General features: G+C 54.0%; 2 protein-coding genes across 7 annotated transcripts; both read right to left on the bottom strand.

Moving 5' to 3' along the window:
* Nucleotides 1-1541: 1541 nt before the first annotated feature.
* On the bottom strand, nucleotides 1542-50678 carry TTYH2 (tweety family member 2). Of its 4 annotated transcripts, none has more exons than XM_002748699.7 (14): nucleotides 50522-50678; nucleotides 41506-41678; nucleotides 32483-32594; nucleotides 25845-26065; nucleotides 19956-20051; nucleotides 19372-19444; nucleotides 14355-14424; nucleotides 14039-14094; nucleotides 13449-13541; nucleotides 13125-13217; nucleotides 11392-11534; nucleotides 10513-10698; nucleotides 9964-10042; nucleotides 1542-3448 (listed from the first exon to the last, which is right to left on the bottom strand). In XM_002748699.7, the coding sequence occupies exons 1-14, from the start codon at nucleotides 50648-50650 to the stop codon at nucleotides 3368-3370; spliced, it is 1605 nt and encodes a 534-aa protein (XP_002748745.1). In that variant the 5' UTR covers nucleotides 50651-50678; the 3' UTR covers nucleotides 1542-3367. The 4 variants fall into 4 exon arrangements, with proteins under 4 accessions (XP_002748745.1, XP_008995945.1, XP_035157562.2 ...); XM_008997697.5 differs by having other exon boundaries at nucleotides 1542-3288; XM_035301671.3 differs by lacking the exon at nucleotides 1542-3448 and adding an exon at nucleotides 6695-8880.
* Nucleotides 50679-54139: 3461 nt separating this feature from the next.
* RPL38 (ribosomal protein L38) lies at nucleotides 54140-57098 on the bottom strand. 3 transcript variants are annotated; one of them, XM_008997696.4, is made up of 5 exons: nucleotides 56987-57098; nucleotides 56819-56859; nucleotides 56587-56647; nucleotides 54660-54782; nucleotides 54140-54210 (listed from the first exon to the last, which is right to left on the bottom strand). In XM_008997696.4, the coding sequence occupies exons 2-5, from the start codon at nucleotides 56819-56821 to the stop codon at nucleotides 54185-54187; spliced, it is 213 nt and encodes a 70-aa protein (XP_008995944.1). In that variant the 5' UTR covers nucleotides 56822-56859; nucleotides 56987-57098; the 3' UTR covers nucleotides 54140-54184. The 3 variants fall into 3 exon arrangements, with proteins under 3 accessions (XP_008995944.1, XP_008995943.1, XP_008995942.1); XM_008997695.5 differs by having other exon boundaries at nucleotides 57007-57098; XM_008997694.4 differs by having other exon boundaries at nucleotides 57032-57098.
* Between the last annotated feature and the right edge of the window lie 302 nt (nucleotides 57099-57400).

Below are 57400 nucleotides of genomic sequence, written 5' to 3'. Positions count from 1 at the left end.
AGCTGAGACTACAGGCTCCTGCCACCACACCCAGCTAAGTTTTGTATTTTTAGTAGAGATGGGGGTTTCACCCATGTTGACCAGGCTGGTCTCAACCTCCTGACCTCCACCCGTCTCAGCCTCCAACCTAAAGTGTTGGGATTACAGGCATGAGCCACTGCACCAGCCGTATTTATTTTTAAAGATGGGGTTATGTTGCCCCGGCTGGTCTTGAACTCTTGGGTTCAGGAGATCTTCCTGCCTTTGACCCCTACCTTGGACCCACAAAGTGCTGAGATTATAGGCACGAGCCAGCACTCCTGGTGACAATTCATTTTTAAATGAATGAAAGGGGGAAGAAAGGAAAGGAAATTTTCCATATGGGTATATCTGTCAACGACACAGCAGGCTTCTTGAGTGGTCTGCAATGTGGGGAGTTAAGAGACTGTGGTAACACCCCTGCTGCTCCTAAATTTAAGACTATACAACTTTGGAGGAGGGAGAAGGCTCGTTGGAGATTCATTAGCTTTGGAGAAGAAACAGCTCTGTTGGCTGTTCTCTGTGGGTAAGTAAGTGGTAGGCTCCAAATGACAGCCTGGGACACTTGCCTGTTCCTGGCAAAAGCTCTGCCCGCAGAGGGGCCTGGTGGAGTTTGCTGCTCTCTCTCTCTCCGGGAGCAGGTCAAGCTCCAGTCCCTCTTCCTACGGCTGGCTGTTCCGAGTCTGCAGTCAGGTTGCTGTTCAGAGGATGTTTGGGATGGTAAAAGTGGGCCCACCTGTAGGCTGGCAGGGAAAACAGGGGTCCAGGACCCACCTGCCTCCTTTCCCTTGCTGGAGAGACTAATGCAGCTGAGACAGGAAAGGGAGATGACATGTGTAGCAGTGATCAGACCACACCCGGGCTTGCACACTCCCAAGGCTTTCTTCCTAGTTTATGCAGGGTCAGCCTGCAACTCAGCTCCCACTCGAGCTGCGAGACAATGGAATCCCCCAAAGACAATCTCATTTGGGTACTGAGATGCAGTTACCAGCTGGGCAAGGTGGTTCATACCTGTAATCCCAGCACTGTGGGAGGTCGTGGCGGGCGGATCACCTGAGGTTGAGTTCGAGACCAGCTGGACCAACATGGTGAAACCCCATCTCTACTAAAAACACAACACTTAGCTGGGCATGGTGGTGGGTACCTGCAATCCCAGCTCCTTGGGAGGCTGAGGCAGGAGAATCACTTGAACCCCGAAGGTGGAGGTTGTAGTGAGCTGAGATCGTGCCCTTGCACTACAGCCTGGGTGAGAGAGTGAGACACTTCTTGAAAAAAAAAAAAAAAAAAAAGCAGTGACCCAGAGCAGAGCAGAAGTCAGTCCTATCCTTGGTCCTGTAAGGGCAGCTAGAGGCCATGCGAGAGCCCCGTGACATTCATTCAAGCCCCTCTTTCAATCCTGGCACGGAAATCATGGCTGGAATCTGCTTCTAAGCCTCCGACCACATGAGCTGCCGGAGGGGCCGCTCCATCTTTCAACACCCTCATTCTTCCCTGCAGCTGAGGAGTCAGAGACAGAATGCACATTTTAGTACACATGGTTTATTTCTCTTCCAGGTGAGGCTGCACGTATATAAGCAAAGGTTTGCCCACCTGGTTCCCTCAGGAACTCCCCGAGGAATCTGTTTAGTTTCCATGCATTAAAAACAACCCTCTAGTTGCCAATAAACTTTAAGAAGCAACACGTTGACATCGCAGAGTTCCTCTCTGCGTGTGACGCGGACATACCAGGGTGAGTCTAAGGTACACAGTGCGCATGGGTTAATGCAGGTGAGACAGGGCGTCCCGGCTGCCCTGTGGCCTCATTCCGTCGTGGAGGCTTGGCTGGGAGCTGAGGACCACACTGCTGTCCGTGTTTCAACGATAGGAGGTTCTTCCAAAACAGAAACAGAACCTTGTCCCAAACCAAGTCATGCCACACCCTTGCTTCAGTGTGCAAGGCTGGGGCACTGATGTGCACTCCAGGTTGGCAGGAGGTTGGAAGCACCAAAGACCCCAACTTTGGTCCCCCAACAGGGAGGATTGGGGGACATTATTCCCTCCTGGCCAACAAGGTCCTGTGGCTGGGCAGGTCAGGGCCCAGGACACCAGGAGGGGCAGGTGCTGGGGGAGGCAGGGCAGAGGCCTATCCTCCCATGAAGACACAGTGGTACCACTTTGCTAAAACCTTTTCTGGCAAACTTGCTTGGAGACAACAGGAGGGGACCACTGATGTGGGCATTCAGCTAGTCCGATAGAGCAGGGAACTCCGGCTCTCCCTCTTGGCTTTTCTCTCCTCTTAAAGATCCTCCCTCCGGGGGTGAGATGAACCCAGATCCCCATCAAACGGCAGCTTGGGACAGGATGTCTCACTGATCCTTATTTTATCTAAGAATTGGCTCCTTTCCTTCTCCTCCAGATCTGGAGAACTGGCTAGTGCTAGCAAAATCTGCAAAAGTAGTGACCTAAAACCAGGGTGAGGAATGAGCTGCACATCTGTTGTAAAAACTGGAGGTGCTAGGAGTTTCAATTCTTTGGATAATCAACGTTTAAAACACTGGAGAAAAGCAAGAATTAAAGTCATTTCAAAGTGTCTGTTCATACCTGAGACTGAGCCTATCTGCAGCTAACTCGCCTGCAGCACTGATTCCAGAATAGAGTCGAGGTGATGGGGGGTTAGGGAGACAGGCGGAATGCAGCAGGCTCTTACCTCTGTTCCCACCAGGGTCCACCAGGCTGTTACCCCCAGCCCCGGAGCCACCGTCCCCCACTGTAGAGCTCTCCTGACACCTCCCCTCTATGGCCCAGGAGGAGCCTGTCTGGCCCTGGGAACTCTGATTTGGGCTGTTCTGGTCTCATCAGGGGTGTGTCTTTCTTAGAGAGCATTTCCTGATCAGTGCTTCTCAGTTACCAGGAGGGAACGAAGGACTTAGGTGATTCTGAGAGGGGTTGTCTGGGCCCTCAGCCGTGCTGACAAGAGGCAGAGTCATGGTTGTGGGACAGGAGAGAACATACAGCTCTCTGATGGTGGCGTCTGATCTGGCCCACTCCTCACAGCCACTCCCCTCCTGGCGAGGGTGAGACGAAGGGGTGAGCAGGGCCAGGCAGCCAGCTCAGGGATGGCGCCTCCGAGGTGGCCAAGCACTTGGGGGCATTTCTGGTGTGGAGAGCAGGGCAGAAGAGAGGGGCTGGCCTGCATGGTGGGTCTTCTGCCCCCCTGGGACTTTGGTCGGGAATCCCAGCTGCTCCTCAGCCACAGCAGGAGGCCTCCTGGGCTCCAGATGCCTTTGGTTTCTATGAAAGAAACGCAGCTTGTGTTTGCATTAATTAAAAACCAAAACGGAAAAAGGAGGCAGGAACCCCTGAAAGTTTGTTAGGCTGGAAACTGATTCCCGTAGTGCCTCAGGTGCTCATCCGCCACAGACAGGTAGGTGGCCCTCATGCTGGGAGAGTACTGCCAAGAGAGAAGAGAGGGGAGGTCAGAGCCGGGTCAACCGAGCATTGTACCAGCAAAGGTTCCGGGGACTTCTCAGAGTGGAACTGGGCTGGGTGTCTTAGGGAATGGGGGAAACCTGGCCATGACCCCACCCGGCATCCATCAGGACATCTGACTCCCAGCCTGAAATAAAAAATGCACACACAGACCAGCTGTCCTCCAATGTCCACTCCACCCCAGCACACACCCCAACACCCAGCCTGTCCCCTCACACTGGGGGCAGCATCAGGGTGCGGCAGCGCATGGAGAAGCAGTCAGCAGCCAGGAGGCTGGGGGTAGAGGCCCAGAGACTCAAAGAAGCAAGTTCAAATCCCAGCTGCGCATCTTACCCTGTGACCTTGGCTTTGGTTCTCCAACCTTTCTTAACCTGTTTCCCTACCTGCAATGTGGACCTAAGTGCACTCAGCTCTTACACTGAAAGGGTGAAATGATACGGCGCAGGCAGGAGCCCTAACATAGCCGCTCTCAAACTGGGCTGTGCCAGAAACATGTGGGGAGCTTAAAAACATCCTGAGGCCCAGGCCACACCAGTATATAAATATGTATATTTTTATTGATGCAAAATGCACAAAACAGTGGTGACGCATACCTGTAATCCCAGCACTTTAGGAGACAGAGGCAGGAGGATCCCTTGAGCCCAGGAGTTTGAGACCAGCCTAGGCAACATGGCAAAACTCCGTCTCTAGCAAAAATACAAAAAATTAGCTGGGCATGGTGGCATGCACCTGTAGTCCCAGCCTCTCAGGAGGCTGAGGTGGGAGGAGGAGGTACTTGAGCCCAGGAGGTGGAGGTTACAGCAAGCTAAGGTCAACTGCTGCACTCCAGCCTGGGCAACACAGCGAGACCCTGTCTCCAAAAAAATAAAAAGACACTGGACATAATATAAAACTAGGCATTTTAAAGAGCCACCAGTGTTTTTTAGAGATCTTTAGGCAATTCCAGTGTGCATTCCAGCTGGAGGGGCAGTGACCCAGTACAGAGAAGGTGCTCGATAGACCTTAGTCATTCATCCTTGGCAGTGGAGAGGGCCTTTCACTTTTTTTTTTTTTGATAGAGCCTTGCTTTGTTGCCAGGCTGGAGTTCAGTGGCATATCTCAGCTCACTACAACCTCCATCTTCTGGGTTCAAGTGATGCTCCTGTCTCAGTCTTCCGAGTAGCTGGTACAGGTGTGTGCCACCACGTCCGGCTGATATTTTTGTAATTTTAGTAGAGACAGGGTGTCACCATGCTGGGCAGGATGGTCTCGGTCTCCTGACCTCGTGATCTGCCTGCCTTGGCCTCCCAAAGCGCTGGGATTGCAGGCGTGAGACACTGCCCCCGGCCAGCCTCTCACTTCATACCCTGCACACAGGCCATCTGGGGATCATGTCCACAGGTCCTGAGATTCTACACTTCTAACAAACTTCCAGAACCTGCCACTCTCCTGAACCAGGGAAGTTTCAGGGGTCCAGGCCATTCACATCAGGGGGAACTGAATGCTTCCACTTGGGGTGAGGTGGGGGAGGAGGGAGCATGAGGCTCTCTGACCCAGTGGGTCTCAAGCAGGGGTGTTTTTGCCTCCCAGGGGCATTAGGCAATGTCTGGAGACATTCTGGTTGTCACAGCTGGGGGCTGGGGTGTTACTGGCATGTACTGAGTAGAGGCCAGGGGTGCTGCTGGACATGCTGTAACACACAGGAATCCCCCCAGCGAGAATGACGCTGCCCTTCAGTAGCACTGAGACTGAAGAAGCCCACCTCGGAGCAGTAGTTCTCCAAGTACAGTCTCCAGAGCAGCAGCAGCAGCTTTACCTAGTAACGTTAGACACACATCTCTGGCCAGGTGTGGGGGCTCATGCCTGTAATCCCAGCACTTTGGGAGCCAAGGAAGGTGGATCACCGGAGGTCAGGAGTTTGAGACCAGCATGGCTAACATGGTGAAACCCCGTTTCTACTAAAAATACAAAAAATTAGCCAGGCCTGGTGGTGAGTGCATGTAATCCCAGCTACTCGGGAGGCTGAGGCAGGAGAATCGCTTGAACCTGGGAGGTGGAGGTTGCAGTGAGCTGAGAGCATGCCACTGCACTCCAGCCTGGGCGACAAGAGTGAAATGTGTCTCAAATTAAAAAAAAGAAAAAGTACATCTCCAGGCTCCAACCCAGATTTTCTGAATCAGAAATGGGGTGGGTCCCTCAAGTAACTCTGATGCATACGCAAATATGAGACCCTCCTTTATTTTTTTGAGACAGAGTCTCACTCTGTCACCCAGGCTGGAGTGCAGTGGCGCCATCTTGGCTCACTGCAACCTCTGCCTCCTGGGTCCAAGTGATTCTCCTGCCTCAGCCTCCCAAGTAGCTGGGATTACAGGCACCTGCCAATACGCCTGGCTAAATTTTGTATTTTTAGTAAAGATGGGGTTTTACCATGTTGGCCAGCCTGGTCTCAAGCTCCTGGCCTCAAGTGATCCGCCTTCCACGACTTCCCAAAGTGCTGGGATTACAGGCGTGAGCTACTGCACTGGCCAAGACCCTCCTCAAAGCAGTTTTCCGGAACTTGAATGATAATAATTTTGTTAAATTTAAAATTCCCCAAGCTCCTTCCCCAAGAGATTCTGTTTCTGTAAGTCTGAAGAGAAGTCCCAACATCAGTATTTTTAACAACTGCCCTGGGTCATTTTTGCTCCTCAAATCCAGGAAACAATGCCCAAAAGGATAGAAGAGATGAATCCTTGAAGGCGGAGCTGGGGAAAGACACACTTCCAACAAGGGACAGGCAGTATATCCGGATCACCAGGTGTGACGTCACCCACCCAGTGAGATCCCCTGACTGTCCCAGAGAGGGCGCTTGGCAGAGGGAGGAATTTATCCACCTCTCGAACTTGCTGGGTGCTAAGGAGTGTTTAGAACAGGCACCCTGGGGAGGGTGGGGCGCAGCCAGCTATGCTGTCTTTACTGTGCAGACACCCACATCCTCCACGCCGTGGGGTTCCGTAGTCAGCAGCATCATTAGATGCCTCTCTAGGTCCCTTGCCGGAGGCGGAAGGGTCTCCCCAGGGCAGGCTCAGCTGGGTGGGACTGGGCTAGGTCAACCTGGCCAAAGCACTAAGCATTTCTGGGCAGGTCTTAAATCTAGGTTTTTTCTGTCCTTGAGCCTTGCAAATAAGGTCAGTTCTTGATTATCTCTGCTAATGGCAGGATGAATGGCCTGGATCTTTCAAACAGAAGGTAATCCGAAAATCATTTTTATTTGGCATCACAATGCATAGAGTAATGCTTTTTCACAGCAGATTTTCCCTAATTATGTTGCGATTAGATTAATATTAAGGTCATTCTGCATTCCTGGGGCCACAGCAGCTGGTGGTTGGAAAAAGGAACCCAGGAGCCTTCTGATTAGTGAGAGAAACTAGGCTGGGATTTAAAAGGTGCTAACTTTTAGGCTGGGCACAGTGCTCATGCCTGTAACTCAGCACTTTGGGGGGCCGAGACAGGCAGATCACTTGAGGCCAGGAGTTCAACACCAGACTGGCCTGCATGGTGAAACCCCATCTCTAATAAAATTACAAAAACTAACAGGGTGGGTGTGGTGGCACATGCCTGTAATCCCAGCTACTTGGGAGGCTGAGGCAGGAGAACTGCTTAGACCCAGGAGGTGGAGGATGCAGTGAGCTGAGATTGCGCCACTGTACTCTAGCCTGGGCGACAGAGCGAGACTCTGCCTCAAAAAAATAAAATAAGAAATCAATGGTGCTGCCTTTGAATACAGGTTCAACCAGCTCCCTCCCGAGGACCGCAGGAAGAAGGAACAAAATGAGGCTGGGGCTTGTGTTTGTAAAGCTGAGGGAAGGGACAGCAGGTGGTGCTCCGCGCAAAGGGACCAAGGTGGTGGCACAGGAGTGATTGACAGGGGATTGGTTCCAGCAGGCTTTGCGGTGGGCAGAGGCCAGGGATGCTGCTAAACATCCCACATGCAGAGGACAGGCCCTATAACCTGTGGACATTCGGGGTGTACCACGCTTTGTGGTGGGGTCTTCCCCAACTTGAGGCCAATAGCATTCAGCCATCCCCAGCCCTCAAGTGAGGTAAGGAAAAAGTCTCCAGACGTTGCCAAATGTCCCTTGGGTGGAAAATTGCTCCTGAGTGATTCCCTGCTCCACACTGTGCCTCAAATGCTGCCTCTTAAATAGAACTTTCTGGAATCCCCTACAGTAGCAGCAAGGACAGTTCCTTCTTTCTGGTCCCAAAGTACCTGTGGCACTTTCTACAGGCAGCCTTCTCCAGTGCCCCTTCTATAGACTGGAACTTCCTGAAGACAGGGACCGGGTTCCACCTGCTCTTTTCCTGGGTCTGACACTACGATTTTCACCAAGCGCCATGACCGGGAATCTGACTCCCTGGATGCCTGTGCATGCAGCTCCTGGGTCCTCAGGGCCCAGGTCTATCACGCTGGTCCCAGGTACTCGGGTTTCAGTGCTTCTGTTTTCCTGTTGGACGTAACCTCCCTAACTACCTGGAGAGGGGCAGTGAAATGCCTTGCCTGGCCCGATAAAGGCAGACGCCCAGCTCCAGAACTCTTCTGCCCACCCCGTGGCAGAATTCTGCCCTGTCTTTGATTTCCCTTGTCCTTTCTTACAAATACCACAGCTCTGGCAGTGTGCAGTGGCTCACACCTGTAATCCAGCACTTTGAGAGGCCGAGGCGGGTGGATCACCTGAGGTCAGGAGTTTGAGATCAGTCTAGTGAAACCCCATTTCTAATAAAAATACAAAAATTAGCCAGGCATGGTGGCGCATACCTGTAATCAGATAGTCAGGAGGCTGAGGCAGGAGAACTGCTTAAACCCAGAGGTGGAGGTTGTAGTGAGCTGAGATTGCGCCACTGCACTCCAGCCTGGGGAAAAGAGCGAGACTCTATCTCAAAAAAAAAAAAAAATTAATAAATGCCACAGCTCTGTAGAGAAGGTGGGGTGGAAGAAAACATAGCAACAGCTGCCTGTCCTGTGGCACTTACTGTGTGCTTCACATGTGCCCTTTGATAACAATGAATCTGTCCCATGAAGTGCGTGCTAGTATTCCCATTTCCATTCTACAGCTGGGGAAACCGAGGCAGAGAGAGGCAGAGTGCTTGTCCAAAGCCACAGAGACCATAAGCGATTAGCTGGGATTTGAACCCAGGCATTTGGCACGGGAGTCTGTATCCCTGGCCCTTGACGGTCAGTTCACTGTCTGCAGCTCTGGCTCAGTATTTCCGTGTCTTTTGGATACTTCTCTGTGATGAGACAGCAGGGTCTTTTCGTCTTAACCTGTCCACGCTTGTGCCCTGAGCTCCTCCCCTGAGGCTGCATCTCAGGTACCCAGGCTGGAGGTGGTGGGTGGACAAGAGGGTACCCACGGGAGACCCCACTTGGGCACAGTCCTAGGGACATGGGGAACTAAGATGGACTGAGGAAGGCTGTGTCCAGGTTCAGCCCTCCCAGACCCGTCACCATAGCCAACCCACCCTCTAGCCCAGGGGAGACTAAGGTTTAAGGTAAAGAGACATCTAAAAAGAAAAACATGTCCTTAATTTTCTCCAATGCAAAAAGGAAAAGAGACCCCCTATCTTCTTGGAATATTTCCTTTAGAAAACTTATCATTATAAATAATTTCTGTCTTTTGAGATGTACACAAACCCTCTTAAAGGCTGACTATGGCCCTTGCCAGTGTTACAATCCAGGGACGTTTCTTAGGTCTGGGAGCCATCTCTTGGAAGAACATCAAGAGGACAGCAGCTCATCTCCTTCTCAGGGACAGTTCACTTGTGGGCCTGGCTCCAAGCTGTAGCTATCTGACTATCATGGAAATAGGAGTTTTATTTTTCCTCTGGATAAAGGCAATTAGCTGGCCGGGTGCAGTAGTTCATGTCTGAAATCCTAGCACTTTGGGAGGCTGAGGTAGGCAGATAAGTTGAAGTCAGGAGCTCAAGACCAGACTGGCCAACATAGTGAAACCCTGTCTCTACTAAAAATACAAAAATTAGCTGGACATGGTGGTGCACACCTGTAATCCCACCTACTTGGGAGGCTGAGGCAGGAGAATTGCTTGAAACCCAGGTTGCAGTAAGCTGATATTGCACCACTGCACTCCAGCCTGGGCAACAGAGCGAGATTCCATCTCAAAAAATAAATAAATAAAGGCAATGACCTGGCCAGAATGGCCAGGTAATTAGTGGGGTTTGGTGTACTACTGTGACAAACGGTGCCATCAAGTCCTCTTGCTGGATGACAGGTATGCAGTGGCTGTGTCTTGTTCCTGCCCGGCCAGGGGAAGGAGGGAGATTTCTTGCATCTTTGCAGTCTCCTTAGTGGACTGCCTGGGGTACCCATGACGGTCTGGTTTAGTGCTTATTCAAGAACAGAACTGTTTCATTCTTTTCTGCCTTTGTGGAGAGGATTCACTGGGTTGGCAGGTTTTCTCTTTACCTGTTACCCAGACAAGGAAGGGCCAGAACCCTAATTACCGTAGGCGGAGGGGAGGCTCTCCCGATGAGCGGCACATTCTCGTATCGTGGGTTCCTACCAAAGAGCATGGCTTGGTTCCTGCAGGGATGAGAGGAGAGCTCAGAAGGGGACAGCGTGGGAGTGGGGGTGTGTGTAGATTTCTACAGGAGGGCCCCATGGGTGAGCATATGTGAGTGGGGGGATGGAACCGGACCACAGATAGAGTGGAGGAGGTGTGGTGGGCAGACATGGGTAAGCGCCTTGGGAAGCCTGAAAACAAGTGGCTGATGGGTAACAGTGGCTACGAGCAGCGTGGCCTGGAGACATGCAGCTTCTCACGCCTGGGGCCCGTCCCACCAGCTTGTAGCAGAGGTTGCTGCCTGACATCTGTGGATCTTCCTCCAGCACGTGTGGATGTGGAGGGATAACCAGATGTTCCCCAGGGGCCTTCCCTCCAGACACCCTCTGGCTGTAATGCGGACCATGGGCGGTCTTGGGGGCCTTCCTTCCCCTCCCCGCAGGTGTTGTAGGCCCCCACATGCTGTCTGGGTAGTGTGTGCAGCCCATACATGTACTCAGAGACGGGGGCGTTGGAGATGGTCTGGGCCGGGGGCTGCAGGCTGGTTTGGCTGCCCAGGCCGCTGCTGTAGCTGCAGAAGCTGTGAAGCTGCCCCCTCGGGGGATTGTGGGCCGCCATGCGCCAGGCTTGGGGGTTAAAGGGGTCATCATCATCAATGTCGTTGTAGTCTCTGTTTCTAGAACAACAGGTAGAAGATGGCTGGCTGTGAAGGGTGAAGGAGGCTCCGAGGCAGCTGGGTGCTGCCCTGCTTCCCTGCCTTCCCTCCCAGGACCCTCTCTGGCCACATGTGCCTCCTTGAGACTCCTCTAAAGCATGGTCGCCAGCCCTGCTGCCTGCAGACCATTCTGGCCCACTCCCAACTTCACGACCAGCTTTCCCAGGCTCCCCACCACGCTGACCGTACGCACGTGGGTCCTCCCTACCCTGCATCCTCTTGCTTAGTCTGCCCATGAGGTGTCTACACACAGTCGTCCCTGTCCATCTGAAGGGGACTGCAGATACCTGGATAACAGTGAACCATGTATCCTTGGTATCCCCGGGGCACCCCTCCCAGCACCAGGAACTCTCCTCACTCCAGACTGAAAAGTCCGGGTGAGAAGAGAGGAAAAGGGAGGCCAGGCTGTGGCCTGAGGGTTGTCACCACCCTGGGCCCAGCTCCTGCTCTGGGCCCCACAGAACTCCTTTGCAGGGTCTCTTTGGACTCTTGGGGAAGCTTCTGTAGAAGTCAGACAGCCTGCTGGTCTGAATGCCTGGATGCTCTGCCACCCTTCTCAGTCCTGGGTTATCAGCTCAAGCGCAGAGCAGAGCACCCTGCCTGCTGTCCCCCCAGGAGACCCACAGCTGGTAGTCTCCTTACTAGGCAGCCCACCTGGTGGTGAAGTGCTTCCAGGCCCTCGGGCCTGCGCAGATCATGATGGAGAAGGCGAGGGCAGCCAGGAGGGAGAAGAGGCCAAGGTAGAGCAGGCCCTGAAGGCCATCGTAGCAGACGCCGGTAAGGGCATCCAGGTAGTCCTGGAGGAAGAGGAGGGACACGCTCCTAGTGAGGAGTCGGGGCAAAGCCTGGATCTGGGGTCTCCTGGCTGCTTCCCATCCTGAGTGCCTTATAGTGCCATTAAGGGTCCCCACTCTGGAGCCTAATAGAACGGGCTTCTTGGGTTCACTCTGCAAACATTTGCTGAGCACCTACTGTGTGCTAGGCACTGAAAAGCTGGTTCTGAACAGGCAGATGAGGTTGCAGGGTGGGGAACTGATACATGGGGCAATGAAGCTGAGGCCAGCAGGGCAAGAAGCAGCACCCCTTGAGAAGAGGGGGCAGAGGGGGCAGACTTGGCCTGTTCAGGAAAGAGAGGGAATACAGGCCAGCAGATGAGGCTGGAGGGGCTGGGTCACGCAGGGACTGCCGTGCAGGAGAGGAGTACGGACTTCTAAAAGGGGTCAGAAAGACATCGGAGGGTTTGGGAATAGAAGGGATGTGATCCAGTCTATTTTGCAAAAGGAGTGCTCTGGCTGCATGTGTGAAAGCTCACGGGTGATGAGGGGGCAAGAGAAAGTGGGAGGAGGCCACTATCTGCTGCAGGAGCAGGACCGACCATGGTGGAAGCCGTGGAGAGACAGAAATGGATTCAGGGTACAGCTGAGAGGATAGCTGCCAAGACTTGCTGGGGATTAGATGCAGAAAGGGAAGGAGAGAAGAGACAGGGGAGACTGCCACGTTCTCAGCTCTGAGATCAGACTACCAGGATACAAACCCAAGCCCCTGATGTGCCAGCTCAGGACTCTTCAGTAAGCCACTTTATACACACACACACACACACATGCAAATACCACATATATGTACACATGTGTATGACACACCAGCACACACACACCACATGCACACATATACCCACTTATAGACATACACACACACCACACATGCACATGTGCACATACCCACACACACGCACACACACAGAAATAGCTATATCTATGCATCTGTCCAACCACACACGTATGTAAATTTCCTAGGAAACAGCATGTGTTTCATAGTGAGGACTGAATGACATCCTGGATATAAAATGCACAGAACAGGGCCAAGCGTGGAGCTGACAGCCATGATGACGACAAAATCCATATGGGGTGTGAAGGCTGTCACCATACCCTGGCTCACTGCTTGGGGGTGGGGGGCTGTCACATGCTCCCAATGTGTCTCCTGCAACATTGTGTTTGTCTGATATTCCAAGTTCCTGGAGGGATGACTCTGGCAATGGGACTGTGACATCCACTTGCAACCCAGGGAGACAGATGTGTTGACCAAACGGCCAGGAGTCTGGACAACGAGGAACAGCCTCCCTCATATTGGTCAGGGTCCCCCCAGTGACCCAGAGCCAACAAGATTCAACCCTCCCATCCCTGACCCCGGGGCCCTTGTACTGAGTTTCCCTGTCTCAGCCCCTGGAGAGAGGCCAGGCACCCCTCCCTTCCCACTGTCTGGCTTCAGCTCCATTCCTAGGCCTGAAGGGGTTCCAGGCCATTGCTCTCCTCGGCCTCCACTGGCTGCTCTCTGGAAGAGGCCTGCTGGGTGCCCTCACCCTCTCCACATGACCCCAGGGACCCCAGCACCTTGTGCAGCCCTCGGCAGTCCAACATGGCAGTCAGCTGGTGGAGGCTGGACTCCGAGGAGTTCAGCAGGAGCTGGATTGCAAGCAGGTCTTTCTGAAGTGGGAAGAGAAAGAGGCAGAGGGGCTGTGGGGGAGAGCTGATGAAGAAAACCACCACAGCAGCTGTGCTCAGGGGCCTCTAGAGCCCAGGAAGGGAGCCGAGTCAAGGGGAGGAAGTGCAGAGAGCCAGCAGCCAGCTGTGCACAGCCTGGCCTTGGGGCTAGGGCAGGGGAAAGGGCGGTCAGGGCTCATCTGGGGCTCCCCAGTTCCTGCACAGCTGCCTTACCTCTGCGGTGGAGAAGAGGGGCACGGCGAACTGCAGCAGCCCTGCGATTTGGATCTGCATGGTGGTGAGCGCACGCTGGAAGGTGGTCAGTGTCTGCGCCAGGAGAGACACAGCCCCACCGTGAGGCTCCATCTCCCAGGAGCCCCATGGGTGGTCGGGTGGCCTGTGCTCCTGTCCCTCCCACTTTGCTGCAGCTACACAGGCTCTTCCACTCGCAGGAAGGCTCCCCCCATCCCTCTGGCTTCTTGAAAGCTGCAGTCTTCTCCCTGCTTGCAGCTCAGATGTGGTCCTCAGACCAGCAGCCCCGGCCTTGCTGGGAGCTTGTGACAAGTGCAGAATCTTGGCCCCACCCTAGAGCTCCTGTACGGCATCTGCATGGGAACCAGCTCCCCACTGAGCTGTGCACACGGTGACCACCGATCCAGAACCCATGACCAAGAGCACGGCCCCCTTCACAGAAGCAGCTAAGGAGAGGACCACAGTGAAGTAGGGAAGGTCCCACCACCTCTGCTGTCCCGCTGAGTGGTAGGGCTTAGGGTCAAGAGGGTACGAGCTGATGGAGTGGCTGAGGGCAGGGTGAGGGGCCGTACCTGCTGGAAGGGGCTGCTTCCACTCTGGCTACAATACAGGTAGTAGCGAGTCACCTCTGCAGGGCAACAGCATGGCGTTAGGCAGCTCACAAATGATCAGATGAGATCTCTATCATCCTTGGCGGCCAAGCCAGGCCTCCCTCCCCGTCCCCAAGCTCCCAAGGGAGGCAGTTTCTAGAAAATGGCCTAGAGCATGAGCTGAACTTGAAGTTCAGGGCTGGCGAGGAGTTGGATGGCTACAGGGCTGAAAAAGGTAGGTAGGGGCACACTGCCCGGCCACCCACGCATCCACAGCCGTGGCCCAAGAGCATGTTACCTGTGCTGATCTGGCCCTCCGTGATGTTCAGGATGAAGGTGTCAGGAGCCACACAGAAGTCACTGGTGCCCTGAGTCAGGGAGAGAGGGACAGGGTGGAAGAAAGTCAGACACCAGGACACTGGGTCCCTGAGAGGAGCCAGGAGCCCAGTACCCCAGCCCCTCCAGTTCCTTCCCCGGTGGCAAAGAGCAGAGTCTGGAGCCAGCCTCCTGGGTTCCAATCTGGCTCTGCCTCTTCCTAGCTGTTACCTTGGACAAGTTATTCTTCCTGTGCCCCAGGTGCCTCATGTGTGACATGGGGATGATGCTGTTCACCCAATGCCCGTAGTGTTCAGAAAAGCGACTGGGGCAGAGAGCATGTTAACGGTTACTCTTACTTCCGAACGCCTCTTCTGGGACAGACCCTTGTGGGCCAGCGTCCTGGGCCCCAGCGCAGCTGCAGGCTGTGTGCAAGGGAGTTCATTACGCCATGGCCCCATTTGCTCACATCTGCTTTAATGCTTTGTCTTGCTATGATCAAATCCTACAGGCACCGGTGGGCAATCTAGGAAGGCTCCCCTGAACTCTTTTTAAAGACTGAGGTTGGTGCTGAAGCATCTGTGAGCCTTGGGTGCAGGTCCTCACCTGCTGAGACACAGGTTGGGGAGGGCAGGGGGCTGAGACGTGGCTGCCACTTAGAAGCTGGAGGAGCTGGCCCACAGCATGGCCTAGCTAGGTGATTGCTAAGGCCCATGGAACAGGGTGGGAACAGACACAGGCCCCAGGAGAGGCGGCAGCAAGGACACGGCCTCCAAGCCAGGCCCACCCCAGATCTGGCCTGGGGTGCTCTGCCTTCCAGAGCAGCCAGGGAGAGCTCCAGTCCCCTGGCCTATTCCTAGGGGCCTCCCCTTTCTCTGGAGCATGCTCCCTGGGCAGGGGACCCCATCTGCTGGTGGCCCCATCCTCCTTCAGAAGCCACTGCCTGTAGGGTCCATGATTGAGCATCACTCACCTACTTGCTAAGTTGACAGACATTTATGGAGCACTTACTCAGTGCTGTGCAGGGTTCTAGCACCTAGAGGTAAGTGCATCACAGCACTTACGGTCTAGAAAATGTGTGTATAGTGAGGGTGGGGAATAACATGCCCCTCTAGAGACAGAGCTTCCCCAGAGCCTCATGTGCATGCATGCAGGGACACACACACACACACACACACACACACACACACACACACAAGCATGTACTTAAATGCACTTAAGACCCTGGGAGAAATGCTTTATATACAAACCACTAGCATTCATAATACATCAACCTGGCCTATTATTACCTATCAGAGCTGCAGTGCCAGCAGGCCTGGTGGTATGCCTCCATCCCCCAGCTGGAGTGGCAGAGAGAGGGCAGCCAGGCCCAAGTGGGGGATGGGGAAGCCTTGAGAAAATGAAGAGTGAGGGCACTATCTCAGTTTGGGTCACCCCAAGAAGTGTGAGAACCAAGAAAGGAGAGGGACAGGAGGCCCTGGTCCAAGGCTCCACAGTGACGTGGTCTTCCTGCCTCCCTCCTTCCCCTCCCAGGGCAGGCCTGTTCTTCACGGCCCTCAGGCCTGCTGGAGCCTCCATCCCTGGGACAGGTGCACAGGATGGCTTGGAGTATGAGACTCAGCAAGGAGTCAACTCTCCTGTGAAGACAAGAACCTGTGTTTGTGCACATCACGTGTGTGGTATGCACTTGTGTGTGTGTGCACCTCATGTGTGGCATGCACTTGTGTGTGTGCGCATGTTGGTATGGGTTGGCTATGTCCCCACCCAAATCTCATCTTGAATTCCCATGTGTTGTGGGAGGGATCCAGTGGGAGGTAGCTGAATCACCGGGGAAAGTCTTTCCCATGCTGTTCTTGTGACAGTGAGTAAGCTCACAAGATCTGATGGGTTGTGTTTTTTTTTTTTTGAGACAGAGTCTCGCTCTGTCGCCTAGGCTGGAGTGCAGTAGTGTGATCTCGGCTCACGGCAACCTCCACCTACTGAGTAGCTGAGATTGCAGGCATGCACCACTATGCCTGGCTAATTTTGTATTTTTAGAGATGAGCTTCCCTCATATTGGTCAGACTGGTGTTGACCTCCTGACCTCAGATGATCCACCCCGCTCGGCCTCCCTAAGTGCTCAGAAGACAGGCGTGAGCCACTGTGCCTGGCTGGTCTGGTGGTTTTTAAAACGGGAGTTTCTCTGCACAAGGTCTCTCTTTGCCTGATGCCATCCATGTAAGATGTGACTTGCTCCTCCTTGTCTTCTGCCACGATGGTGAGGCTGCCCCGGCCATGTGGAACTGGAAGTCCTATTAAAGCTCTTTCTTTTGTAAATCACCCAAATGTAAACTGTATGTTTTTATCAGCAGCGTGAAAACAACTAACACACGTGTGCATCACTGAAGCCACGGTGATGAAGATGGCAGGAGGGGACAGGAAGGAAGCACTGAGCACAGTTGGGGCAGGTGGGAGAGGTTGCCTGGTAACCAGCCCAGGCGATGGCTGAGCCTGCAGGCAGCTCCTGAGAACAGAGGTGAGGGCCTGAAGCAGCCCCTGTGACCCTACCACAATGATGCTGAATACACGGGAAGCCAGCGGTGGCCACTGTTTACCGAACATTTTCTGCGTGCCTCCCAGGATTAACCCACTCACCTTTTCCTACCAACAGCCCTTTGAGCTAAGTCTTGTTATCTTCCCTACTTGCCTAGGAGGAAACTGAGGCACAGAGAGCTCCAGTAACCTTCCTGGGGTTCCACTGCTGGGAAAGGGTGAAGGGATGATGTGGGCGCAGGCAGGGTGGCTCCAGAGGCCACACTCCTACCCTCTGACACAGGGAAAGGCCTGGCTGCCCCTTGGCTGGAGCAGTCCCCTGGAATGCTCTGTCCTGCGCTTGGTGGCCAAAGCACTTGTGACAGCCCTTACCTCCTCCTCCTCACAGCTGAACCCATTTCCTTCCCCTTCTTTCTTCCAGGGTCTCTGGCTGCTTTAGCCCCTCACCCCAGGCACCTCTTGGCTGGCAGTGCTGACACAGGGGTGGCCCCAGGGCCTGGAGGCTTGGAGCTCTGCTGTCAAGTCCTGTCCACCCTCCTTTTCCTGCCTTATCCGGAGCAGATCTCCGGGCAGTGCTCTGTCCTCATGGAGTCCTTTCTAGGGACAGAGAGGGGTGGGAGGGGGGTGAGGGAAGGCCTTGTCAGTCCTCTGGCCCCACGGCTGTCAAAACAGGCCTCAGAGAGCAGGGTGGCACTGAGAGGCCACACAAAAGCTCTCCACAATAACCCAGGGACAGCCGGCTGCCCTCCCCACCCCGCCGGCTCCTCCTCACCCGGCTTCCTATTAAAATGCAGCAGCATCTCCAGCCCATCAAAGGCCCATTCAGCTCCACCGCTTGCTCCCCCTCTTGCACACAAGGCCCTGACTAGAGGAATTAGGGAAATGGCCTTTCTCCCCAGCTCCCTGCATTCCAGGGCGCCTAGCTGGGAAATTAAATGGCCTCTGGTTTTCCTGAACACCGAAGACTGGTGAGAGGGAGGAACCCCCACTGGGAGGGGCAGCTGCCACAGGGCAGCTCATGGGGGAAGCTGGAAGCCAACGCTGCCTCCAGGAGGCAGAGGCTGCCCAAAAAGCAGGACTGTGCCCTGGAGGAGCTCATCCTGCGCTCTCTGCGGCTTCCTTGTGTGCGTTCCAGACCCCAGAGGAGAGGCTGCAGGCTGAGCAGCAGCGGCGCACGTCTCCCTGGCCAGCAGTGGCACTGTTTACAGCTGTCCCAGCTCCTCATGCTTTCAAACATGACCTGGGCCTTTTCTCTACCAGTCCTTGGCCTGTGGTCACTGCACTGGGTTGGGGGAGCAAAGACAGGAGACACCCCCTCTTCTCCCTTCTGCACACGCCTCTGCCTAAGGTAGTGCCAGAGTCCCTGAGGGGACTGTGTCCATGACCAGAGCTGGTGGCCAGCCCGTAAGTTGCTGGCAAGGCGTGAGTTTGGTTAGGGAACTTCTGGTACAAGCCACCCACATCTTAGCCTATCAAGCCCCAGGTCACTAAGGGCAGGACAGATTGCATGTCCTGGGGGTTAGTCTGTGGCCCTTAAATCAGAGAGGGGTTCCTTGAATTCCCCTGGTAAATTGTGTTTTTTTCTATTACATGTGTGCATGAACACACACACGAACACACACACACACACACACACACACACACACACACAGCATGCCTCCCCTGTATTAAAGCCTGGGGTTGCAGTGATCTGCCCACAAGTCTTGCTTCCAAAGGCTGGAACTCTATCAACAGCAAACATCACGTCCTCTTGGCTTCCGCCCCCCAGGCATCTTGTACCATCGAGTGCCACCCAGCAAACAATGTCAGCTGGGCGAATGAACAGCCACATGCACACGGCTTATTGTCAGCCTTAGGTCCATTAAAGACCATGTGTGCCCACATAGGAAGCCCCACCTTTTCCTTTTTTAAACCATTTTGAGGCACCATTTCCAGAAACATACAGCATGTGTGCTTCAACCCTGGGAGTCTCGGGGCATTATGATGGAAGGCAAGTCAAACGCCACCTTCTACAGTCCCAGGGCATGGGGAGCTGGCAAAGCAGCAGCTTCTGATGTGGGAGGGCTTCCCTGGTCTGAGACTCGGACGTCTACCCATCCTCATGAGACCCGGTCAGTTCTTCATACCCAGAGAGAAGCCCCTGATCACCCAGGCACGACTAAGCGTAAGCACGCCTAAGTGTAAACATGCCTGGGTGGCCGGAGTGTCTCTTTGGATGTGAAGCATGGGTGTCTCATCCTGGCTCCGCCTCTGGGCAGGCCTCTTCCTTTCTCTGGGCCTGTTTCCCCACCTGTAACCAGAGGGGCCGGTTCAGATGACACAAGTCCCTTTGGTTCTGAGATTCTGGGATTCTAGGTTAAGAGCTGGGACCAGAAGCTGGCCCTGCTTGGAGGCTCTAGGCAGGACACATTCCCAGAGTATCCTGGCAGACCACCCACTACCCACCCCCACCCTCTCCCCCAACTCACCACTGCCGCAGCGGCATCAGTGGCCAGGGACGCCCAGCTGAGGAGCAGGCTCAGTGCCCCGCAGCACAGCATCCTAGGAGACAGGCAGGTGACAAGATTGGCAGGTGGGGGTCCCCTTCTTCCCGGTCTTCTTCCCGCCCACCTTGGCCCCCAAGCCCTTGCAATGGATCCAAAGGCAGCCTCAGTCCCTGCCCTGACATGGGCTCTGCTAACTACTAGGGGAGAACCATGAAGCCCAGGTCCTTGGGATTAAAGAGACCCAGGTGTAAGAGCACAGGTCAAGGCGGCCGCGTTGGTTAAGACGGCCAGAGGCTCTCATGCGTGGGCCCATGTTTCTCAGCTGCTCAGCAGAGTCAGGCCCAAAGAAGAAGGAAAGCCTAATGCTTGCTTGCTTGCTTGGTGACCAGATGGTGAGCTGGTAGCTGCTGTCTACCTCCTCTACTGACTGCTGAGGATAGGGCAGAAGGTGGCCTCAGGCAGCCTGGCTGTTGACCCCGAACTCGAACTGGCCAGGCCCTTGTCTCTCTCTGATGATGGCATCTCGCCCAGCTCTTTGTCGCAGGTCCATGGGTAGGAATACTCACGAGGCCAGGAGACACTTGGAGCGCTTGGCCAGTCCCAGGCAAGCCATCAGGCAGATGACCAGGTCCAGGATAAACAGCAGGAGGTAGGAGAGCCACCTGGGTAGAGGGCCAGGGCCAGTCAGGGGCAGCAGGGCAGAACTCCTCACCTGCTGCCCACCTGGGAGGCCTGCACAGCAGCCCCGGGGCCACTGGACACTTCACTACGACACACTGCTCAGAGCCAGCACGCACCCGGCATGCATAGGCTGAAGGCTCCGGGGCTGCACCCTCATTGCTGCCTGGACAAAGCTGTCACTTCCCACTCCTGCCTCCACCTCCAGGCTGAGTGTCAAAACCAGCACAGCGCACTAGAACTTTTCCCAGTGAAGGACTAAATCCCTGCTGTCCATCCTCTTTGCCACTACCCACAGGTGGTTACTGAGAACTTGAAATATGGCTTGTGCAACTAAAGAAATACATTTTAAACTTTACTTAATAATTTTAATTAGATAGCCACACGTGGCGGGGCTGCCACCCTGGACAGCGCAGCTTTGAAGTGTCTTTCTGCAGCCTCCCAGCAGGCATCTCCTAGGACCCTACCTCCCTTTGCCTCTAGAACTCTCAGACAGCATCAGACCAGCCAAGTTCTCATGTTTGTAGCCACAGATTTAACACAGCCCATAAGGTGCCTGCTTCTCTGATAAACAGCCTGGCTCCTCAAGGCCTCCCATCTTGCCCCCTAGCTGGATGGAATCCATAACTTAAGACTTTTAGGTTCAGGCTGGACACAGTGACTCTCGCCTATAATCCCAGCACTTTGGGAAGCTGAGGCGGGCAGACCACCTCAGGTCAGGAGTTTGAGACCAGCCTGACCAATATGGCGAAACCCCAACTCTACAAAAAATAAAAAAAATTAGCCAGGTGTGGTGGTGCACGCCTGTAATCCCAGCTACTCAGGAGGCTGAGGCAGGCGAATTGCTTGAACGTGGGATGCAGAGGTTGCAGTGAGCCGAGATCGCACCACTGCACTCCAGCCTGGGTGACAAGAGACTCCATCCCAAAAACAACAACAACGAGACTTGTAGGTTCATTTTAAACATTTGTGCCAGGCACTGAGCTTGGCAGCAGAGATACCCAGGTGAGTGGGCTCATTTCTGACCATCAGAGGGCTCAGTGTGGAACCTGGGAGGCTGAGTCAGGGTACCTACAGCCCCGCAGCCCTCCAAACCCCTCCAAGCCCCTCCTTCCTCTGGCCTTTTTGCCCCTGAGGCTGGGCTGATGAGGAAAGGTAGTCACACCCCAGCTGGGAGGCTTGGTAAGCCACGTCACCCCTTGAGACCTTGGTTTCCATGTCTGTAAAGGGAGCTGGAACCCCTCATCTCACAGGGCCAGAGTAAGGATTAAGCACAGGCTAAATGCAGAGGTTGATGGGGCAAGGCAGCCAGGGATTTCAAAGGCCCTGCCCTTCTGTGTAAGGCTGACTGAAAGGACAGAGAGGCAGACCCCGGGTCAGGTTCAGCAAGTTTACTTTAACCTGCCAGGCTGGCTCACCACAGCAGTGAAGGCAGTGGCCTGGCTTACAGACCCTGGGGGTTATATAGGGGTTTGCAGGTAGCCAGGTGCTGTTTTAAGAAAAACCACATTTTGTTTTTTAGGGGCTGACATTCTGCTTAATTGGGTTAACATCTTGGGTTTGAGAACTGGGTGTGACCACATCCTGGAACCTAGGTGCCCTGCTTACAAGGCTTAAGGCTGTTTTGATATAAGTTTGGCTTAGCAGGGGAGGGGGTCTATGGGCTTGCTTTGCTGTAACCCTAACATGCCGCTTCTCCAGAGGACAGGCTGGAGAATCCAAGCATCCTAATCCCAAGGGCACAGAGAAGACTCAAACAAACTGCCGCCATTCCTTTCCCTTCCACGCAGGTCCCCATGGTGGTCCTCACAAGGCAGCGGTGGTCTCCCCTGGCAGCCATGCCCTCTGCCCCATGCTGGGCACCAGTGGGAGAGTGGACAGAGGAAGAAGGGCACGGAGACAGGCGCTTCTCAGCCCCCAAAGAGGGAAGTATTTGGATCTAATTTCTCTTGATGCAAGAGCCAAGTAAAATTTGCTGACCCCTCCTCTCCAGCAACGGTTCTCCACTTCACTGACACCATAAAGGGGAAGGAGTTTGGAGCGTGGGCAGGGAGTGTCCTGGAGTTGGCAGAAAGTGGCAAAGAGGCTCTGAGGGAGCGAGGGGAGGGAGCAAGCTGGAGGCCCCCGGCAGCCAAGGGAGATTCTGACTCCCCAAATGGAGGCTCACTGTCAACAGAAGGAGATAATCCAAGTCCTTGTCCCTGCACAGAGCAGGGGACAGCTCATACTAGGCCTCTGGGTTCCCAGGAATGGAGCCGGGGGCTTTGGGGAGTGGGCAGAGCCTGCTGCCACCAAGAAGTCAGTTTCCTTAGACTCAGCTCGAAGCTGGAAGGAACCTCACAAACCATCTAGTGTTTAGGTCACATTCTTATTTTTACACACACACACACACACACTCTCTCTCTCTTTCTTTCTCTCTAAAGACCGGGTCTCTCTGTTACCCAGGCTGGTCTCAAACTCCTGGACTCAAGAGCTCCTCCTGTCTCAGCCTCCCAATGTGCTGGGATCATAGGTGTGAGCCACGAGGCCCAGCCAGGATTCCACTCTACAGACTGGAAAACCAAGGCCATGGTGGGGAGAGCCTGGGCCAGGAATTTCACATTGCCTACATCAAGCTCGCTGCAAGGGACACAGCCAGCCACAGGGCACCTCTCAAAATACTCACTTCATGTTTCACACTTAAAGATTTCTTCTCACCACTTGCCTCTGCTCTGCAGAGCAGCAGGAAATCCAGTTAGGGGTGCCTCTAACCCACTCTCTGCGGCTGTGATTCATTGAATGCATCTTCCCTGCCTCCACGCCTCATGTTGTCAGGGGTTCCTGGAAACAGCTCCTCTAGGCGGATGTGTTTTCCCAGAGGAGCCGGGCGAGGACTAGGAGATGTATTCCTAACCCAGAACTCAGCTCTGCCTGCGAGGGCCACTCCCGCCCTGGCTCCCTCCTCCCCCAACTGTAGCCTCCCAAACAGAGGAGTCCCTTGGCGGTTTACCTCCTCCAATACTTCGCCTGGCCTTGCATAAAAGTGCTGGGAAATATTTGCTTTGCTGCATGGCCATGCTTAAAGACTATCCCAAAAGCAAAGACAGGGGCTCTTCTGGGAGGGCTTTTGTTCCAGAGCAGCTGAGGTGAGGGGAGTAGCCACAGATGGAAGCAAAGACGAGGAAGGGGCAGAACATCATTGACATTCAGGAGCCATAGGTGTCAACCTTGGACTAGACCTCTGCTGGGTTTTTTTTGAGACAGTCTTACTCTGTTGCCCAGGCTGGAGTGCAGTGGCACAATCTCAGCTCACTGTAGCCTCTGCCTCCAGGGTTCAAGTGATTCTCCTGCCTCAGCCCCCAGAGTGGCTGGGACTACAGACATGAACCATCACACCAGCTAATTTTTGCATTTTAGTAGAGATGGGGTTTCTCCATGTTGCCCAGGCTGGTCTCGAATTCCTGGCCTCAGGTGATTTGCTTGCCTCAGACTCCCACAGTGCTGGGATTACACGTGTGAGCCACCGCGCCTGGCCAAACGTCTTCTGCCTCAACCTCAATAAGGAGTGGGGAGCAGGGGATGGGCTCACAGGGGATCCTGTCACTCACCCGTGCTGAAATAGCCGACGTGCAGTTGGCACCATCTATCCACTATTTTAATAAAATCGCCTTAACAATAGGCCGCCTTTGACATGTAAATTCCAACTTATTCCCTAAGTGCCATTATCAAAATGCCCACACGAGGCCCTTAAATGTACACAGTCCTCTGCTAGGTGTGCTCAGAGAGAAGAGCAAGGTCAGAATGGACACCTTTTTACCCCCTGCCCCTGCCTGACATAAGATTCCAAAGGCTCAGGCAATGAATGGCCCAAGTGTCAGGAGACTCATAGGATACTCCTGTTTGGGGCCCACAAGAGGTCACAGGCAGTCCTGAGAACTGGCAGTTTCCTTCTGTCCCTTGGGAAGAAGGCACTTTTGCCCATGAGCATCCACCTTCTGGGGAGTGGGACCAAACTCCCCTCAATCCAGAGCATCTAGAACATGATGGAGACGCAGGGGATGGACGGGCTGGGGAGGCAAGGTGTGGGAAGGACCCTTAGAGCTGGGGACTTCATGAGCTCCCTCTGCTCAGGGACCTGGCACCTCCTATTTTTGGGAAGGGGAGAAGCCCTTGGACTCAGACCAGCAGTGACCTCCTGGGGTGGGGCTTTATGACACAAGGGGACACAAATCCAGAAAACAGGAGTAACTTGTGCAACCTTAAGCTAAGGGCTCTGACTTTCGTTAATGGCTTGAAGAGAAGCCAACAAATGGAGGGAGCGGGGAGGATCCAAAGAGCTGATCCTCGCTCCTCATGACTCATTCATCCACTGCCCGTGTGCCTCCTCCACGATAGGCCCAGGCCCTGGGAGCATGAGCCCACGATGCTATTCAGCTGGGAGCCCCCCCAAAGGCCAGGGCTGCTGCCTCCTTCTCGGGCTCTCCCCAGAGCGACCTTCACTGGATCCAGCACCTGGAGAGGGGCAGCAGGTCTCTGTTCCGCCGACTGTGTCCAGTGCCTTTGCCTGGGCTGGGGCTGGGGCTTGGTGAATACGGAGGTAGGGGAGAGGTAAACGAAACCCCAGAGGTCAGATGACGCAGGTATGAGTTTATATACCCAAGTGAGGCTGGTGTCCCTCAGCTCCCATCACTCCGATTCTACATAAGTGAGGCTGGTCTGGGCATGGTGGCTCATGCCTGTAATCCCGGCACTTTGGGAGGCCAAGGTGGGAGGACTGCTTGAGGCCCGGAGTCTGAGACCAGCCTGGCCAACAAAGCAAGACCCCTGTTTCTAAAAAAATTTTTTTTTAAAGTAGCCAGGCGTAGTTGTGTGTCTGCAGTTCCAGCTACTCGGGGCTGAGGTGGGAAAGCAGTGAGCCATGATCACACCACTGCACTCCAGCCCGGGTGACAGAGTGAGATACTGTCTTAAAAAAAAAAGTGCACGACCTTATTCCTCCCTGTGCCTCCTCCATGCTAGGCCCAGACCCCAGGAGCACAGTGACTTGTAGGTCAGATCCTCCCAACGGAAACTTCTTAGCACCCTTGGCTGGGTACTCTATGTAGGCAAAGAGGCCACCATCTCCCCAACCCCCTGTGGCTGAGTCTGTGGTACAAGAAATCCTGCCCCATAAATCTGGTAGGCGAGGAACCTATAAAGCTTGCGGCATTCCACCCAGCACCAGCCACGAAGAATGCTGGTCCCAGAGAAGACCCCACTGTGTGCTGGAGGCTGAGGCCAGGCCCAGCCTTTGGCGCAAAGCTTGGGCACATCCCTGCCCTCTGTAGCCTCTGCTGCTTGTCTGTTAAGGAGGCTATCCTGCATACTTACCATGTGGCCCCTGCAAGCTCTCATGTTTTCCTGATTTCAGCCAATGGCTTATCAAGACATTCTGGTAGGTCGGGCGTGGTGGCTCACACCTGTGATCCCAGCACTTTGGGAGGATGAGGTGGGTGGATCACTTGAGGCTAGGAGCTCAAGACCAGCCTGGCCAATGTGGTGAAACTCCGTCTTTACTAAAAATACAAAAATTAGCCGAACGTGGTGGCATGCGCCTGTAGTCCCAGCTACTTGGGAGGTGGGAGAATCACTTGAACCCGGGAGGCAGAGGTTGCAGTGAGCTGAGATCGCACCACTTCACTCCAGCCTGGGTGACAGAGCTAGACTCCATCTCCACCTGGAGCTCAACATGCAGGTTTGGATGAATGAAGCTGATGTCGCACTGCTGCCCCTCGCCCTGCCTCCCACTGGCCCCTCACCTGTAGTACTCCACGTAGCCAGACTGGTCGAACAGCTTGGTCAGCTCCATGGTGACCTCCCTCCACATAGGCAGTCCTGAGAGCTGAGCAACCACACTGCCTGCCATCTGCTGTATGAATTTCAGGGTCTGCATGTAGTCGCCCCGGGCGGCAAGGATCTCACTGAGCCGGGCCAGATGCTGCTCTAGGTCCACCTTCATCTTCTCGGTAGTTCCGGAAACCTAGGGAGGAGCAGGGGGCAAAAGCCCGGGAAGTAAAGCTTCTAATTCTTATCCTGGAAGAGGTCTCTGCAGGCAGCAGAAGATGGCCTGGCCAGGCGTGGTGGCTCACACCTGTAATTTCAGCACTTTGGGAGGCCGAGGCAGGCAGATTGCTTGAGCCCAGGAGTTTGAGACCAGCCTGGGCAACATAGTAAGACCCTGTCTCTAAAAAAAAAAAAAAAAAAATGTATATATATATACATATATATATATGAGACATTAGGCAGCTGTGCTGGCATAACCTATAGTCCTGGCTACCTGGGAGGCTGAGGCAGGACAATCGCTTGCAGCTGGGACATGGAGTCTGCAGTGAGCCAAGATCACAGCATTACACTCCAGCCTGGATGACAAGAGTGACACTCTGTCTCAGAAAAGATTAAAAAAAAAGGTGGCTTGGCCTGCTTGGGCTTGAACGAACACCCCATGCTGCCCCAGCTCTGAAGATCTCATGAGCTATGGCTCTGGAGGAAGAAGACAGAGGCCCCACTACTCACCCAGCCCTCATGTCCCTCAAAACAGGGGGCGGGCCCTGACCTGGCCTTAACCAGGATCTGGGCTCCAAGAGAGGGAATGCTGGTGCCAGAGGAGCACACCACTGTGTGTTGGAGGCTGCGGCCAGGTCCAGCCTCTGGCGCTGGGAGTGTGGGCACATCCCTGCCCTCTGGTGTCTCTGCTGCTGTCTATTAAGGAGGCTATCCTGTGTGCCCACCACACGGCCCCTGCTGTAAAGGGCCGGAATGAACACATGCACTCATCACCATATCTTACTATAGACAGAGAAGGACACCCAGATGAAGAAACCAACCAAATAATCCACTATTCTTTGAACATTCTCTTAAAACTTTCAACACTTGGGCTTACACATTCTCTTTTAAAGAAACGGACGCTATGTTGCTACCTTGACCTTGTACCCCCACAAGAGGATTGCTGTTCTGTAAGAGAAAGGCTTTGTTGTGGAGCGGCAGCGCACCACGTCCTGAACGCTGAGTGAAGGCAGGACAATGGGACTTTGCAAAAACAAAAACAGTCACGATCCTGTCTCTGACGAGCTTGGACATGAGGCAGGAGGAGGAAACCGGCGCCTTCTCCATGTATTCACGTCCTTCCTTGGACATGTGTCCTGCTGGGTGGCAGACAGGCTCCTGTCCCTTGGCTGAGCCCTAAGAACCTGGGGTTGAGTGGACCCTGAAGGAAACATCTGCCAATGCAAAGACAGAAATAGAAAGGCAGTGTGCCAGAGTAGCCTGGCCATCCATTTCTTTCTTTTTTTGGTGGGGGTGGGATAGGGACAGAGTCTCACCCTGTCACTCGAGCTGGAGTGCAGTGGTTCCATCTCAGCTCACTAAAACCTCAGACTCCTGGGTTCAAGCAGTTCTCCTGCCTCAGCCCCCTGAGGAGCTGGGACTACAGATGCCTGCTACCACACCTGGCTAATTTTTGTATTTTTAGTAGAGACAGGTTTCACCATGTTGGCCAGGCTGGCCTTGAATTTCTGACCTCACGTGATCTGCCCACCTTGGCCTCCCAAAGTGCTGGGATTACATGCGTGAGCCATGGCACCCAGCCGTGTCCATCCATTTCTAATGGTTCAAATGGTCGACCCTTGCTAGCTTTTGAAGAGCACAGGCAGGGCGTGTACTCGTCAGTGGGGCTTTACAACTGCCCAGAACCAGCGTGCCTGCGGGGCCCCGGGGTGCAGCTTGGCAGCCCCAAGCATGCTGTTGCTGGCAGCGAGGGAAGAAAGGGCTTTGTTGTTCTGAAATTGTCACGTTAAACCAAGAAACACAACGAGCCGGGAGCGGGGCAGTGCGCCCTAATCCACATTCAGCAGCCTTCAGCTCCCACGGGTCTGGGAGATAAAAACGACACAGAAGAGGCAGAAACTTCCCACAGTGAGAACTCAGCGAGGCCGATTGGATTCCACTCCTGGAGGCCAACGGCGTTCTCTCTGTTATGGGGACTTCACGTCAGTTGTGTGGCCTTTCGCATCTGCGCTACGCTGGGAGTTCCTGGTTCCAGAAAAGAGAATGGCTCTCTTTGTTTCATTTTGTTTTATTTTTTCAGTGTCAGCGGCTTGCTCTGTTTTCTGGCTTATGCTTGGCTCTTATGAGCTGGTGGAGGACTAAGAGATATCAGAGTACAGAGACACTCGTCCCTATACAGACTTGACAGCTTGTAGCACAGTGGAAAAGACCCCAGACCACGTACAAGTACATTCAGTAACTAAATGCCATCCTAGTACGCTCTGCTGTTCAATTTTAATAGATAAATGTACAACCACTTTGGAACCATTGATACAAGTGGCACTATTATCAAATAATGGTGCCATTATGAACAAACTCCAGTAATAGGTGACATTTCCATATTTCTATATTATAGCAAACAAACTTCGGAGCAAAGGGCTGTTAAAAATTATCTGTAAACTTTTTTCTGTAAGGTCACTTGTTTTCTCCTTTACAGTTCTACATTTTTAACTTCTCTATTTCTTAAACTCCGCCTTAGGAAATAAAAAAAAAGAAGAAGGCAGTCATTTGTCATGCCTTCTCTTTTTTCCTGATATCTTCCCACAGGAAACAAAACTACACTAAAAAATTGTTTTTGGGATGCGGTCTCGCTATGCTGCCCAGGCTGTTCTTGAACTCCTAGGCTCAAAAGATCCTAAAACTGAAAAAAAAAAACAAAAACAGAGGCCGGGCATGGTGGCTCATGCCTGTAATCCCAGGACTTTGGGAGGCCAAGGCGGGCAGATCACGAGGTCAGGAGTTCAAGACCAGCCTGGCCAACATAGTGAAACCTCATCTCTACTAAAAATACAAAAATTAGCCGGGTGTGGTAGCACATGCCTATAGTGCCAGCTACTCAGAAGGCTGAGGTGGGAGAATTGCTTGAACCCAGGAGGCAGAGGTTGCAGCGAGCCGAGACCACCATTGCACTCTAGCCTGGGTGACAGACTCTGTCTCAAAAAACAAAACAAAAAAGTTACTTTTTAAAATAAGAATGACAGCAGTGACCTACTTACAGTCCCCCACTTCTCCACACCATCCCCAGTTCCTCAAAGGCTCAGTACCTAGCACATCCTCCAAGGACAGGTGGGATGACCCAGAGATGGAATCAGGCTCTCTCACGGGAAGGACAGGTCAGCTTCCCAGGCTGGGCAGAGTTAGGGACAAGCTCCAGGTGGTGGAGACCATGGTCCAGAGCACAGAGCAGTTCTCAAGTACGGTCCCTGGGACCAGCAGCATAAGATGCACCCGCTGGGAACTCACTCACAAAAGCAAGTTCTCAGCCCTGCCCCAGACCCACTGAATCAGAACCTCTGGGGGGTGGGGCCCTGCAGTCTGTGTTTACCAAGCCTTCCAGGTGATTCTGGTGCAAGCTCAAGTATGAAAACCTCTGGGGGGGGGGTGCCGCCGCGCTCAGTGAGGTTATCTGGAAGGGTGGCTGGGCCAGGTCAGTGGAGGTAAGAGGCTAAGACCAGGAGGCCTGGATTCTGGTTTCTGCTCTGAAACACACACATTTTCAACTTTGGGGCAGCAATGCAACCTCCCTGTGCCTCAGTTTCTTCACCTAAGGGCTGCCCACCAGCCTGCTGCAGACTCATGTGAGAAAGCCTGGAGGGGCCATGCTGGCCACCAGGTGCAGGAAATTTTGGTGTCCCCAAACAACTCCTCTCTATTCCCCTAGACTGGGGCATGCAGCCCTCCCGGGACCACCAGATCCCTGAGCCCTGAGCCACTGCCCCTAAGGCACAGGCATCCCTCTAGGTGGAAACAGACAGGTGTGGGGCTTTTAGTCCAGGACAGGAGGACTTGGAACAGGGCCCACCCCACTCTGTTGGTGCGACCCCAGAGGGCCTCTTACTAGCCACTCAGCTGCATGATCTGGGCTCTAGCAAGGCCCAGGTCCAGGTCCTGCCTGACCTGCTCACGAGTCCTCCACCTGCCTCTGCTGCCCACAGCGTCCCAGACCCCAGCCTCCCATTGACCCCACGGTGATTGCAGCACTGACTGTAACAGCACTCATAATCAGCCACACCAGTTGAGGGTACTGTATAGTTTACCAGCACTTTCACTGACATTATCTCACTAATGACATTTATCTGATATCTGGACTTCCCCCTTTGGGTCTGGGAAGTCTTCTAAGATCTGCTGCCTCTCCTGGACCCCTGAGGACTGGTGTGCTGAGTGTCCACCCTGAGGCCCAAACCAGCCCCACAGGTCCTAGCAAGGGCCCAGGTGCCGCCTTTCCACCTGCAGGCAGCAGCCACACCTGGGCCCTCCAGGCCCATGCCAGAGGGGAGGCAGCTGCCTGCAGGCTGGAGGTGGCTATGGGCTTGCTGGACCAGTGTGAAGCCCTGGGGCTCCTGGCCTCACTTCTCAGTAATAATGGAGAGGTCCAGGGGCTGATCTCCAGGAATACAGAACCCTACCCTTTGGGAACACGGGGGATTTTAGAGAGTGGGACTTGCAATGTCCAACCTGGTCCTGGAGCCCTGTCAGGCTGCAGGGTGGAAGGACCCAGCCTGGGGACCTGTTCCCAGCTCACCTTCCCATACAGCTCTCATCCTGGAGGATAAGGACTTCAAGTTTTCCCATAAGGGAGTTCTGGGAGTTTCTCTACACCAGGGAAGGTCATGGCCTGGGGCCTTCCTGGGCTGGGCAGGGCAGGGGGTTTTCCTTTCAGGGCTGGGTTCCTCCTCCAGCGATCCTGGTGCTGGTGGGTAAAGAGGCAGGCAGGCAGCAGGACGGCAGGGAGGGGCAGAGAGAGCCTAGAGGGCAGTGACCATGGGTCCCTTCCCCACCAGGGTCCGGGGCAAGGGTGGGGTACCCAGAGTAGAGTTTTCCCCAGCCAGGCCAGGCCACACCTCTGCTTCCCAGCCCTGAGCTGGCTGTCGCTCAACTCCTGCATCCCAGCCACCCCAGCTCACCCCACAAGGCTGGTCCAGCCCAGCATCCACACACCGGGCATCAGTGCTCAGGCTATGGGGATGGGTCCCGGAGGACACTGGCGACAGAATGTACTCTGCAGAGACCAAGGCCTCGGGTCTGGTACCCATCCTCAGCCCCTTTCTGGAGGCCAGGGACTCCTCCCACAACGGAGCAGCGCAGCTGTCTCTTTAAGGTGACCCCCCCCCCCTCCTTGTTGACTGAGGGATTAAAGCCTTAGAGGAGCTTAAGGGAGCAGGAGGGTGGCAAATGGGATCCAATCCTCTTCCGGAGGATGCCAGGGCAATGGCCAAATTCTCCTGCTGGGGCTTGATTTTGTGGCAGAGGCTGCTTGGATAAGCATCTGAAAAAGCATGGTGCTTAGAGTGAGAATGACACGTGTGGGCTGGGAAAACTCCAGTTCCAGGCAGTTGGGGTAGAAAAGGCAGAGGCAGTTTTCAGGGAACCAAGTCCTCAGTTGTCCACCCTCGTCATGCTCCTCCCTGGGCCAGGTCCCCAGCAGAGGAGTGGCAGCCCCAGCAAAAGGCCCGTGTGTGTCAAGCAGTCTCTGCCACAAAAATCCAGCCCTGGCTTGGCAGAGTAGCCTTTCCCTTCCCCTAAGAGTCCAACACCTCCTCTGGGCAGGCCAGCACACCCTTCACTGTGAGCCCCCACCTGGAGTCGAAGTCCGGAAGCCAGAGGCCCGAGGACTGTGGCAGGTTTCCATCACCCCACCCCATGGGACTCTTCAATTTTTTTTTTTTTTTAATTTTTGAGATGGAGTCACACTCTGTTTCCCAGGCTGGGAGTGTGGTGGCATGATCTTGGCTCACTGCAACCTCCGCCTCCCAGGCTCAAGTGATCCTCCTGCCTCAGCTTCCCGAGTAGCTGGGACCATGCCACGACCAGCTAATTTTTGCATTTTTGGTACAGACAGGGTTTTGCCATGTTGCCCAGGCTGGTCTCGAACTCCTGAGCGCCACATGAGTCAGCCTCCCTCCCAAAGTGCTGGGATTACAAGAGTGAGCCACCATGCCCAGCCCTCAGTTGTTTCTGAAGAGTTTTTTCTTCTTGACATCTCCTGGACCCCGCAACACTCTGTATGCAGCACTTAAAATGAACACAAAAAATGCAGTGGAGCTGATTTTCCATGTTCAAGGTCTCCTTTGACCAATCGGAAGGAGTTCAGCTTTCCGGAAAATGAATGGGGTTTGATCCCACAGCTGCCTCCTTTGGTCCTCCCCCCATCCCTGCCACCCCTCCAGGCTTGGGAAGCACAATTGCCCATTTGCCCCAGCAGAGGCAACTGCAGCGCAGATGGGGGTCCAGCCCTGGGGCAGCACACAGGCCCTCCACGTGCAGCTGAGCCACTGGGATCTGATTGGGCCCTTGCTCTGACCACACTGGCCTTGTGGGCTGTGCCTGTGCTTGGCCAGCTGCCTGGGAGCCTTACCAGAGCATCGATCCCAGAGAAGGTGTGGTTGGCATCCTCCAAGGAGTACATCAGCTGGTACACCCCATCGTTGGTCTCACTGTTTCCATAGAAACCAACGCCCACCGCAGCACTGCAAGCAAGACCCCAAACAGAGGTTAGAGGTGACACACAGAGAATGTTTGTGTTTATTTTAAAATATAAGCTTGGGGCTGGGCATGGTGGCTCATGCCTGTAATCCCAGCTACTCAGGAGGCTGAGGCATAGAACTACTTAAACCCAGGAGGTGGAGGTTGCAGTGAGCCAAGATCGTGCCACTGCACTCCTTCATGGGTGACAGAGCTAGACTCTGTCTCAAAAAAGCTTGTTTTTTTCTTTTTTTCTTTTTTTAGAGCAGTTTAAGTTCACAGCAAAATTAAGAGGTAAGTAGTTTTCAAATATCCACGCACGCACAGCCTCCTACTCCACTCTAAAGTCCTGCACCAGAGTGGCATGTCCATTACAACCGATGAACCTAGGCAGGCACATCACCACCACCCAAAGCCCACAGCTTCCACTAGAGTTCACACTCCACGCTGCACATTCCATGGGTGTGACATATGGATAATGACATGCGTTGGCTGGATGCAGTGGCTCACGCCTGTGATCCCAACAGTTTGGGAGGCTCCCAACAGTTTGGGAGGTAGATTGCTTGAGCCCAGGAGCTGAAGACCAGCCTGCACAACATAGTGAGAACCTATCTCTGCAAAAAGTTAAAGAAAAGAAACGAAAAGAAAAAATGATGTGTCCTCCATTACTGTATCATACAGGGTAGTTTCACTGCCCTAAAAATCCTCTGTGCTCTGCCTGTTAAGTACCCCCTCCCCTCTAACCCCTTTATTTTTATTCTTTTGAGATGGAATTTCGCTCTGTTGCCCAGGCTGGAGTGCAATGGCGAGATCTTGGCTCACTGCAACCTCTGCCTCCTGGGTCTGATTCACATGCCTCAGCCTCCCGAGTAGTTGGGATTACAGGCACGTGCCACCACACCTAACTAATTTTTGTATTATTAGTAGAGATGGGGTTTCACATCATTGGCCAGGCTGGTCTTGAACTCCTAACTTCAGGTGATCTGCCTGCCTTGGCCTCCCAAAGTGCTTGGATTACAGGCATGAGCCACCGTGCTTGGCCTTAACCTTTGACCTTTTCACTTTCTCCAGTTTTGCCTTTTCCAGAATGTCATAGAGTTGAAATGATATAGTGTGAAGCACTTTCAGATTGGCTTCTTTCGCTTAGTAATATGGATTTAAGATTCCTCCATGACTCCTCCTGGCTTGATAACGCATTTTTTTTCAGTGCTGAGAATATTTCATCGTCTGGATGGACCACAGTTTATCCATTCACCTATTATAAGACATCTTCGTTGCTTCCATGTTCTGGTAATTCTGAATGTAGTTGCTATAAACATCTATGGAGAGCAGGTTTTTTACTTTAGCTGAGGAACTCTTTCCTGGGGGCTGGCGTGGGTAGGGGGATGACATCTCACATTCTGGCAGGTGGGGCTGGGGCTGGGGAGGTGAAGGTTAAGGGCCCTGGCAGGCTGGTTCTACAGGACATTTTGTTCAGGCAATAGGAAAATACTGTCCTCCAGTCCTATGACTCCAAAAGGCAGGAGACTGCAGCCAGCCCTAGGGATGCTGATGCAGTAGGTCTGGGGAGGGCCCAGGTACCTACACTTTCACCAGCCCCCAGGGGATTCTGACATGGGTGGGCTTGGGAATCACTGAGGTCTGCTGAGATCACACCCAGTGCCAACCCTGGGTCTCTCTTGACACCTCCAGGAATTGTGGACTCCTTTGACATCCTCCGCCCTTTCTCCCAACATCCCCAGGCCACCCATGGGACAGTCTGTTCTTCCACTGTGAAGTCCCAGCTTATACAAAGTTCCTTCTTCTACTGAGCTGACACCTGCCTCCTTAAGCCACTCACCCACTGGATCTTCCTTTATCTTCTAGGGCAGCCTGGAATAAGCTTCCAATTCTGCACGGTGCCCCAATCAGATATCTGAACGTGGCTTCCCCCCAACCCTCTCACCTTGTGCTCTCCAAGTGGGACCGGTGTCCTTCTTTGGCCTAAGGTCTCCAGACCTTGCCCAGGCCATCAACGTCCTCTAGACGAAAGTCTAATTGGTTACTGTCACTTAGTAAATGTGGCCTGAGTCACTCAAGTCCCCAGTTTATTCATCAGCTCTGAGTGCATCGGGGCTCATGCCTTAGGACCTCCACTCCCCGAGACACTGACCTGAACTTGAGCCCACCCTGGTTCCCCTCTCCCCCGACACCAATCTTGTGGTCTACAAACAGCCCCTGAATTTCTTCCCAAGAATTGCTGTTAAGCCAAGTCTCTCCTCCTTCCTATAGTGCCGTATTGATTTTTGTTTCATTTTAACCAAAAGCAGAACTTTAAATCTAGCCCTGTGAAATCTCATCTAGTTGGTTTTAGTCCAACATTCCAGCATGAACGAATCATTTCAAATCTTGACTCTTGTCATCCATTATACTCCATCTGACTCGCACCACTTGGGACCATCTGAAGACTAAGCAGCCTCCTGAGTTTTCATCCAAAATGCTCATTTGGGTGGGGGTTGGGGGAGATGAACGTGCATGTCCCCGTCCACATTTACATTTGTTCTTTTGTTCTTTAAACAAGACAGGATCTAGGACGAAACCCCCAGAGGACTATGATAGAAACCTCCTTCCAGGGCGCCCTCAACCCCTAGAATTCAGTGTTTTTCAGGATGTGGTCCTCGGACTCCAGGAGCAGAATCACCTGGGGAGCCTGTTAAGTGCAGATGAGCAGCCTGGCCCATTCCATCAGTGTGGTCTGGGAATGTGCCTTTTACATCATCCAAGATGGGGAGCAGTGGACATTTAGAGAAACGAGGTTTCTGCATACTTCATGTGTCTCTGTCTCTGTCTCTGTCTCTCTCTCTCATTCACACACACTCTCTACAGTTTAAAAATCCACTGCACAAGTCAATATTCTTTGGATTCAATCGGAGTTGTATAACCAGCTTTGAACCCAGTTACATGCACCAACGTGGAAAATGCCACTCATTTTTTCCCACAGTATCCACACAGAGATGCGGAGCTTCACCAAGTGCTCAGCTGAGATATTCATACGTTAAATGAATTGTCTTTCCATGATCCTCCAACTCATATCTTTATTGAGAAGAAAATGAACACATCGTCCTGTGCTCTGAGAAGCCATTTGTCGGCTCCGTGTGATCATCCTTTCCTAGCACTCTGAGTCACGATTTAGTGTTTTCCGCGGATTCAGTATGAAGCCTGCACCTTCCTATCATTCTCATTCTCTCAGGTCTTTTTTCTGAAATGGACGAATTCCAGTTTTATGCCCTTCTCCTAGTCTGTGGGTTTATCAGTGATGGCCCAGGAGGGGCTGGGATGTTACACCTCGTCTTTGGGGATCAGAAATTGCCTTGGGGCTCATGCCTGTAATCCCAGCACTTTGGGAGGCCAAGACAGATGGATCACCTGAGGTCAGGAGTTCAAGACCAGCCTGGCCAACATGACAAAACCCCATTTCTACTAAAAATACAAAACTTAGCTGGGCATAATGCCATGTGCCTGTAATCCCAGCTACTTGGGAGGCTGAGGCAAGAGAATCACTTGAACCTGGGAGGCGGAGGTTGCAGTGAGCTGAGATTGTGCCGTTATACTCCAGCCTGGGCGGCAGAGCAAGACTGTCTCAAGAAAAAAAAAAAAAATTGCCTTGGCTGTTTAATGAGGGTCTCCTGGTCTCTCCTGGGGTCACTGGTCCTGCCCAGGCCATGAGAAAGCCTGTTCTGCTTGGGGAGTTGGGGATAAGTGAGTTAGTGGTGCCTTCTTCCTGGCATGCTCACACCCCTATCTTTCCCAAATATAAAATCACTACCCTCCCCCAAAATGAGGAGCACCTCGTATCCCTTTTGCTTTTTCAGGACTCCCTTGTTGGACTTTTCTTCTGTGTATTCGATCCCCTGTTTTCCAGCGGAGCCATGTCAGCAGAGCTCATGTGTCCTCCCACTTCAGTCCCCCAGCCTTGACCTCCATCCCTTCTCCTGCTGCTGTCACAACTCTCCTTCCTGCCCCTCCCACAGCTCACACCAATCAGGCCGTTCCTGTGTCCCAGTGGATGCAGCTCCAGCGAAGGTGACGAATGACTTCCCTGCCACTAAACCCAAGGGCCTTTCCCAACCTCCCTCCCACATGCAGTGGTCAGCTTGGTTCTTCTTCCTGGAACACGCTGCCCCGTGACTCCTGTGCCCTTGCGGGATTCCCAGCCCTTCCTGGTGGGACACTCATTCCTGGTCTCCTTCACAGGCACCTTTTGTGTCCCAGCCATTAAACGCTGGCCCCAGCCCCCTTCTCTTCTCACTGTGCGCATCCTACGGTAGGTTCCCCGTATGTGTGGCTGCTGCACTGGCTGCCCTCATGACCCCGGCTTTATAACTCCAACTCCATGTGGATGTTTCAAAGTCACCTTAAACTCAATCTGTGCACAACCATACTGTGACTGTCTGCCTCTCTTCAGGTTCCTCGCCAACATCCCATGCCTCGGAGGATGGCACCGCCACCCCATCTGGGTGCTTAAGCCAGAAACCTGCAGATCAACTTCACCAGCACCTCCCTGCACCTCCCCAGCCAATTCTTCCTCTGTGCACTCCTCTTCTGGCTCTGCCCACATCTGGGTGTCAGCCTGCCACCTCCAACTGGGCATCCCTATAGCCCGAGTTTTACTCTTGTCCCTGTCTATGCGACCCTCTGCCTGGACCTGTCCCTCCTCTGTCCCCTGCCCTATTCTCCACCACAGGGGGCTGATCCCTCACACTGAATGTCTCTGGCTCCCCTGCCAGCTGACTTCTGCCGACGGAGGCGCCGGCCGAGGACTGGAGGTGGTGGGAAGACAGCGGGGCCTTGTGCCCCTTGCTCTGCAGCCCCTGTTGGCAGGCTGTGTGGCTCAAGCTTCCCTAGTGACATGGCCTCTCCCTCTGTTCCTCTGTCCTGCAGGTGGTGGTGGCTCCTGCTGCTGCTAACCCTGGGATCACTGTCTGCCCTCATTAGGCCTCTGAGCTCTTCTTCCACCCGGTGACCACTTCTTCGCATTCAGGTCCTGCTGTTCTGAATACTCGCTTCTATCAAACCTGAGTTACCCGGTCACCCTACCTCTTTGCAGAACCCCTGCTGTGGCTCCCCTGGCTCTTAGAATAAAGACCGGGACCGAGTCACAGCTTATGAGTTGCTCCGTGGTTTGGATCCCAACTGTCCACTGTGTCTTCTGACCCCGTGACACTCTCCCCATTCCATTGCCACTCACTGCTCACCCCAACCCTCAGCAGGGCCCCCAACCCCCTCATCTGTTCTGGCCACTTTGGCTTCCTTGAGCCTCATGCTCCCTCCCACCTCGGGGCCTGTTAACGCTCCTCTTCCCTCTGACTGGAGGTGTCTCTGCATCCCTTGCCCCCACCTTAGCCAAGTTAACGCCTTCTCATCCCATGGGTTTGGGTGCCCTTGTCACCCAGGGATGCCTGGGCTCAGGTGGGCCATCTACTTCTATGCCGGTTCCTTTCCTTCAGAGCTCTCTCCTTAGATTTTTGTTTGTTTGTTTGTTTTTGAGACAAAGTCTCCCTCTGTCTCTGAGGCTGGAGTGCAGTGGCGCAATCTCAGCTCATTGCAACCTCTGCCTCCCAGGTTCAAGCAATTCTTTTGCCTCAGCCTCCCAAGTAGCTGGGATTACAGGCACCCGCCATCATGCCCAGCTAATTTTTGTATTTTTAGTAGAGATGGGGTTTCGCCATGTTGGTCAGACTGGTCTCGAACTCTTGACCTCAAGTGATCCACCTGTCTTGGCCTCCCAAAGTGCTGGGATTACAGGCGTGAGCCACTATATCCGGTCTTCTCTCCTTAGTTGTAATCATTCAAAGCAAATTGGGGCTCGGCTCGCAGCCCCTGCTGACAGACCCAGAAAGCAGACTTGGTGCCTGTATTCTTCCTGCTGGCGCCCTCTTGCCTGGTATGAGTAAAGCCCAGAATGTTGTGGGATGGATTCTGCCAGGCACATTCCATCCGCCTTGAGTTTTCCCTACACTGCAGGGAATTCTTTCTTATTGGAAGCACTGACTTCTCACACCATTCTTACCATGCCAAGTATTCTTCAAAAAAAAAAAAAAAACAAAACAGGTTTGTTGTGTCTCTCTCTCTCTCCCTCTCTCTCTCTCTCTCTCTCTCTCTCTCTCTCTCTCTCTCTCTCTCTCTGTGTAAGAGACAGGGTTCATGTCACCGAGGCTGGAGTGCAGTGGTGTGATCACGGCTCACTGTAGCCTCTACCTCCTGGGTTCATCCTCCTTCTGCCTCAGTCAGGACTACAAGCGTGCAGCACCATGCCTGGCTCGTTTTTGTAGAGGTGAGGTCTCACTACATTGCTCAGGGTGATCTCCAACTCCTGGTCTCAAGTGATCCTCCTGCCTCGGCCTCCCAAAGTGCTGGGATTATAGGTGTGAGCCACCACGCCCAGACTCTATTCGTTTTTTTGTTTTTAAACAAAAACCTTGCAAGCTTGACTAAAAATAAGTAATAAATAATAAACTCAAAATTAAAAAAACCTGAGTTCATGCAACAGGAGTCCCTGTGCAGCAGGTGCTGCTGGCTTCTCTGGGTGTCCCCTGGGTCCCACCCCTCCCCATGCACCCTGCACTGCCACATAGCCTCAGCAGGAGGGTTTTGTTTTTGAGATGGAGTCTTACTCTTATCGCCCAGACTGGAATGCAGTGGCACTGTCTCAGCTCACTTCAACCTCCGCCTCCCAGGTTCAAGCAATTCTCCTGGCTCAGCCTCCCAAGTAGCTGGGATTCCAGGCACGCTCCATCTGCAAGTCCAGGGCCTTGCGGCCATTAGGCAAATTAGCCCCCCTAATTTTTGTATTTTTAGTAGAGATGGGGTTTCACTATGTTGGCTAGGCGGCTCTTGAGCTCCTGAGGTCAAGTGATCCTCCTGCCTCGGCCTCCCAAAGTACTGGGATTATAGGCGTGAGCCACTGTGCCCAACTGTAATGAGGATTTTCAACACCACAGTTGCTTCTCAAAGCTCTTCCATTCTACTGGGAACCACACTTGCCTGTGACCTCCGACCTGTCCAGAACTCTGTCCCCTGAGTCTCTTATTTCAGCCCCAGCCGCATGTTGCAGCAGCCTTGGTCCCCTTCCTTGTGCTCAGAGCTTTGTCAGCCCAACGGAGCTGCTGTAGCGTCTCGCCTGTGTTTTGGGTGTGTGAGTGAGCCTCACACTACATGCAGGACGAGATCAAGAGCATCTTACAACAGAGAAGAAAACTGCAGGGGCAAGGTGAGCTGCCTGGGGATAACACACAGGAATCCTCAGCCCCAGGCTCACCAGGACCTGCCTGGCTGCCAGCCTGCTGCCAGGTAGTGAGAGACTATACTCTCTGGGGTGACCACACCCCAGAATTGTCTCTGCATGAACACCAGAGGCTTTTGGAAAAGCCTCTATAGATTTAAAAACAAGAAAAATGCAACAACTCCTGAAAACAGCCAGCATGCATGTGGACACTGGCTGGGGTGGGGTGGTCAGGCAGTGTGGGGGTCTGGGCACAGACTCCTGCACGGGAGTTAGGAATCCTTATTTCAAGGCCCAGAACGGTGGCTCATGCCTGTAATCCCAGTACTCTGAAAGGGTGAGGTGGAAGAATCACTTGAGGCCAGAAGTTCAAGACCATCCTGAGCAACACAGTCTCAGCCCATGTGGTGGCTCATGCCTGTAATCCCAGCACTTTGGGAAAAGGCCAAGGCAGGTGAATCATTTGAGTTCAGGAGTTCGAGATCAGCCTGGGCAACATGATGAAAACCTGTCTCTATAAAGAAAAAAAAAAAAAAAAAAGCCGGGCGCGGTGGCTCAAGCCTGTAATCCCAGCACTTTGGGAGGCTGAGGTGGGTGGATCACGAGGTCAAGAGATCGAGACCATCCTGGTCAACATGGTGAAACCCCGTCTCTACTAAAAATACAAAAAATTAGCTGGGCATGGTGGCGTGTGCCTGTAATCCCAGCTACTCAGGAGGCTGAGGCAGGAGAATTGCCTGAACCCAGGAGGCGGAGGTTGTGGTGAGCTGAGATCACGCCATTGCACTCCAGCCTGGGTAACAAGAGTGAAACTCCATCTCAAAAAAAAAAAGAAAAAAAAAAAAAGCCAGGCATGGTGGTGTGCGCCTATAGTCCCAGCTACTTGGGAGGTTGAAGTAGGAGGATTGCTTGAGCCTGGGAGTTTGAGGCTGCAATGAGCCGTGATCAAACCACTGCACTCTAGCCCTAGGTGACAGGGTGAGACCCCATATTGAAAGAAAAAAAGAAAAAGATAAAGATAGAAGGAGAAAGAGAGAGAGAGAAAAGGAAAGGAAAAGGAAAGGAAAGGAAAGGAAAGGAAGGAAGGAAGGAAGGAAGGAAGGAAGGAAGGAAGGAAGGAAGGAAAGAAGGAAGGAAGGAAGGAAGGAAGGAAGGAAGGAAGGAAGGAAGGAAGGAAGGAAGGAAGGAAGAGAGAAATTTCTCAGTTCCTCATCCAAAGCAAAGAAGACCTGGCTAATGGCACTAAAAGCTACTGATCTCACAAGAAGGTGGAATTGATTTGTGCTGGAATCAAACTTTCTTCTGACCTCACAGACCCAGGGCAGCAGCTGGGAGGGGACAGGAACACAGACTGGAGATGAGATGCCCAGTGTCGGTGTAGGAATGCTGCCTGGTATACTCAGGGAGCAGCCTGCATGGCTTCTGGGCACAAGACAAACCCATACTGGGGGAGGGGTTGGGGGCCACTTGGGAGACCTTTCTGGAGACCCCATCACCACTCCAGGCATCTGATTGCTCATGCTTGGTAAGAAAAGGGACAACACTCATTTGGGGATGAGCCTTTCCATCAAGGTAGCCACAGCTCGGTCAGGAGAACACGGCCAGACAGTCCCTGTGAGCCACACCCGCCAGGCCCAGCGCCAAGGGACACTCACCAGCAGACGAGCCCGGCCGCCACGGCCGTCCAGGTGATGCAGCAGGACTGGCGCTGCTTAGTCTGCGCCACATCTTCCTGCCTGCAGCAGCACACGCAGACCAAGTAAGCCGCGAGGAAGATGAGGTTCAGGCCCAGGCATACGGCGGCCACTAGCGCCAGGAACAGCAGCGACTGAAAGACAGCGGAGGCCTGTTGTCACTCTTCATCCCGCAGTGCGGGGCTTGGGAAGTACCCTGCCCTCGGGCCCTGAGTGCCCCGCCGCCTGGACTGCGGATAGGACCAGGGCTGAGCTGTGTCTCTCATCCATCTTTCCAGGCTCCTCCTATGGTTCAAGCTCCTGCTCTGCAAACAGAGGGCCCAGCACTGAGGCACTTGGGTGGGAATGATGGAGCTTAGCAGGCACGAAGCCAAGTGGTGAGCTTGGTGCTCAATGAGGGAGGGGTGCCAGCGCTGGTCCTGGTTTCTGGTTCAGACCCTGGATGAAGATATGGACCAGACCCTGCTGATGAAGAGTCTGAGCCACACAGGAGACAAGGCAGGAATTCCCGGCCGGCAGGGAGGGCTGTGGGTGGTGACCTCCATGGCTGAGGGTGACAGGCAAGGAGAGGGACCCCATCCAGGACCAGAGTACCTGGAGGCCTCAGGTGCTGAGTGCCACTGAGACAGCGTCCGGGAAGACAGCCCTGCATACCTGCTGCCTCTTCCACGCAAGGATCCCACTGTCCCAGTCACGTTCTCTACCTAGAATGTGAAGAGCTTGTTCTAGGTGTTGAGGTCCATCCTGAGACTCAAGAAGCCAGCTCCATACTGGGGGAATACATGAGGGGGCTGGAGGGTCAGGATATGCAACTGTGGAGTCCATTCCACTGCACCCCAACAGGGACAGCTGAACCTTTAGTTCCTGTGGCAGCAGCAAAGCCAGAATTCTGAGAGGGCTGGAGGGGCCTAAGGCCTGCCTAGCACCTCAGGGTCCTGCAAAGGGAGCCACAGTCTGTCAGGAGACGCGGTGCCACTCTCTGCCCCCTCATCTCTTGATTTTACCAGATGGGCACCAGATGGCATCAGGGTTGGTGGCTGCCAGCCAGGGCTGAACCTGGCTCTAAGTCAGGTTCCTGAGCTGACAGCCACCCCTGCTTTCCATGCACCCCTGATAGGGGTTCCTGGTCCCAAATCCCTAGTGCCCCGGAGGGGCTGCTGGGGAAAGCCTGTTTCAGGGAGCCCTATGCAGGGGGTGGCAATCGGCAGGAAGGGGTGACTCTGGGACCCTGCGGCCTAAGGGAGAGACGAGACTTGTGCAGGGACAGAGGCACACACCGAGACAGCTCTGGCAAACCAAGGTGGGCTCTGCAGCCCGGGGCCTTGCGGCCGTTTTCTAGGGGGACAGACCCCTGGTAGAGGCCATGCTGCTAGCCCAGTGAGATGATGGCGGGCCTTTGTGCCCCAGACGTGTGCTGCTCTGCTGGTCACTCTTGGCTGACAGACTCCTCAGCTGAAGTGGGGGCAGCCCAGAAAAAGGCAGAAGAGATGGCTCACTTGGGAGGGGAACAGATGGATTTGACTTAAAATGTGGCTTTCTGTCAGGTGTGGTGGCTCATGCCTACAATTCGAGCACTTTGGGAGGCCAAGGCGGGAGGATCACTTGAGCCCAGGAGTTCAGGACCAGTCTGGGCAATATAGGGAGACACTCTCTACAAAAAAATAAAAAATAAAAAATGAGCTGGGCATGGTGGCACGTATCTATAGTCTCAGCTACTTGGGAGGCTGAGGTGGGAAGATCACTTGAGTCTGAGAGGTTGAGGCTGCAGTGAACCATGATCATGTCCCTGTATTCCAGCCTGGGTGACAGGAGACCCTGTTTAAAAAAAAAAAAAGGAGGGGGGGTGCAGCTGGGAAGCTAGGGGCCAGAAGATCTGGGCAACCTCTCCCAAAGACTCACAGTGTGGCAAGGGATGGGGGCTGGGGGGCTGGGGCTCTCACTGCCTGGACCACTCATTAGCATAACCTATCCCCAGGACTGACCCCAGCAAGCCCGGGGGTAGAAAAGCAGGTGGAAAGTCACTGCCCCCTTCTGGTTCTCAGTCCATGCCCCTTCACTAGAGGGCCCTGCAGCCCAGGCCGAGGCAGAGAAAGCTGGACAGATGGGAGCTGAGAGCCTCTTTCCTCAAAGTGAAGTTCACCACCCTGTGACCTGTGGCCCTGACATCTGGGAGCTTGTTAGAGGTGCAGAATCTCAAGCCCCACCCTGGAGCCAGTGAATCAGACTGGCCTCTAGATATGACCCCAGGCAGCGTATATTCCATTAAAGTCTGGGACATGCTGGATTAGTGTCAAAAGAAGTTCTCAAAGTTTTTCCAGTAGCTTAACTTTTTCTTCAAACTGACTTTTTAGCAGAGCTCTGAAACACAGAGCCCTATCTGAGTGAGGAGTGACTGGAAATGCCATGCTTTGTCCTGGCCACCCCTTGGCAGCCCCTGAGGCCCCTCTGCTAAAGCCCAGGGATCTTCCTGACCATTTGCAAACCAGCGAGGCATGGTGGCATGCACTTGTAATCCCAGCTACTCAGGAGGCTGAGATGGGAGGATCACTTGAGCCTAGGAGTTTGAGTCTAGCCTGGGCTGGGCAACACAGTGAGATCCTATCTCTTAAAAAAAAAAAAAAAAACCAGCCTCCCAAAAACCAATTTGCAAACCATTGTGGAACATGCATACTATGACCCAGCAACTCTGCTTTACAGAAAGGAGGCTTGTGTCCCTCAGAAGACACACAAATGTTGGTCATGCTGGTCTTGAACTCCTGACCTCAGGTGATCCACCCGCCTCAGCCTCCCAAAGTGCTGGGATTACAGGTGTGAGCCACCTCACCTGGCCGTTATTCCTAATGGCTCATGCCTGTAATCCCGGCACTTTGAGAGGCCGAGGTGGGTGGACCAGCTGAGGTTAGGAGTTCAAGACCAGCCTGACTAACATGAAGAAACCCCGTCTCTACTAAAAATACAAAAATTAGCTGGGTGTGGTGGTGAATGCCTGTAATTTCAGCTACTTGGGAGGCTGAGGCAGGAGAATCACTTGAACTTGGGAGACAGAGGTTACAGTGAGCTGAGAGATCTCACCTTAGTACTCCAGCCTGAACAGGAACAAAACTCCATCTCAAAAAAAAAAAAAAAAAAGATTCACAAATGTTCACAGCAGCTTCACACAGCGGTAAGTCAAATACTCAAAAAGACATAACGTCCACCAATAACAGAACGGATATAGAACATGTGATAGTCTTAGAATACTACACAGCCGTGAAAAGGGAACTGTACCACACGTGACAACATTTTTGGGATGAATTTCCCAGAAGTCAGGGAGAGGATGAAAGCCAGACACAGAACAGCAGAGACCATATGCGTTCATTTATATGAAGTTCAAAGTCAGAGACACTCATCAGTAGCCAGAGAAACATGAATCGTTGGATCATTGATACCTTTGGGAGGGTGCTGACTTCACGGGAGCATGAAGGAGGCTTCTTCGGGGGTCAGGAGTATAATTTGATTGGGATGGTGCTGCACACACATACAGCACGCACATGCTTGTGGGTATAAATTCATTGGGCTGCACACTTAAGAGACACTCTTTTCTGTAAGTTACTCCTTTTTTTTTTTTAATGAGACAGAGTCTTGCTCTGTTGCCCAGGGTGGAGTGCAATGGCGTGATCCTGGCTCACTACAACCTCTGCCTCCCAGGTTCAAGTGATTCTTTTGCCTCACCCACCCGAGTATCTGGGATTACAGGTGCACGCTACCATGCCCAGCTAATGTTTTTATAATTTTAGTAAATGCTGGGTTTCACCATGTTGACCAGGCTGGTCTCAAACTCCTGAACTCAAATGATCCACCTGCCTCAGCCTCCCAAAGTGCTGGGATTACAGGTGTGAGCCACCGCACCTGGCCAAGCTATTCCTAATGACAAAAAAAAGTAAGGGAGCCCCATTCCTAAATACAAACCTCCTGTGTAGCCCGGAGCCCAGCTACCCTTCGAGTTTGCCTCCTGAACAGTCCCACTGCCATTTTATCCCCAGTGGAAAAAGCCCCTGAATCTACCAATGCCCCACCCAGCAAGGAAGGATCGTCCGAGAAGGATCAGGCTGTGGGTGATGCAGCTGCTCCCTCGTTAGCCTCCCAATCTCCCCCTTCGGCAGGCGCTGGGCCTCTGTGGCCTGGGACCTCGCCAAGCTGGGCAGCTGGCCTCAATTAGGATACTGATTACGCTCTCCAGCCCCAGAGAAAGCAAGGCCTGTGAAATCAAAACTCGGAAGCCTTTTTTTTTTTTTTTAAATACAGACAGGCTCTCACTATATTGGCCAGGCTGGTCTCCAACTCCTGGGCTCAAGTGAGCCTCCTTCCTTGGCCTCCCAAAGTGCTGGGATTACAGGAGTGAGCCACCCTGCCCAGCCTTTGGAAGCCTTTTGTTAGGGAGTTACTTCCCGAACCCTCCTAGGTGCTGGGAGCAAACTGGGCGTGGTGGGTGGGACAGGGACAGAGGGTGTAAGGGGAAAAGGAGGTGGGAAGAGGAAAGAAGAGGGAAGGAGGGCCAAGGAGAAGAAAGGAGGAGGGAAAAGAGCAGGAAGGAGCCCCTGCCAGCAGCACCATCTCCCATGGCCAGCTTGGTGTCACCTGCTGCTCTCTAATGGACAATTATTTTCTTGTTCCTAATTAACACTGCATGCTCCCGAGTGCCTGGAGGGGGAGGAGAAAGGAAGAGGGAGCCAAGAGTTCTGCCCCCAGGCCCGCCTGCTCAGATGGACAGAGGTTGGCCAAGACAATTTCCCATGCCACCCATGCCTCCCACTGTGCACTGCAGCCACCCGCACATCCCACAGCAACACCAGGCCCCCAGCTCCCACATTGGTGCCCAGACTCTGCCTCTTTCCTCATCAAAGGTACTTCAATTACTTCTGGTTTCTTGTCAAGAAAAACCCAGAGTGGGGAGTATGAAGCTGGGACCCAAGCTGGGGGCAGCAGGTGACCACAGCAGCTGGACCCAAGGGGCTTCTGCACTGGGTGGGGGAGGGGGCAATAGCCTTGACCCCCAGGAGAGATGGAGAGAGGTGAGTCGGTCTCAGGGGGAGGCTGGGAGAGGAAAACCAGGGGCACCTACAGGGAGAGACTCCCCCCAGGCCCACTGGGAAAGGCTAAGCTCTTGCCCAGGCTCGGCATGACTGTCTGATGACCGTGACTCAATTTCACACTGGAGGAATGGGGCTTCCCCATCCGAACCTCAGCTCCTCTCAGATCTTGGCTGGGTTGGGCTTGCTGCCTGGTCCTTCCTCCTCAGGCCTGCCCCCAGGTCAGCGACAGGCAGTCCTGCAGTTCTCTGTCCAGTGCCACTCTCTACCCTCCACTTTGTACTCTGGGGAGTGTATGAACTGAACCATCCAAAGAGAACACATGGAAATACATGCCTAAATACAAAAATAAGAAACATCTTCTCTGCCTCCTAACAGGTGTCCCGAAAGAGCAGCTGGCCAGCGGATCCCAGGGAGGGAGGCCGGAACCGGAAGCACACAGGTGGCCCTGCCTGTTGACAGCAGCAGCAACGAACATGTGCACAGCCTTTGGGAGCTCACTAAGATGTTCCAAGCGCTTAGCTCATCGGTGTCTGGCCTCCCTGCGGGGCTGGCTGGATGGTGATGGTGGCGCTCACACCCATGCAAGGACAGGAAGTGCCTCGTTAATTTGCTCAGAGACACTGCTGTATTCGGTGCCAGGTGCTCGTTCCCTTGTCCTCAACACTGCCCAGTGGACACCTGGCTGGCTGCAGTCTTCTTCCCAAGCAGTGACTGCGACAGTTTCCAGTGTGCCAGGCGCTGGCCACAGGCTTCATAATCCACAAACTCATCAGTCTTTTTACTGTATCTTTGGAGTAAGAATCGTCTTCAAATCCAATCCTCCTCACCAAAGGTGAGAAGACTCAGACTGTAGGTCTAGGCTGATTTCCTTCCGGACACACAGGGCCAGCGTGCCCTCTTCCACAGCCCTGGCTTGGTACTAACCTCACATGCTTCTGCTAACTGGAGGGCAGCCTCCCCACAAGGCTGGTGATGCAGGCCAAGTGGCCTTTGTGAGGACTCGGGCTCAAGTTCACTGGGGCGAGGGGGCCAAGGATCAAGTATCAGGAGGCTTGGGGGCTTCCACTGCTCCCAAAGACCCCAGAGAGTGAGACCCCTTACTTTCTCAGGAAGGTTCTGGAACACTGAATTTGCTCAGGAAATCTCAGCTCACTAGGTGATCTGCTCTTTATCATCTTTGCACTTCCAAGAACCCCTTTGCCTTTGAGATTCCATGTACCACCCACATCCCTGGAGGCCAGTACCCACCTGTTTCCATCCTTGCTTAGCCTTTGATGCACCCCCCCCACCACACACACACACACATTGTGCCACCAGCCAGCACTGTGCATTTGAACACGTGGGGCATGAGCTGACGCCATCTCTCCAGGTGTTTTGTTCAGTCTCCCCTGATCAGAGTCTGCAGAAGAGAGCTCCTTCCTCTCGGTCACACTATGAGGTAGTCCTGAGACACACTGCTGAACCTCATGGCCACTCCATTGAAAGATCTGTGTCACGGGGTCCTGTTATGTACTAGGCATATGTGGAATATCTCATCAATTTCTTGCAGATGAAGGGAGCAAGGCTCAGTGAGGTTAAGACACCTGCCCATGGTCACACATGGAAAGAACTGGAAATCCACCCCAGCCAACTGGAAGGCTGAGCCCCCACTTCAAACTGTGTGGTGGCTGCCACAGCACTGAGTTCAGAGTCCAGCCGCAGAGAATCCTCAGCAACATCTGAAGACCCACTGCCTTGGTTATCACAGTCACCTCATGGCTGGCATGGCACTCTCCCCAGTCAAGCTTGCTGAGGACTGGGATGACCGATGGTCCGCCTGACTGTTAGTGACTGGTGCTCAGGAGGAAAGATATGTCCAGGAAAGACCTGAGGGAACTTACCAAATAGGGAACCGCCTTAAATAACACCCAGAGCCAGACTTCCCATCCTGGCCCGCCATGCGCATCTCCTACTCAGCGATCTGGGTGGTGGGGAGGGGCAAGCGGGACCATGAGCCAGTGGGCAGGGCCGGTGTCACCTGCCCAGGAGCAGTGGCTGATGGGAAGGGGACACCCTCGGGAACCATTTGACGCCCAGCACAAAGTGAGCAGAGGCCAGAATCCTGGGAGGGGCCAGGGGCTGCAAGTGGGTTCCTCTGGCTCAGCGGATACCTGTCTGTGGAACTGAGGGGGCTGTGAGCAGACCCAGGCACCACCAGCCACAGCTGCTGGACAGATAGGAACTGTCTCTGGGGCCAGCAGGGTGAGGGAGTCCCCTTACCACCCCTACCCCTACCTGGGGGTTTTGTTGACACAATGAGAAGTTTAAATTTCCTCCAGTGGAGAGGAAAAAGCTATGGTGGAGACCCCGGGTGTGGGATCAGGGACACAGGGTTTGGGATGGACACACACACACACACACACACACACACACACACACGCTCACATGCACACACACAGCTGTCTCTGAAATCATATCCGCCTCTTTTCATGCATTCTCTGGGAGAGGAAGATTCCCTGGAGCTATCCGCCGGCAGCCACATTCTCAGGGAACACAGACTCCCACAGGCTGGGCTCTGGGGGAAGGAGGGGCAGAGACAGATTTGGAGAGAGGGGCGGGTGTGCCCACTGACTGCCACCTTGCTCCCAAGTGCCCTGTGAACCCTAGGAAGGGGTTCTGATGCTCCCCTGCCTCTGGTAGGGCAGGCACCCTCTGCCTGGGCCTGATGGGTCACCAGGGGTTATTATTAGACTCCCTGTCACTGGCACTTGGGCACCTCACACTCATCTGGATCAGGAGTCCCTCCAAGAGGCCCAGCTTTGCCCTGACCTGCCCCGTATCTGGGGAACTTGACACAGGGAGAGGCTGCCGGGGGTCAAAGTCCTGAGATAGGTGCCTGGCTCTGAGGAAACGGACCCCATCCTGGGCCCCCACCCCAGAATCTTTGACCCAACATTCGGAACTGATACAGGTGGACTCACAGGGCCAGAGCAGGTGTCACCAGACCCGAGACGGGCTGGAAGATTCTGCAGCTTTGTCTGGGTAGGAGGGTCTGGGGAGCCCTGGCCCTGTCTGTGGGGTGCAGAATCCCATGAAGGGGAGGGTCAGCAGACTAGGGAAAGGGCGGGGAAGCGGGGAGTGACTCCTCTAGGCCAGAAATTCAGGGCTTAGAAGGTGTGGGGTGGGGAGAGGGGTGCGGGGGAACAGGAATGGGCCAGCCCAGGACCAGGGGACAGAGGAGAGGCTGGCAGTCAACACAAGGGGGACCTCCGGGCAACAGTGAGATGAGCTGACCGAGGCCGCCTTCCTTCCCTGAACAAGCACAAGCAGCTGTGGGTTCTCTGCGCTTGAGGGGAAGTCACCCACGCCGCCTCCCCCAACCCTGCAGCCTTCCAGCAGGGGCTCAGGCAGAGGTCTTGGCAGGGACTCCCACCCTGCAGGCCGGGGCTGGGGAGGAGGGGTGCTAAGAGACCGACTCCGGAGACGCTACTCAGTTTCTGCCAAACTTTCCCAGGCCACTCAGCCTCGGAAAGAGAGCGCCTCATCTTGGAATCTCAGAAAGTCGAAAACGTCAGGGCAGCCCTCAGCATCCCCGCATCTCGAGCGCCAGAATTACCCCGACACGAAGGCCCCTACCCTCACCCTGCCCTTACCCCACTCCCAGCTCGACGCTCAGCCCCTTTCCCCGCAGGCGGTCCCGCGCCCTTCCTCCCCTTCCCCACTCCCGGGCCCCAGGTTCCCAGACCGGAGGGGCCGCGGGCCACGGGCCTGTGAGGATGGAGAAGAGAGGGGAGAACGGGAAAGGGCTGCGAGGGGAGACAAAGGTTCTGAGAGGCACGTGGGAAAGTGCAGGCTCTCGAGGGGAGAAGGGGTAATGCGGGGACTTGGGGCGCGCGTGGCTGGGGTCTGGGGCGGCGCGAACTCACCTCCTGGTAACTCTCGTCGCCAGGGCTGAAGGTGCTGTCCACGGGCTGCAGGCGCAGGCCCAGGTGCGGAACGCTGTGCAGCCACACGACCCACCAGGGAGCGATGTACTCCACGCGCGCCGCCTGCATGGCTCGGCCCGAGTGGGACCCACACGCTGAGCTGCAGCTGCAGCTGCGCTCGCCTCCCGGCCCGGGCCCCAAGGCCGCCCCGCCCCCGTCCCCGCCTCTCCCTGGGCGCGCGCCCGCCCCGCCCCGCGCCGCCGCGCCGCCACGAACCCGGCCCAGTCCCAGTTCTGGGCGCGCACCTCCTGCAGCCAACAGCCCCTTTCTGGGCGGGGATCTGTCCTGGCTGGAGGGGAGGAAGAGGTGGGAGGGGAGTGAAAAAAGCTCCCAGAAGTCTCTAAATTAGTTCCAGTCTCGAGGTCCCCGGACTGCTTGTTATTTATGATCAGATCAAGGGTATAGGAGGCAGTGGGGGCAGCCAGCAGTCATAGCCAGAGAGGGGAGGCTACCCGTCCCAAGGGCTTGTCACAGGGTAAGTAACCGACAGACCGGGAACGGAAGGAGGCAGTCTTCAGCCTCTCGGTCACTCATTCCAGATTCACTCTCATTTTTTGGCCATCTATTGTGCAAGCCCTGTGGACCCAAAGAGAAAAAAGACGCAGTCCCTGCTTTCAGGAGATCCCGGCGCATCTGTCCCAACAACTCACTAAAGCCACCTGCAGGGCGCCTGAGGACGAGGTGTCCTAGGGACTGAGAAAAATTGCTTGATTCTTCCTGGCAAGCAGGACACAGTGGACTTCCTGGAGGAGGGGGCCTTCGAGCTGTGTAGAGGGGAAGGTAGGAGAGCGATAGGAGCACTCGGAAGGGACGAGCCTTTGGGGAGACTGAAGCGCATACATTTATTGAACACCTACTAAGTGCCAGGCACGGTTATATCGGTGATGTGGCAAAGCCGGCAAAAACCCTCACCCCGAGCGCAGGCACTGCAGAGGGCGGTGACGCAGTACCCGAGAAGACGCCAAACACAGGCCAGGAGAGGCTCTGGAGAAAAGCAAAGGCGGTGGGGTGGCCCATCGGGGAGGCCTCGTGCCCCTGGGACCTCAGTACTTGCACACAGGCAGAGGCCCCCAGCGGTCCTGCAACCGCAAACTGCTTGGCATGACCGTCAGCGGAGGGAGTAGCAGTCGGGACCGGGAATCTGTGGGGTGGAGGGATGGGGCTGAGAAAGACTGGGCTGGGCAGGCAGCCTGAGGGATGCAGTGACCGCAGCAGAGGCTGTGGGGAGAAAGGAGGCCCGGGAGGACCGGGGGCCGGGCTCCTGGGGTTCTGGCTGAAGGGACCCAGAGGATGCGGTGGTGGGGGGGCTCATAAACGCTCACAAACACACATGGCTGCTGGGGGTGGGGCCCATCACCCTGAGCTCAGATCAGGGATTCCTGCCCTTGGGGCCTCTCCTCGTGATCCCAGTCCCGGGGCCCTGCTGCCATGTCATCTGCAGGAGCCCAAAGCTGAGGGGCTCCGGAGGCCAGGAACACCCTTTCTTCTCTCATCAGGCCATCTTTCCCCAGCTCAACAAATTTTCTTGAACACATTCTCTGCTCTAGGGGATAGAGAACACCACGTTCCCACCTGCATGGTGTCTACAGCCTAGTAGGTGAGGTGAGGCGCACTTGTATCTTGCAGCAATTGCAGGCCCTGTGAAATGCCAGTGAACTAGAGGGTGCTGGGGGAGGCTCTGTGCAGAGCGAACAGGACCCTGTGAGATCAGGGACTAGTGCGGGTGGAAGAAGCAAGTTCCAGAACAGGAGAGGGGAGAGGAGAGCCAGAGAACCGCAGGAGCCAGGTGATCAGCGTGGAGGATGTGGCAGGAAAGAAACTTCTTTGGGTGAAAACCTCATTTTAAAAGATCTTGGTCTCTACTCAGTCCCTGCAGTTGCTGGGGAAAATGGACATTTCGGGCAGGGGTCTGGTAGTGGCCTTTATTGCCCCTTTAGTGCTGAGAGACCCCCCAAGTGGAAGAGCCTGCTTCCTGGGCAGTGGGTGGTCACTGAGGACTTTGAACCGGATGCAGGAGAGCCCGAGAAGGCTGGAGGCCTGCACGTGGCATTGGAAGAAGCAAACTGCAGAGGCTGTTCCTCAGCGCCATCCCCATAGCCAGAGGAACACAGCATGGATCATCCAAACCTGCTGAGCCCACCTGCACCCAGACAGCAACCATTCATTCTAGCTGCTTCCCTGGCCTGCTGACCTAGAGGTGTCAAAAAGTGGAAGCAGAACAGGAACAGACCTCCCAGGGACTCAGCAGAGTTAGAGAACACTCCCCAGCCTTCACCTGGTGTGCAGCCCTTGTGGCCCACCTGAAAGCTTGGAAACACACCTATGCCCCAGACCACTGCAACTGCCATCTCCACCCAGCCTCGGCCACCATAGTGAACTGCCTCAGTGACCCCGGTGACTTGAGTCACAAGCCAGGGCTGTGAGGCACCGCATGAAAGGCGGCCTTCTCTAGACAAGGCTGGACACACCCCTGCAGGGCCCATCTCCTAGGAGCTGGGATCAATCTCTGGACGATGTGCTGGGAACAAACAAAACCCATGTGGTAAACACTTGCTCTTCCTTGGGAATCCAAGATGTTTACAGAATGGGGAAGGCTGAGGCCACCCACAGCCCTGCACCTGGGTCTGAGGGCCAGTGTACCCACCGTCTCAATCCTTGCAGAATATGCAAAGACTGGCACTCACACCTCACAACCTGAGCGTATGTAAATGCTTCACACAACACCAGGCACACTGTGCAGCACACTTAAAACAGAGATTCAAAAAACCTCAGGCCCCACAGATTTGATGTCATTTCTAGCAGGGCCGTTCACTGTGGCACAGTACCACCTGGTGGCCGCCCCAACCCGTGCCCCTGTCTCCCCCTCCATCCCTTATAGCAAGTCCAAGAAAGAGGTGTTAATATGGCTATTTTCCAACTGAGGAAGCAGGCAGAAGTGAAGTCATTTCTCCAAGTCAGGCAAGTTAGCTAGTGGCAAAGCCTGGCCCTCACTACACCCATTTTGGGACCTGTTTGAATGGCATGCCCCATCCCCCACAGCTGTCAGTATGTTTAATCCCAGGGGCTATTTCCATCACGGCCTCCCAACGTCTCCTTATTTTCAAACTCGGGCTAAAAACAGATGGCCTCATTTGCCCACTGAAATCATGTTCAAGATTAGGGATGCTCCAGGTATGGTGGCTCACACTTCCAACCCCAGCACTTTGGGAGGCTGAGGCAGGCAGTGAAACCCCAGGAGTTCAAGACCAGCCTGGCCAACATGGCAAAACCCTGTCTCTACTAAAAATACAATGAGCCTCGAATGGTGACCTGTGCCTGTAATCCCGGCTACTTGGGAGGCTGAGGCAGGAGAACTGCTTGGACCCAGGAGGGAGAGGCTGTAGTGGACAGAGACTTTCCACTGCACTCCAGCCTGGGTGATAGTAAGACCATCTCAGAAGAAAAAAAGAGAGAGTGAGGGACGCAGGGAGGCGTTAACAGCACCCGTGTTCCTGTTCCCACCAGAAGCCATTACCAGGTAGCATTTTTTCCTTCCCCATCCTCAAAGACAAAAGACACTTAGGATTTTTAGTATTTTAATATAGGTCAAATCAGTGTTTTGGTTCATTTCAGTTCCTTCACTGCCAAACCTGGAGGGAAAGAGACAAAGGTAAGCCATCCGGAAGACACCTGAGTTGCTGCTGCCTGTCTAGACTCTGTACTTAAGCTAAAGAAAGCACACAAGGTTCAGAAATCAGATCCACCAGGGAGGTTTCAGTTAAAATATTAAAGGCTTGGTCTCTAATATTCAATCAGTTCCCCTGTACAGAACAGGGATTATCAGTACCAGCATCAACCTTAATGGGTTGTTAACAGGACTAAATGACCTCTAACCTCTGCTTTGGCTAAGGCAATCGTTTCTGGTACTGTATACAATCTGAGAATCACAACTATCCCTCACACTCCCAACAGCAAGAGCAGAATCTTAGACCATAAAATGTGCTCTGAAATCCGGGAGGGATTCAAAACAAGATACAAGATGGCCACATACAGCAGCCTTCCAACCCCTCACACCCCAAGAGACTTCAGGCTCACTCACCAGGGGGCAGGGACTGCTTCAGTTTCTCTGCCTTCTCCTTGTCAGTGATGACCAGGGTATAAAGGTATCTGCTGCATCGAACTTTAAACTTCACATTGTCCTTATTTTTCTTGATCTTGACGGCTACCAGAGACACAATCAGGAATTAAACTGTATCACAGAAAACAAACGTTACACAGTCCATGTACTTTTACACTCAGTCAGCAGTGCTCAAGTGACAATCAGCACCCACCTCCAGTACCATCCCCTCTGCTGAAACAGAAACCACTATGACCTGTTCTCTAGCTTCGAACTTTCATTTTGTACACTGAATACAACACTGCAGAACGTCCTCTATCAACCTTGTTATCTTTTCTCAAAGGGATGGAAGCAGTCATAGAGTAAGGAGACGCTGTGCTGGGCTGAGTGCTTTTCAGCACTCCATTCCTGGAAATCCATCACGTGGGATGACATCCTGGGCCAGTCAGATAGAGCTTGCTCTTCAGGATGCCTCAACCACTGCACACAGCACCCACGAAGGCTTTTCCCCAGATTTATATGAAATCTGTTCTCTGGGTTATTTCATGCTGCCAAATTCTATCTCAGGATCACAGTTCAGACAGGAAAGGGCTCTAAAGTGCACCTCAAATTCAACTGTGCAGGGTTTGAAGCTGTGCACCACTCTGGTTATATACATGTGTGAATGCATTTCCATCTGGCTGCTGTTAAAACACTTCAGGACTAGTCTACCCACTTCATGTACTCGTCGAACGCCTTCTTCCAACCACTTTAAAAACTGCTCAGACGCTCCCAGGAATTCATTGTTATAAAAGCAATGAAGTACCAATCAAGAAGCAGGTGGCTGAGGGCTGAACATGGGCCCTAACACTTCAGCACGAGCACCGGCCAGGCGAGACAATCACGTACTCACGGACCCCCAATTACACTTTGCCAGTTACAGCTACAGGAATGGGACACATCACAGGAAGCAGGAGCACTGTGACCTAGAGCCTGCCCAAGGTACTGGCTGCCTGGGCTCCTTAAATAGTCATCCAAACCAGCCCATTTCAGTACTGTAACATTGCCCCCGACAGCTGAACTAAGCTATTTGCAAAGACATACGGAACTTAAAAAAAAAAATGTTTATTAAGCCGTGCGAGGTGGCTCACGCCTGTAATCCCAACACTTTGAGAGGCTGAGGAGGGCAGATCACCTGAGGTCAGGGGTTCGAGACCAGTCTGGACAAATGTTGAAACCCCGTCTCTGCCAAAAATACAAACATTAGTTGGCTGTGATAGCAGGCATCTGTAATCCCAGCTACTTGGGAGGCAGAGGCAGGAGAATCGCTTGAAACCAGGAGGCGGAGGTTGCAGTGAGCGAAGATCCCGCCACTGCAATCCAGCCTGGGCAACAGAGCTAGACTCTGGCTCAAAAAGAAAAAAAAAAAAAGTCTTTGCTCTATTTCTGAGCGAGAGCTATACGGTATGATACCTTCTGACACCAAGCAGCAACCACAGGATCACGAGGTAAACGACTACACTGCACCGCGTGCCGTTTTCAATGCATTACAAGCAAATATCCAGCTCATTATTACCAAATGGGTTTTGTGTTAAGATTTTGCACCATTGCAGAGAACCTAAATTCAGTGTTTTAAGACGTGTGCTTTGAGACTTTCGCGCAGTGGAAATTCCTTTCCGAAAATTTACTGTATTAATACAAAAGAAAACCGAACTCAGGGCAGCCTCTGCGATGCTCGCGATTAGCTAAACATGGCCCTAGATGCCCCAGGGCCTCGCGTACCCCAAACGATGAAACCACTGCTCCTAGAAAGCCAGGCACACGCCCGGACGGCCTAACCCGCCTCCTGCCTGACATTCCGGGGAAGAAGCTCCCGGAGCGGAGCCAGAGCAGGCAGAGCTCATCTTCAACCTTCAGAGCATTCACTTACATTTGGCATCTTTTCGTCGGGCTGTGAGCAGAAAGTCCTTGATTTCCTCAATTTTCCGAGGCTGCAACACAAAGGAAGCGGGTAAACAGACTGCAAAGACTCACGTTTTCCGGTGACGGTCCAGTCCGCCAGCTCCTCCCGGCCTCCGGAGATCCCAGGGAGGCTCTCTCGCCCTCGCCCCGGGGCCCCACGAGCCCGCCCCGGGAAGGCGCCAGGCAGGGGCCGTACTCACCATGATGACGAGACGCGCTGGGAACGGGCGCGCACCGGAACCTGCGGGAAACAGTCCTCGGAGTTAACAAGGCACGGGGGCGGACAGCGAACCCTGCTTTCCCGCCCTTCCCCAAAATATCGGCCCCATCGCACTCCCTTTCTCCTCCCTGACACTCTCCATGCGGACCTGGGGTCCCCAAATTTCACCTGGCCGTGGATTGCCTCAGATTACCTTCTCACCGGCGTACCACCCTACAGACGCTCACAGATAGCAATAACCGAGGAAGAGGAGGAAAAAGAACGAGACTTCCGTTTCCGGGCAATTAAACCCTCCCCACCAACGGAGGAAACTGGATACGGTGCCTGCCGAGGGTCAAGCAACATTAAGGCGTTCGTCCTTCCAATTTCAGCAGCCCTGCCCCCTTGTGGTTGAGGTCAACAGTACAGCTCCAAGAACGGAATGGGCTGCCGCCCTCCCTCCGTCTCTCTCCTCCCCCTCCTCGCCTACCTCCTCTCCTCCCCATCCCTTCCTCCCATGACACCCGGCTCTTCCACATTCACCCATTCCTGTCTTCCCCCGCAGCCTCCCAAACCCCAGCCT

Source organism: Callithrix jacchus, chromosome 5 (assembly GCF_049354715.1).
Source record: "Callithrix jacchus isolate 240 chromosome 5, calJac240_pri, whole genome shotgun sequence".
Taxonomy (NCBI): Eukaryota; Metazoa; Chordata; class Mammalia; order Primates; family Cebidae; genus Callithrix; species Callithrix jacchus.
The sequence above is the reverse complement of the archived record's forward strand: the minus strand, read 5'-3'. Positions and strand labels throughout refer to the sequence as shown.

Excerpts from the sequence above, each read along its gene's own strand:
- TTYH2 (XM_035301671.3), bottom strand. The coding sequence starts at position 50,650 with ATGCAGGCGGCGCGCGTGGAGTACATCGCTCCCTGGTGGGTCGTGTGG. Across the intron at positions 14,095-14,354 it reads GGAGGGCCAGATCAGCACAG|AGGTGACTCGCTACTACCTG; the intron begins GTAACATGCTCT and ends GTTGCCCTGCAG. Across the intron at positions 10,699-11,391 it reads TGGAAGCACTTCACCACCAG|AAACAGAGACTACAACGACA; the intron begins GTGGGCTGCCTA and ends CTGTTGTTCTAG.
- RPL38 (XM_008997696.4), bottom strand. Across the intron at positions 54,783-56,586 it reads CCGACGAAAAGATGCCAAAT|CCGTCAAGATCAAGAAAAAT; the intron begins GTAAGTGAATGC and ends TGTCTCTGGTAG. Across the intron at positions 54,211-54,659 it reads GAAGCAGTCCCTGCCCCCTG|GTTTGGCAGTGAAGGAACTG; the intron begins GTGAGTGAGCCT and ends CTTTCCCTCCAG.